Below are 71,094 nucleotides of genomic sequence, written 5' to 3' on the forward strand. Positions count from 1 at the left end.
TGTGGTTTATATTGACTTTCTTCTTTTCCTCTTCTTTCTAATGGCAACTTAAAAGCAACAAAGCCAGCAGCCTTGGGTTTTTTGTCCTTTCTGCAGCACTCACTGACACAAGGAGGAACTGTACTGGGGGGGGGGGGGGGGTGACGGAGCACTGGGACAGGGAGCTGGTGGAGGTGGTGGAGGCTCCTTCTCTGGAGACATTCAAACCCACTGGATGCGATGGAGCAACCTGCTCTGCGTGGCCCTGTTTGAGCAAGGGGTTGGGCTGGATGGTCTCCGGAGCTCTCTTCCCACTCTGACCGGGCTGTGAAGCTGTGATTCAGTAGGCATGGGGTGCTGGGAGCACAGCTGCAAGAACAAGGGAATTTGTCTTCTGCTTCCATGCTGTGTCCTCGCTGCCGGCAGGCACAGCGGGGCATCCTGCTCCCCTGAAAAATCCCTGTTTTGCTGCCACTTTAAGGAGGTTCATTAACTTTTTGAAGCTGGCAAGATCCATCCTCACCTGCCTCGCACCGCAGGGAAGTGGGGAGAGAAGAGACCACAAGCGGAGGGTGCAGTTCTACCACTGGTGAGTGGCGTGGGATGAGCTCGGGGCAAAAGTCACCCACCGTCCCATCCACAAATCAGGCACATTTGGGAGTCTTCTGCTTGAACTGAGCAATACATGCAATGGAATTTCTGCCTGGCAGATATTATACCATCACACTTGTCTTTCAGAAAGAGCATCTGTTCTTCAGTTCCTCTTTTCTTTAAAAAAAACCAAACAACAACAACAGCAAAAAACCCCCACAAAAATCAGAGACAAGGCATGAAAAATTAAGTGGATTTTTTATTGTTTTGTTCCTTTGTTGAAAATCTGTAAACCAAAACGCTTTGATTTTCAGCACATCTGATACTAGAACATACCGGTTGGCTTTGTCTTTTTCAGGTATGGATGGTTTTTTTCAATTTTGAATCTTGGGGTTTTGTGCCCCCTGTGAAAAATTAAAAAAATTAAAGGAATAATTAATGTGTCTGGTTGAATTTAAGAAGGAAAAGAACCTTTAAAATAAGTATTCACTGAAAAAGGCCATTGTGTGGAGGGGGGAAGAAAGAAAAGATGAATGAAATGTTTCAACTGGCAGTTCAAGGTAATTATTTGAGCTAAAATATGAAGACCATACCAAGACTTATTGTATTTTTACTTCAAAACAAGGTAAAAATTAGCAATGAAGTAACCTTTCTGGCCGTGAGACGGGATAAGCGCGGGTGGGCTGCGGTATGGGGTTGGGCAGCCCAGCAAGCACCAGCACTGCTGCCTGCCCGCCGGGCACAGCCAGGACCTCGGGGCACGGCGCTCCCTTCGCCCCTCCAGCAAGGGGACTGAAAGCAGGAGATGAAGATCCCCACGTGCACGTGGGGAACAGCAGGCATCCCCCCCTCGTGTCCTCCAGCCCTGTGCTCCAGCGATAATTGGGTCACCTCCCAGAGGGAAACTCCTCGCTAATCACAGAGCCCATCCATCTTCTCCCACGTGTCCCTGGCAAGGCTGGGAAGGGAGCGATGGGCACGGCTCCCCAGCCGCAGACGTCCTGAGAACGGGGGTCAGCCACAGAGGCGCCCCAGGAGTAATCCAGCTCAGGGCTCTGGAAACACTCATGGGAGCACGGCTGTTTGTAACCCATGTGCAGCTTCTTGCAGAGGAAAGGCTGGGGCTCTGCCTTTGTGAGAGAAGGGCAGTTGCGTACTAATGCTAATCATTTTTCATGTCACGTGTGTGTGGGGTCAATAAACTTATTTCCAGTTCACAGTGGACCAATCCTTACATCCCTGATTAAGGAGCAATGCAAGAAAACCCACCAAAACCCCAGGTGCTGCCACACCTTCGGTTCCAAGTGTTTCTCCTTATCATCATCCACTGTATTAAAGAAGAACATAAACCATGGAAAGCCGGAGCCTGCAAGTGCTTGATGCGGTCTCTCTCGGTGATTGTACCTGGAACAGAAAATCCAAGGGCTACAAGAGCAGAGCCGGCTCTCCAAGGCCAGCAGAAAGGGAAGCAGCTTTAAGGTGAGTGGCAGCACATCTCAGGTCCTTGGGCTTCTTGAGGCAAACCTCAGCTGACACAAGGGGGGTGATTCAACCGGTGAAGCATCCATGGCCGGCTCAGGGTGAGCCAAGCAGCCGCCCTGCACGGTGACGCGTCGGCTTGGCCGGGAAGTCAGGATGTGTCCCCGAGCGGGCGTGGGGTGAGTCATTAAACACTGCTGGCGCTTCGGCGCTGAGGCAGCGGGGCTTTTTTTTTCAGCGAGAGGCCAAGGCGATTTTGTCATGTCGCTTCTGTAGTGCCATGCCTAGGAGATAAAAATCTGGTAGCGTGTAAAGAGCCGTAAGCAGTGCTATCATTTCTCGAATGCGGAATTAAATGGAAGTGGCACATTTTCAAAACTGTTAGAACAGAAACCCCAAATTTATCACTGTCTGTCATTTTTCAATATGTTTCTTTCTAAGCCTCGCGTTCTGATGAGTAGAGTAATTACAATTTAGCTACAGTAACTTGGGGCTCCATTTTCAGTTAACAGATTGTTTATCAAAATGAAGACCCAGAGCAGCAGCTGTAGGATAGGGAGAAGGAGATTGACATGGATCGCAGACCAGTCCTGTGGGAAGCAGCTGAACAGAAGGGAATTTAATGACTATCTCCAAACACAAGTGATCGATTCACTGAACCCACTCAGGCAAGGCAGCATGGCATGATTGGGTTTGGAGAATTCATTGTTCATACATATTTATTGTTTAAATGGAGAGAGAGACGCCTTTGGATAAAAAATCAGACCAAATGGACTTCAAGGAATTAAATTTGTGAGGGCGATTTTATTTTGAAGTTCAAGAATTTCTGCTCTCCAGTAAGACACCAAGGCAGCCTCATGTATTACGCACCAGCCTGATCACTAAAATCATCACGGTTTCATTAAAATCCCCCTGAGCCTGCCAGAGCCAATGGGGCCAGCCCACCCGCATGATGTCCCGCACCCTTGGCCGATGCTCGGACAGTAAAGCACCCACAAGGTCCAGCCCCATGGATGCCAGCAGCAAGTGCCCCTTGACCTGTGGCTTTTAACTCTTTGCTGAGAAAGAAAGGCTTTGCAGGGAGAGATTTTCAGCTTTTTAAGTTTATTCTCACCCTTGGGTCTAGATGGTGAAAATGACGCGCGCAGTTCACATCCACCTCGTCTCCACTCTGTGCAGCAACCCTCTCAAAATAAATGTAAGTACTATAAAAACACACTGAAATTAGATATTTAAACAGCTTTTTGAACGGCGTTTTTGCAAGTTTTTGAGCAGTTTTCTCATTTTCCATCTGACATTTACTGGCACCGTCTTCCCTGGCATGAGGACTCTGAGCATAATGCCAAGGTATGAAGGCACATGGGTTCCAAGCAGTGAAAAGATGCTGGTATACAAACTACCACTCTGAGAATAACATTGGTAATGGGGGTTAAATACCATAATTCCCAAAGTGTGGAGTACCTGTAACCCACAAGGAAGGCTAGTAAGGGTCCAAATCTGCATCATGGTCATGTATTCACTGTGTTTCCAGTTCAGCAACACAATTGCTTGAAAATCAGTGAGAAAACACGATGGTTGACAGGATCAAGAAAAGCAACAGGGATTCAGGTAGAGCTGCTGTTGCCCTGCTTCCAGGGAGATAACGTGATGCGGGACGGTGCTGTGAGATGGCAGGTCGCTGAGATGGCTCTGTAAAACGATGCTGATAACTCCTCCTCGCTGCCACGTCTGGGGTTGTGCTGATGACTTCGTCTTTCCAAACCCACCACGTCTCCCCCGCAGCATTCCTCCAGCCTTATGCCCGCTGGCTGTCCTGCTCGCTGAAGCACTCCTGGGCACACTTTCCAAGCCACCTGACTAACGCCCAAATAAATGGGACTTTTCCTGTGCTGAGAGGCAGGAAAATGCCTCAAGGCTCAAGCTACAGAAAGAATTAGGTGTCTCATCTAAGTGCTGCTTGAAGAACCAAGTATAAGCGTGTATCCTCAACACTGAGGAGACTGAGTAAGCGCAGGCATTTCTCCTGCTGGATCTCAAGGTCAATCATCAGTATTTTCTGCTGAGCACGTGGTGGCTGCTGCTGACCTGCTGGACCCCTCCATCATGTTTCAGCTACGTTAGGACTTCAGGATTAGGCCCTGACCTGTTTCTCTCACCCACAAGAGCTCCTTGGGTGTATCCGCTGGGTGAGGGCCAGCTAGAAGCTCCTCCACAAGGATGGTACCATTGACTCGGTGTGCACATACACAGGTAAATGCCCCATTCTGCTTGAACGGGTTGAGGAATGCACATCACCCCTCTCTGGGCAGCGTCCCCTAAGCCTTGTGTTGCACCGGGGGCAAAGCCACGTGTTGTAACTCGTTTCCTCCAGGATAACTCAGTGCACAAGGGTGGAGGCTGCAGGCTCTTCCAGGCTGGGTCTGGTGGAGCAGTGGTCGCCCATCTTGTCCTCTTCTGGGCTGAGCTTTCTTGCTGCAGGTGCAACACAGATTTTGGGGACCCAAGGCTGTGAAAAGGCCAGGTCACGTATTTCCTGCAGCTGATGATAACAGCATGCAATGCAGGACCTAGAAGATTGATAACTTTGGGCATCCCACCATGGTCACAAGGGGGGAAAAGTCTGGAGGAAGAGAAAACCGTAACTTTAAACCCCAGAATGGGAGAAGACAGCTTACTTGTTAGTAGGTAAGAGAATATCACTGAATCATTTATCATCCAGAGTGTTCACATAGGCAAGCAAGTGCGTGTCTCGGATCTTCTTCTTCAGCATCAGACCATGAAAATAGTTATTTTCTGAAAGCAGTCACGTCTGAAGATTAAAAAAAAAACCCTGAGTGTCTGTGTTCCTGAACCATACAGCTGCACGGCAGCTCAGGGTGGAAACTGGTGATTCACAGTTTCCAGACCTTGCTTTCTGCATCACGAAGGGCAGAAAATCAGCACTAACACTTTATAGGAGCCAGCGGTAAACATCACCATAACAATGGAATTTCTCAGTGTAAAGAGCCTAGCTTCCTAAGCAGAGACCCCTTTTGAGGGTGGTCTCTGCTCTACCAGGATCAGTTGGTCCATAGGGTCTCCTTACCCAGCCTGGTGCTGGCCTGAGGAGCCTGGTAAGGGAAGGTCCTGCTGTGAATAATGTCAGTCGTGTCCTAAACATCACCTCCCGGCTAGAGGAGGGATAGGGACAATTCCAATAGGCAACTGGATAATTACATAGGACTACTTAGAAAGGCAAGTAAAGTTTGGCGGGATTATTTAGTACCAACATAGGATATAAATCTTGCCAACAACCACCCCTCACTTTAATTACAGTGAAACAAGTTTTCTAGGGAAAGCGTTTTGTTAGAACAAATGATTTATTCTGGGGGAAAAAAAATGACAAGCTCTTCGGTTCACAAGCTCTTCTGTACATATGAAATGGAAGAAACAAATTTCAAGCTTTAGTTTCTATTTAATTCAAATTGGTTAGACCAGACACAATATTTATTTCAGTCTCAAATGACAAATACTGTGAGAGGACCTATTTAGTCAGGAGTAAGCAGGCATTTCCTAGTCTTGGTTAGATGCTTTTAAAATGTCTCTATAAACTGCAGGAAGAGTGAGGGCTTCATTTTCTTGCTAATGTTGTGTTTTCAGCCTAGGCAAGATAAGAAATACTCTTTATTCTTGCCCAAACTACTCATGCAACAAAACCCTTATCTTAAAAAGACATTGACAGGAACAGTTAACACACTGTATAATTAAAGCAATAAATTAATTACCAGGCTTCCCTGGTGACTATTAAACACTTGAGGCAAAAGAGTTGTCTTTTGCTCCTTGTTGAAGGATTATTACTATTTAGTTTGAACATTAGCTTGAACAATCTAGGTTACTTTCTCTGGTGCCAATGCTCAGCCACAAAACCCGTTATGTTTGCAGACCCATGAAGGTCGCCCAGGCAGCTTTGCTATCGCCTGTGGGACTTGAGGCTTGGGATGTCCTCTAACACATCCCTCCAGTTTTCAGGTGACTTCGGCAACTGCAACAAGGATCCTGAACAGCCGGACGCAGGCATCGGCTGCAGAAGGGTTTTAACTGTAGGAAAATGCTTGTGAGCTGGTGCCGGGGCTCAGCGCAGGGAAAACGTCACTGGTAAGAACCCACCCGTGTGGCACCCAGGGCGCTTGGCATCTCCTTTCCCGGGGTGAGTCACGGCAGGCAGCAGACAAATGACTCACGAGTTTTATTGAGCTGATGGGCTTGTCAGAGCCAAAGTGTAGCCTGCCATCCTTATCTACGTACTCTAAACCTGTTTCAAAATACCTCCTTTCTGGGGTATGTATGGCAAGTATTTTAAAAGCCATCAATAAAAGGCTGTTTATGGACGGGGAGGTTTGCTTGCAGGAACTTGGGACCTCTGTTCCTATTTATAAACCTTAGCTTTAAATCTTCCTTTATGTTTTCCATGGAAGCTGGTTTCAGCTCAGCTCTGTGGGGAACAGAGGGTGCAGGACAGCATGTGTGGGACAGCAGCGGGCAGGGCCGGGCAGGGTGCATGGCAGAGGGCCACCGGCAAGAGCTGGCTGCGTGCCGCTACCAGAAGAAACGTGAGTCAGGGCAAACCGGTTCCCAGAGGGATGTGTCGTGCCTTACCGATCAGCAACCTTCCCACAAAGGAAATCCTGAGGCAGACTGGAGGCGAGGAGTGATATCAGGCTGATTGAGACCTGAGAGGTCGCACGTCTCTGCAGTCACACCCACAGAAGGGTCACCATGCAGAAGGGACAAAGTGAAGCAGCTGAATTACTGATCATACATTCAATACAGCCACTTTCACAAACATATAGGAAGTTTCTTTCCTTTACATCCAACAGGCTTTTGGTCAGACACCCCCTGATTTGCAAATCAGCTTAAGACTTTACTCGGCAAAACACGTACCTGAAGTTTTGAGGGAAAACCTACAGCCACGTATGAACTTTTCCGTTCTCTTTTTCACAAGTCTGTGGGTGTAACTGTGGGGTTACGTAGGTAAAAAATCAATATTTGAATGATAACGTGGGACGGCTGCCTAGTTGAACAAGCTCTTGGAGCTGAAATGCACGTGCTGAGCATGTCCCATAAAACCCTACGTGCTTTGCAGCAGCTGGAGCAAAACAGGATGCAGCAGCAAGGAGGAACGAAGGATGCCAGGCAAGACTGACTCACTAACCCAAATTACCAGGGTTCGTTAGCCTCTGCTGCCAGGGCGTTGCACACGTTCGGTCCCAGAGCCCAAACCAAGCGGCAGCACTAATGTGAGAGGCTCAGCCTGTCCCACAGGGGTGGGAATATTTGCTGAGCCAAATATTGCCGTGCTGGAGCAAGGGACTGGTGCAGAGGTTTCAGACAAGTCGCATGGAGCCTGTTTTTGTGTGGTGGGTCTCGGCAGGGCAGTACTGCTGTGGCCCCACACGGGCACCTGGGGGGGCAGCTCATTCTCCCCCCCTTACAGGAGGCATCCCCACACCGCCCTGCATCAATGGCCTGCTCTCGCAAAGCACCCCATCTTAAACCCTCAGGGATTTCCTGTGGCAAAACGTAGCGGAGTTTGCAAGTGATCCTATATGTGGCTTCAAAGATCTACCAAGCTGTATTTTGCCTCACTTTTCTTAAGCAATAAATGCAAATGAAATCACCACCCTGGATTCAGCCTTCCTGGGCTGCAAAGAACAGCTGGAGCCTGCTGAGAATTCTGGTCGTTAGTCCCAGACATGTGCTAAAGACTAACCATCAAGGGTGAGCCATTTCAGCTGGGCTGGTAACAAGAAAAGCCACCCCTCGGGCCTCCAGTTGTGAGATTTAAGAGCTTGCATTGTCCGGGGAGCAGTGGCCCAGGAGTCAGTAGTAGCTTCGAGTGGGGGAGGTAAGGTGGGGACCTCCTGGGTGGCTGGCAGTGCTGTCCCCTTGCTCCCTGAGAGTCAACCTTGGAGCCTGGCCTTTGGGTGTTTGCTCCGCAGCCAGGGCTGGGAATGGGGCTGGCTTTGCCCTTGATGCTCTTTGCTTGTGTAAGGAGGAGAAAAAGGGGTGGCACGTCCCCAGAAAAACAAAAAAACAGCAATCCCCCCCTGCCCCCACCCCCATTTCTATTTCATAAGCAAACCCTTGTACTCTGGCAGGAGCCTGCTGTTGGGGTGCAGGGCTCCCACGGGGGAGCATCGCTGGGACCTGGCTCAGAAATGGGCTTGGCGTGTGTGTGTGAGGGCTCAGCCACCCTGGCCACGTGGGCACATATGGGGGGACATGGCTGTGTGTGTACACCGGGGCCTGGCCTGGGCCAAAGCACCCTCCCATCCAAAGTGCTGCTGGAAACAAATGTGTGTGCAAGTTGCTGTATTGCTGGGCGCTATGTGAAAGGGAGGGAGAGGGATCTCAGGGGCCTGGACTCGCTGATCAGGATTTTCCTGTCTGTAAAGTAGTTTATTACACGCTTTTATCTTCCAGTTTGTTCTCCGTTTTTATCTTCTCCCCCTTTAGCCCGTTAGCCACCAGTGCACTGGGCATCTCGGCTGTATTTTCATCCCACCTTTTCTTTAAAGCCCTCTTCTTCAAGCTGTTCCTCTTTCCTTGGAGCGAGCTGCTTTGCCCTGCCCTGCCGCCCCCCGCCCATGCCCCCCCCCCCCCACCTTACCTGGATTTACATCTCCCCACCTGCCTCACGCAGCTTTTCCCCTTCTCATTAGCACTAAGAGGTGATGTTAATTATCCCAGCTGGAGGGGGCATCCTTAGGTGCCTCCTTTCTTCTCCCCATCCATTTTTGCCCATGTAGAGATGGACTGTGGGGAGATGGGGGACCCCGGGGCTGGGGGTGTGTAGGGGTGCCCCACGGGGGTCAGGGGGATGTGGGGGTGACCCTCTAGGACTGAGGCCCCCCGGGGCTGGGGGGTGGGTGGCAACTTGGAGCGTGGGTGTTTCCCCGGGGCTGGCGGGGCGGGGCGGGGCGGAGTGTCCCCGGGGCGGGTGTCCCGTCGAGCCGGGCGCAGGTGCGGGCGGAGCAGGGCCGGGCCCGGAGCGGGGCTGCCCGGAGCGGGGCTGCCCGGAGCGGGGCTGCCCGGAGCGCGGCATGGCCGCTGCCGCCGGAGGTGAGTCTGCCCTGGCTGGGGGGCGCAGAGCCCCTTCTCCTGCCCCCGGCACCGAGCCTCGCGGACACCCGGAGACCCCCTTCCCCGAGCCCCCGGGGGCCTCTAGAAACCCCTTTTCCTTGCCCCGGGGGTCCCCAAAGAGCCCCTTCCCCGCGCCTGCTGCATGGGGGCTGCCAGGGCCGAGCCCCGCACCCAGCTCTGGGGAGGGGGCTGCCGGGTCTCAGGGCTCCCCGCGCCTACATTTGCCACATTTCCCCTCATGCGCGCACCCCAGGACCCCTGATCCACACGCACCCGGGTGACCCCGAGGTGCCACTCGCACCCGCCACTGTGTCCCTTCCATACAGCGTACCCCCCCCGCACCCCCCTTTCCCCTTGACCCCCTCCCCGTTTGTAAAGCCAAAGGGCATGGCTCTTGGCCAGTGTGTGGCTAATGCCACCTGGGCAAGTGAGCGAGCGGCTGGTGGCCGAAGGTCTGGGGGTTGTTTGCAAAGTGTCCCCCTGGTTTCTGTGCCCAGCTGCCTGCCCTGCTCGCCCCCCTGCTGGTCGCTGCTCGCCCCCGCCGCTTTTGTGCGGTGGGACAGTACAGAAAAGGGCCATTGAGGAGAGGCCGTCGTGTTGACGGCTGCGTTCGTGTGTTGGTGAAATCTGTTTCTCAGCGCTTGTGAGCATGGCGGTGACAACCAGCTGCTTGGCTGCGACGTGCCCAGGCACCCACAGCTGAAGGAATATTGTATCAACGCTGCTCTGGAAGGAGCCCGGTGTTCCTTTACCTGGCTGTTCCTGCAGTGTGCACAGGGGAAAAAAAAAAACCAAAAACGCAGCAACCTTGCATTTGACTTACAGAGCTCAGCTGGAGACTGACATGGCGTTACTTTATCTAATTTATTATCCAATAATTGCAATTAAATGGAGTCATTTCAATGGGAATGACTCGGGTGCAGCCCTGCCCTGGTTCCATAGCCAGTGCCCCTGCCCAGCCTGGGAAGAGTTTTATGGTAAAAAAATACCCAGCCGGTGTGACTGCAGGTGAGCTTGGCTTTCTCAGGTGTCCCCACAGGTGCCAGCCTGGCTGTGACAAGCCTCGCTGTCCCCTGCCTCGCTGCTCAGCACCTGCACCCCCTGTGCCCAGGGGACCTGTGTGCCCTGCGTCCCCTTTGCCCTGTCACTCTTTTGGGCCAGGAGAAAACCCAGCACTAAGGTGGCCAGGGAGCTGCACCACTTTCGGGCTAAGAGTGTAATAATAGAAATACTGTTTTACGTTCAATGTTACCCAAAATAATGTGATTCTGAATAATCTGTGATGTTCCTTATATAAGCAAGGGTGGTGCTATCCTGCTTGGCATGTCCTGGATTCTCTCTTGGGTGAGCTTTGGAGCAAGCAACCCATCACGAGCCAAAGCACAAAACCATGCATAAAGATGTATCTTGAATACATATGCGTAAAAATGACGTGAACTTTACTGCATTTGTCACGTCCGTGTTGACAGTCTTGAGCCTAGCAAAGAAAATTGTGTGTGCTTGACGGGTCACCGAAAGGTGAGTGTTTATAAAGGGAGGCAGCGGGATTTTTCGGCAAATGCTAAGCAGCTTAAATTGTGCCTTCTAGCAAGGGAAGTCTGTGATTAATAAGATGAACTTGGCACTTCTTTTTCTACTTGCTTCTGAAGTGCAAAGAGCGTTTGGGTGCTGCAGGCAGTTGCTTCCTGGGGTGCTCCCCCCGGCGCTGCTCTTTCAGTCGGGCGTTCTGGGGGCACCCACTGAGCATCCCCTTAGAGGGTCGCTGGGGGTGCTGAGCTCTGGGCTGGCAGCTTTGGTGTGATGCTCTTGGCTGCTACCCCCCTGGCATGGGGACAGAGGTGTGTTGAGATCCAGCTGTGCATCCCTGGGGGCTGCTGCTGTGCTGCAGTGGTTGCCCAGCTGGGCAAGGAGCACCCTCACAGGAGCTTCTGCCTCCCAGCCCAGGGCCGTCAGGTCAAGTCAGAGCATTGTGCCTCTTAACTGCCTTCTCCTGGCTCAGCTGCTCCAGAGCTGAAACACATTTCCACTGCTGCCCTTATCCCTTGTTCAGGTTTCCGCCTGAATTACCCAGGCTGAAAGGAGAATTGATCCTGTGTTGCCTTTGTGTTGGGTAGCTGCTAGATTGCAGTCAGGAGGGAAAACAGCAGCCAGCAAGACAGAACAAACTTTATTTAACCCCTTGTAGCATCGGTGGGAACCATCCTCTGTTCCCACCTCTTCTGAGCCACAGCTGTAGGCATTTGGGATTTCTGCTTTATCTTCCAGCCTGGATAAATGGTGTCACTGTGAAATCAGGGGATGGCATTTGAAGTGAGTGGTGGTCTTGGTTTTGCTGGTGGTGTGCGGTGTTTTTGTTTTTGGGGTTTTTTTGCTTGAGGTCAAAGCCCTCGAGGGTTGTGTTTGAATAACCAGCTCCTCTTTGCTATTTGAGTAGAAGCCATGGTAGGAAAGGTGATTTGCTCCTGTGCAACCTGCTTTTCTCCCTCTTTCCCATGCCCAGAATAGAGCAGTGTGGTGATGGCCGGGGATATGGCATCTGCTGATGCTCCTTGCTTTTAGAAGGAGGAGAATAGTAAAAAAAATAACAATAAGAGTTTCTATTTTATTGCTCTTTGAAATTGTAAATCACCGAAGAATTGGAGTTGTAAGTAGTAGCCCTGGGGCACTTAAAGCTCATGTGTTAAATTTCTTAAGCTTATTCGTAGTTAATTTCTAATTTAGCTTTCTGTTGTCTGCCTGGGACACAAGGTAATGGTACATGAGATGTCTGGTGTGGGTGAGCTGCTGCGGATCCACCTGGGCAGTTACACAAACCAGCTCTGTGCTGCTCTCTGTGGGAATGGCATTCCTTCTCCATCACAGCAATAAATGTTTCAAGATGCCTAATTATATTTTATTAGAAAATGTGCTAGTTAGTTAAGTGTGCTAGCCTACGCGATCTTCCTGGTAGTGCTGCAATACTTTGTGTGGGATGACTTGATGAAGACAAGAGTTTGGCTTGCAGCATCGGTGCTGTGCGGGCAGGAGCTAAACCGCAGGGGCCCCAAGACCTTGAACTTAAGTGTTTTAAAATAAATGCATTTGTAAATGAAATATCCTTGTAAATTATCTGTAAGCTTTGCAAAGTGCAACCGCTTTTCTTCTTTTCCACTGAGAGCCCATCCACACCCTCTGTGCTCCCTAAGTGGCTTTATTATTCCTCTGTGCTAACCTTAATTAGTTCCAGGTGCTTCAAATGAGCTTGTTACAAATCAGCTTGTCTGAGGGGCGCCTGGGAGCTCGCCCAGTACCTGGGATAGGGCTGGGAATGGGTGCCTGGAGATCCAGGCGCTCACTTCAGAGCTTTGCAGCTGACACTGGATGTCACCATTGTACAGCACAAACCCAACCGAGGGTGCTCGGGACTTCATTCTCCCTGCGTGATACGGGGCGGGGGAAGATTTATCTTCTGTCTCTTCCCGCCAGGTTGGCGGTTCGGGTTCCCCAACCCCCTGAGAGTTACGATACTATTCAAGTTTTGTGCTGCTTCTCAGATCTAAGCAGGACAGGCAATCCTGAACCTGATGAAACCCGGTTCAGCCCTGGGGTAGTTGTTGGGAATGTAGAATTCCCTGATGGCAGCGTGCAGGATCATCAGTTTTGGTTTGTAAACTTCACAGATGGATGGCAAAAGTTTTGGGTTGTTCTTAGATAAACTGCATGCATGTGTGAGTTGTTTTCTGCCTGGGATCACAGCCACATGGTTTTAAAATAATATAGGATTGGGGGGTAGGTTGCTAGTGAAAACTCATTGAAATCTTCAGTGAAAATAATGTGTGACTACATCTTTTTTCCCCCATCTATTAAAAAAAAAAAAAAAAAAAAGAAAAAAACCAGGTGTCTGCATTGGTTTTTAAGTGGTCCTTATTGTTTGGTGCTTTAAGCTTGTAATGCCTGCTTGGCTCCAGCTTGTCCCTAAAGCTGAAATGGAATTAAATGGGATGAAATAATGGAATTATTCTCCACCCTTGCATAAAGAAACAAGCCCCTCTCTTCTCTCCCTTGTACAGGACAGCGAAATGCACATATTGTGATGACTACCCTGCTACTCACTGAGCAAGTAATGCGAGAGGACCGTGGCTCGGAGGGAAACTACATCCTCTACGGATCCTCTCGTGCCCAAATCACTGAGGAAGCTGAATACGTGAAAAAGGTATTTCTGAAGTTGTCACTCTTTGCTTTGCTGGGAAACACGGTGAGCAAACCTCATAACCAGGGAAAGACGGAAAACCTGACCTGCGTGGCAGCACATGCTTGGAAATCCTTTTCATTTACACATGGAGTCTAGAAAGGCTATTTACTCCACAGTAGTGACTTAATTACAGCATACGCTCTCTTAGGTTGGGTTAAACCACTTTAAAACTGGTGAGGTTTTTTCCACCCCTCATTTAGGACTTTTGCAAGAGTTTTTTGTTGGGGTTGGGTGTCCCCACCCAACAGCCCTGCTTTTTGGTGGCAGAGCTGGGGCTGGCTGCTGGCAGGCGCCAGGAGGGGGATGCAGGGGGCACCAGGAGGAGGATGCAGGAGCCTGACCCTGGTCAGCAGCTCGGTGCTGGGGGACACTGAGGGGCTGTGGTGGACATAAGCATGTCCCCGGAGAGAGGTCTCAGCTTGGCAGCTGAAGTGAAAAGGTGTCCGGTAGTGTGACTGGGAGGGGGAGATGGAAAAGTGTTGGTTTGGGGTACCTGGAGGACCCATGTCTTGGGAGATGGGGGATGACCCGTGGGACAGGTAGATCCTGGAGGTGTTGGTCAGCAAAGCCGAGAGCATCTTGGAGAGCATGACGTACAGTAGTTTTGAGACCTGCAAAATAGTTTTAGGATGTTCCTTTCCTGAATGCCAGAAGAACAGAGCTTAATGAGTGCATTTAGTGGACTCTGGTGTGTAGTGACAGAAGGGAAGACCTCAGACTTCTAAGTTCAAAGAAATCAGATTTTTTCATTCCCTTTCCAATGAAATTTATGGAGTTGCAGAAATGTGACTTTAGAAATATTGTGATGAATTCTTAAGCATCTCATAATCCAAAATCATTCCTGTGAAGCAATTGCTGCAAAGAGAAGTGTATTCTGTGGTGGTGACCCCAGCTTGTGCAGGGCCTGGGAAGCAGCACCCTGCTTGATGCTGACACCCCCATGAATAGGTAGGACATCCCTTTTTTTTTTCCCCTTTTTTTTATAAGATATCTTGTGTGCAATGAGGCTCAGCCCAGTAGATCTGATATCTTATTTCTTTGCTCTGAGCAGCAGAGCATGGCAGTGATGATAGGGACAGGCAGTTTTATTTCATCCCAGCTGAGCCCAGGAGGGTGCTGTGGAATGAGCGAAAGGAGGATCGGTGGGCTGAAACCCAGCTAATTAAGAAATAACTGATCCCAAAAAGTTCTTTTTAAAAAAATGCTTACTCCTTTCTCTGCGTGGTTGAGGGATGAAGTTGAAGAAAAGCCTCTGTAGTGAAAAAAGAATGATTTATGGTTGGAACCCTTTTAATAAGTACAGGCTTCCCTTTGTTTGTAGAGGTTTATTTTGAACAAATGAACTTGGCGTGAGGGAAGAAAGGCCACATAAATGCCAGCGTGTTCTGGCATAAATCTGGCGCTTGCAGGTCATGTTCCTTGCACATACCAGCTCAGGAGGTGAGCAGTGAGCTTGGGAACACCTGTGGGGGGGAAAATGGGGGTTAAGTGAGTTAAAACCACTTGAAACAAGGGGGTTTGAGCAAAGAGGCAGCCCCTAGGGAGCAAAGAGATTTGGAAATGTTGTGTCCAACCAGTTGAAATATGCTGGACTAAGAAGTATTTGTTTTAACGGGAAGTGCTGGGTAAATTACTGGCCTGCGTTTGTGCAGCCTCACCTACAGTGCAACATGCGCTGCGATATTCCCAAAAGCTGATTAATTCTATACCTGCGAACAGCTCTGCAGAGAGTGGAAGGGAGCTATTTATCAGATTTGACATGCAAGTGTTTTCGAATGTAAAGCCCTGGAGAGCTGAACAAGCAGAATGTTTTAATTTGGGTTAATTCGTGGAGGAGTTGTGCTGGAGCTGCCTGCCCCGTGTGAGCCTGAAAGGGGTGTTTATAAGAAGCCGGGTCTTTTAGAGTCGGAATGGTTGCTCAAGCTGTTTTTCCATTATTTTTAAAATAATTTCTGCATGCATTTTCTTTAGGAGCTTTCTCAAGTCTCAGACAATAAAGCGGAGTCAAAGAGCCATGGCTGGAGCTGGAGCCGCAGGCCTGTCACAACGATGATGAAGGAAACAGAAGAGCAACTGCTGCTGGTCAGCAGGGAAAACCAACTGCTAAAGATCAAGGTGTGTTCAGGGTCTTTTTTTTTTTTTTTTCTTTAAGGTTTCGGATGGATACGTGTGCCTTGCAGCCCAGTTACAGTTGGGTCCCAGCTGCTGCAGCCCAGTGCCCGCTCAGCGATCCCCTTCCCTTCGGCAGGCTCCACTTTGCTTTCCCAGCTGCTGCAAACTCTTGGGTTCCAGCAGGCAACAAAATTGGTGTCAAAATCTGCTTGTGGGGACACATCCCACTTGTGGCTAGTGAGACGGCACAGGTGGCTCTGTTGGTAGCTGACAGCAGATGTATTTACAAGCAGTTGGAAGTGCCTCTCCCCTTTTAAGCCATCATCCTTTGTCAGGGGGGATGGCTCAGTACGGAACAAATCTGCCTTTATTTGGAAACGAAAATGCCTGTCGGATATCGCCCACAGGTGCTTAGGATTCCTTTCTTTTTGATTGATAAGGGTAAATACTGAAAGTTGGTCTTGTACAGAGGGCTGCGTTTTTGGCATGTGGTTATAACATCGTTTCTTTTAAAGCACAGTATGTTATGTGGTACAATTACTCTTTCTAGCTGGAGGCCATGAGAGAAGCAGGTGTACAGGCTCTCAGTTCTGCCTCCCAGAAACTGTATGAGAATTACCAGACTCAGTCAGAAGAACTTAAGAAAAGTCATGAGAATGAGAAGAACCAAATACAGGTACAGATCTCCCCCTGATGCTGGCATGGCCATCCTGTTCAGCATCCACATCTTTATACAGGCTCTGGCTCCGTGCTGCAAACTTAGATTTAAGAGCTACTGAGTACCTTCTGCTAAGTTAAATAGGAAAATTTAAAATTATTTGGTTTTATTCCTGAATCTTGGAATTGGGTTGGTAGAGTTGGCTTGAAATTCCTCCAGCTGCTGCGGCAGCCCCATCTCCGTCCTTGGCTGTGTTCACCCGCTCCTTGCGCTCCTGCATTCATGCCCTTCTTCATCCCAGGCTTACAATCTCCAACAAGAAGAAAAGCTCCAGCAAAGCTCAGAAACCACCAGCCGCCTTGCTGAAGGCATCAAGGAAAAATGGACCCACATCGCAGAGCTGGAGAGGCACGTGCAGAGGATGGAGGAGGTATGTCTGCCCGCTCTCGTTTCCATCCCTCCTGGCACTGGGGGTCCTGCTCTGGCCATGCCCGTGCTTGGGAAGAGCAGCTAGTTGCTCTCGGGGTTTGGGGCATGTTAGCTGTTGGAATTGGGATTGAAAAGGCTTCTGCCACGTTACCCCAAATTGAGACCCTTTAGCTGTAATTAGAAATAAAATGTGCAATTTGAACTCCCTCTTTCAGTTATGTCAATGCTTGCTTAAAAACTGTCGAGCATCGCGGTGAAGTCTGAATTTGTAGCTCTGAATGATTGCTACTCCTGAGTAGCTGCTCTTTCACCTTCCCCCATGGGCGTACTTCTGGCATTTGAACTGAAACTGTAGCCATCCTAGCACCGAAGACCCACTCCTTTTAACCCTCAGACCCCATCCCTGTGAGCATCCAACAACCCGGGTGGGCTCTGACGGTGGTAGCAACCTGATAGCTGCTCGCATGGAGACGTGCAGAAAACGTCTTCTTTATTGCCGATGTTCTTGGGTGGCGTTAGTTCCGTTGGTAGTGGTGGCACCGTGCATCATTGTGGTGTCTGCACTAAGTGGGCATTGCTCCTATAGAAGTGCCAGGCTGAAACTAAGCTTTTCCTGTCCTGGGGTTACCCTAAACACAGGGTCAACGGGTGTCTTTCTGTCCCCGTGGTGTGCAGGTGATTGTCCTGATACTGAGAGTTTTGTTACCAGTTTTGTTCAGCTTTTTCCCAGTGTGAACAAGGCTTTGAGAGGCGGATGGAGCAGTAGTACAGTCTGCCCTGGCTGCTGACCGTGGGCTCCAACCAGACCCAAGGATTTTGCTAATTAAGTAAAGAAGTGCTATTTTAAAAAGGTTTGGACTTTTCTTATGGCAAATTGGTACAGGCATCCCTTCTGGCTTTGATTCAGAGAGGTCAGACTGGTTTGTCTCTCTGTGTCTGAGAACAGGCAGAATTCACCACTAACAGAGTGGAACTGTTGAACCTACAGCCAAACTGCTTTTGCTAATTGAATGGCAGGAAATGTGATCTATTTTTTTTATATAATTTGAATTGTTTCCTTAGGAAAAGAAAACCCTGACAGAGAAGAAGATGTCATTTGAGAAGATGCTTCAACAGATGATGGCAAGGAAGGAAGACAGCAAACGGTGATTATGTGCATGTGCTAAAGTGTTTTCCTGTCTTTCTGGGGGATGGTTTCATGTAGGGTGCCAGCCACTCGCTTGCTCTAGTTCCTTCTGGGAGAAAAATTATTGACGATGAAAGCAGTTAGTTCAAATACTGACTTACCATGATTGCTTGAAGAAGCCAAGACAGATGTTCTACAGCTCTTAAGAGCTGATTCTACTGGAATTCCTAGTCCTGCTCCTTGCACCTCGCATGCACAAATTGTTTCTTTCCTGATTCTCGCGTCAAGTCGACGCTGCTTTGGTGATGTTGTGCATGTGGTAGATAAGGCAGTAGCCTTCATTATTTATGAATTTACTTATCAACAGCTAGTAAGGGTGGTCCCACCAGGCAAAATGTGTATCAGATTATGGTTTGACTTGTTTTGCTCAATAAAGCAGCTTTTATGTGTTTAGTTCTGTACGAATTACAGCCGTGCATCCTCAGGAACATCCTTGCTAGCATCAAGCTCATGAGTTGACACCAAGGTGGGAAAGGGGCTGGGTGGTGGGTCATTGATCCCTGGGGATTGAAGCCAGGATGCTCTGCTCTTGCCCGCAGGTGCCTGGATCTCCAGAGACAGATCTCCACCCTGCAGCATCAGATCTGCCACCTGCAGCACCTGATCCAGGCGCAGCACCACAGCCTGCGCAGCGTGATACAGGAGGTCAGGGTGGTGTGGGCTGTCCCACCGGGTGGGTGGGAAAAGAAAGAGGAGATGCTGGGATGTGGGCTCTTGCCTTAAGTGTGTATGCTGGGGATGAGCAGCTTGCTTGTCTTGCTGTGCCAGGTTCAGACATCTATATGCCTTTTAATATGGAAAAATCTAAAATATGGGGTTATTGTGTTGGAGTCAGCAATATTGGGCAGGCCCCTGGGGTTCTCCTAGTGTGTTCCTGGGAGGAATTTGGCTACCCCCTCCTTACCACACTCCCACCCAACCTGGGGATGCATCTGCCCTGCAGCTGGTTACACATGAAGTCAGTGAGGCTGGTCCTACGAGCAAAGCCAACAGGCTGGCATCCTAGGAAGGCTGCAACGACATTCAAAACAATCAGCCTGCGTTCCAAAGTCACGATATATAGCGTGAGCTGTTTTACTTACTGACTGCTTTCATACGCATCAGCTCCCACCAATATCCCCTCACCTTGCAGAGCACGTGCTTGCCTTTGCCCATCCGGCTAAGGTGAGGCCCTGCATTAATTGGCTTTTGTAGTCACGTTTCTGTGCAGGCAAGCAAGGGGTAGACTTGTTATCCGAAGGAAAATGCGACATCATGTGTTGAGAAATGGTTTTCTAAATCGGTCAGTCAATTAGTTTGAGTTTTTCTATGGGAAAAGACCAGGGATTTGAATGGCCTGCGATTCCCATGGTATGCTGAGGCATTTAACTCTGTGGCTTTGTTCGATACAGGGGAGTTTTGATCTAAGGCTTCAAATCTCTTACAAACTTTATTTCCTAATGCTTAGGCAGAGGAACTGAACAACACACTCAGAAGCCAAGATAAAAAAATAGAAAACCTGACAGAGAAGCTGGCTGCTCTGGAAGCACAGGTAAAATTGGAAAGTAAAAAATATTGAGGGGAGAGAGCAAAAGGAATTCTCTGGAGTCCGGGGGCCCTGCACGCTGCTGGGCTTATGTCAGCACAACATTGTTGGGGTGGCATTTCTTTGCACTGCATCTTTCACTTGGTTTAAAAAAGAACAAAATCCCAACCAAACAAAACCCCAACCAACCAATCAAAAAACCCAGGGCCCCCCAGGACCTTTCAGGAGGAGCAGCAGGTCCTAGCTGGCACCCAGGCTTGTCTCTTGTCTGCTGTGTTACGCTGAGAGGGGTTTGTTTCCTTTCTTTCCTTGCAGAGTAAAGAATTAAAAGACAGAGTGGCGTTCTGGTGTGGCCAGCCCAAGGCTAATGTTTCAAAAGCTACCTGGACAAAGTAAGTACCTGGGGAGGTACCGCAGGGCACGGGAACGGCTGAGCCCCTCCAGTGTCCCCGTGGGGCTCCGAGTGAGCAGAATCAGACCTTGCTGGGAGCAACCAAACTTCATCCTGCAGAGATCATGAAGGAGAGGGAAAACACGAGCTGTGCTACACACTTAGTAGCTAATGGCATGGCAGCTGTGCCCAGGTCCTGACTCCCTCGTAGCCATCCAGCGCAGAGGCGCAGTGCTCAGGGCATCGACCTCGGGCATCTGCAGAAGCCTGGGTATCCGTTCCAGATTTAATGGGAGCCTTTTCTGGGGGCTACGGTCCTTTGCTGTACTGGGTCTGTGCTCAAGTTTCTGCCCTCAGTTAGCAGAACAGCCTTTTGAAGTCAGCACCTCCATAGCCAGGGCCACGGTTACAAACCTGGGACTGACTTCGTGTGTGCTTGGGGTGGGTTTAAGCCTGGCTTGGGGGTGTCTGAGCGACCTCTACCTTCCGGTGCTTCCCCCTGCAGCACCCCACGAGACTTTGGAGCACCCCCTTACCTGATGCTCACCAGGTTAAGGAAGCAAGAGAGCTAAAGGAACGACTGGACATTTGTCTCCTACCTTCATCAGGACTTTTTCTGCGTGTTGGAGCCTGCAATTTCTATGTCCTCTTTGTTACTGCAAAGCAACTTCAGCACCTGCTGCCTCTCTACGGAAGGTGGTGAAACACCTGGAAACAAGGCGAGAGAGGCAGTGAGCTCGTGGATGCCTGCACAGCCCAACGGCAGAGGCAGCCCCAGCCATACCTGAGGGATGCCAGACCAGCTCTGTGCCTGCCTCAGTGCAGGCACCCGCCTGCTTAATGCTGGGGTGAGGTGGGGGTGGCAGGTGCTGTGGGAGTGGGCAGTGCAGTATGCTGCCTGCCAAGTTACACTTCATCACCATTTAAGAGAGTGAGCTTTATAAATTGTACAGTTCCCCTGGCAAGTGTTTGGTCCTTTCCTGTCCCTCTTGGGAGAAACCTGAAGTCAGGGTGCCAATGCTGGCGTGCCGTGGGGCAGGCTGGGTGCTGGTGTGCGGCAAAGTTTGCAAATGCACCCTGAGCAACCCTCAGCCAGCCTGAAAAGCCCTGCCTCTCCCTCCCTGGTCCTCCACTTGTTTTCCTAAGCTGACAGATTGCTAACGCTGCGGAACTAAGCTGTACCTCTGCTTCCCCCCTAAAACAGCTGAGACAGTGGATCTAAAAATGTACTTTTATTCTGAAAATAACAGTGCAGAAACTGAGTCACAGGATACATTCCTCAGATGTATTACACAAACCCAGCCACCAGTGAATCAGTTGACAGTATGTTTTGAAGCCACGGGTACTTTGGTACAACAAAGTGACATTAACATCGGTAAGCAAGCGCCATGGTCCAGTGAAGGGGCATCTATAAGAAAAAATACTATTTGTGTTCAAGATAGTTTCAATCACAGTCATAGCAGTAGGCATAGCACAGATCTGTTGAAGACAAACAGAAAACATGCTTACAGTAGCATAACAGAAGGAAACACTTAAGCATCCTGTATCAATTACCGTGTAAGTGTTTATCTGGAAGGTGAAAGGTACATTAACAAAACCAAAGAAGAACCATTTAACTTCCGTAAGTAAGCTGAGTAAGATACAACAGGCTTCTAATATACAGTTTGTCCATTAAACCCTATTGCACAATGAGGATGGACAACTTTAGTGTCTGTTTTCTAAAGTTACATTTTAACTAGGTAACTGTATGGAACAAAAGCACATAGCAAAGAATCATTTCCTCTGTTGCCTTTAACTAGTTTAGAGAGAAATAATAATAGTAAATTAGAAACAGATCTGCCCAGCATCAAAGACAACAGTCCCAAGTCAACAGCATCCCCTGGAAAAAAACCCAACAAAACTTATCCTATATAGGGGTATGGGGTTTTTTTGGCAGGAGGGAATTGTGTTTAAAGTAGAACAATTATTAAGACAGGAAAGAAGCTGTGAAAATTTGGCTTTTGCTTTAAAGGTTCCTCAAGCCAGATCTCCTAGCAGTCAGGTAAAAAACCTTCATTTTTATAGCTTCACATCAGTTACAACACTTTTCTTTCTCCTTTTCTTTCTAAATAAGATCAGAGCATGGTCTGAAACTCCTGCAGTGTTCACACCTGTATAAAAATAGCAGTCACTTGAGGTTATTTTTACACTTGCTACTTTTCTTAAGTTATAGTGCCAAGAATAAAAAATTTAAAAGAAAAAAAAATATCTGGAGCTGTTATTTTAAGTGTAGGCTGAAAACTTCAGTTAGTTATATCCACGGATGGAAATAGTTCTAGGAGATAAAAGCTCTTACCCTGAAACAGTCCCAAAGAGTCGCTACAGAGCAGGTATCAAAACCACAACTTTCAATAAACTTCCTTAAATGAGCCAATCTTCTAAAATGTATGTATGACAACCCTTTACACATTCAGAATATTAAATAAGATGTAGCCTTCAGAAAATAGTTAAGGCAACTGGTTTTTATAAAATGACCAAGATGGCAAGGAAATGGCAGCTGCTCTTAAATGTCTTCTGCTGCATCACCCCCACCGCCAGTCTCAGCTGTGCGAGCGGTCAGCAAATGGACTGTTCTTAGCTTACACCTCCTCTTTTTTAAAAAAAGAATGTTTCAGGCACCCAAACCCCCTCTTCTTTTTTTTTTTTTCTTAATATTTAAGAGAAGCAAATACCTTTTCCACTTGCAAATGTCTTTAAAAAGCCACAGAAGGCAAAGGCTATAGAAAAGGCAAGTTACTTAATCCTGGTTTTAAGTGCCACTATTTCTCCTAAGGGCAGGTGGATGCCAGGCTCAGCCGGGGCTCCAAGCCGGCTCTGCCATGGTGCCCTGACTGGAAGAGGAGATGGGGAGGTGGGGAAACTGCATCATCTGGGGCTGAGAAATGAAGATGTGCTGCTCTGCAAGGGCAGCCCGGAGCTGCGCTTCGGTACCTGCCAAGGCGGTGCAGTGAGTCACTCCCCAGCCAAATACTTTTATTTGGAGATGAGTCATTAGAACACTTTTTCCTTAAAACCCCCACACATTACCAGCTAATCACTGATAAAAATAATTCATAAAATGAAAGCAGAAGCTTAAAAGATTGTGCAACCTAAAATATATGACATGCCATACGCTACCTCCTGTCCAGGAGGTGTCCAGCCATTTCTAACCCTCTCACAGCTCTTAACAGGTGTTGCTGCATGCCAGCAACAGACCCTGTAAGGACTCCTGGAGAGCATCTGCTTAAGTGTCTGAAAACTATGCAGTGAAGAATCATCATTAATACTTTCCTGTCCTTTTTCAGTTGATGGAAGAATTTTCTTCATGGCCTGACAGTATTTAAAATAAAAGGAAATAATAAAAATAAGCTCATTCATATCTGTATGTTCATGAAGTACTTCTGTGCATTTTTTTTTTTTTCGTTTCACACCATTGTAGCCCTAGTTGTTTTGCCCTGACAATAGCTCCTTACTTCACGGAGACACTCCAGTTCAGCCAAGCACTTACACACAAGCTTAAGTAACTTCTCAAACTGGGCTCTCTGGTAAACACCAAAAATTTAAGGGCATTTCTCTTAGCTAAAGCAAGTTGCCTTTAGTACCACTTCTGCAATTCCCAGCCAGCCCTTGGTATTCCCCACACTCCGCCTGTCTCCGCAGGTAACTTGTTTTATTCCTAAGGGTGCAAAGCAGCACAGGACCCTGCCTTGACATGGGCTTGCATCTCCCCTTGCCAACTGGGTAGCAGGGCTGGCTGAGGCACCACAGTGGCATCACAGGAACATGTGCAGTGTAAATTCACTGCTGGAGTGATAGCTACAGCCAAAAAGGTACTTTCAATGTATGCACCAAAAAACCAAAGCAAAACGCAAACAAAACAACTATTTGACAACAGCACATTTCCCTTCTTTCCTTAAAAATGTCTTGGCACCACTACTCCAGGTCGAGAGGCTGGGGAAGGTGAGGGCAAGGTCAGCCAAGGATGCAGGAATGCCAGAGTAAGAGCAGCAACATCAGCTTAAAGACATTCCCTGCTGACTCGCTGCTTCCTCACTCCTCCAAGCATTACCCCCAAAGGTCTGAAGTCACTAAACGCGACAGTTCAAAATCAAAGTGGCAACACCAGACTTTGGCAATGCAAATGTTCAGCAGCGGACAGGGGACACGTTTCTTTCACCGAGACAGACTGAGCGAAAGGCTGCAAATAGAGGAGCTGCAACCAGGGGCTGCAGCGCTGCTCTAACACAGTGCATTAACATTTTTTGACGCCACAGTTTTACATTCATGCTTAAAACCGGGAGGACAAAAATACCTGTAGATCAGAAAGAAGAATGGACTACTGTGAGCTCTAAGGATGAGACGCAAGGTGTAACACCATTACGCTGTATGCATGACTTAACTGGAATACACCAAGAGGACGAAAGGAACAGATTCAACAAGAAGTTGGGTAACTTGAACTGTCTGGGTAAATATCGCTGCTGGAGACGAGGATGGCAGAATTACGAAGAGAGAGAAAGGAAACCAAAATTATTCTCAGCGTTAAGATCCCGCAAGTCGCACCTCTGACGGATGGGTATTACCATCACTGCACTGTTCAGCTCGGAAACTACCACACACACTGCGCAATGAAGTCTGCAGCAAGAGAACTTCACTGGCGAGATGCTGGAAAACAAAAATAAGGTATTTCTAAAAGGACACAAAAAGTGACCTTGAGAAACCAGTGCCTGGACTGAAATTCAAGACAAAAGCCCACAGAGTTAGAATAGAGTTAAGAGTACTGACATTTAATTTTTAGGATCACCCTGGATAAAGTATCACAGGACCTTCTCTTCCCCTCCAGCCCTGATGTGGGATATCTAGCAGGCTTGCAAACAAGCTGTATTTGTGCTCAAAAGGAAATGCTTCACTTCCGATTTGAATATGTATAATCAATTTTTTCTACAGCAGAAGGTGGATTCAATTTCTAGTGGGACGGGGTGAGGCTATATCCTACTAGAGCCACTAAGCAAAAGCACATTCATTTCCCAGGCCGGTGTCCTGGAAGAATTTATAAAACTGAACATGTCAAATGCTTTGAGTGACAGGAGTGTGAAAAGGATGAAAACAGCAGGATATGTGGCTCCAGCAAGGGCTACATTCAGGAGCTCCCAGGGCAGTGAGAAGAGCTGGAACTAGTAAAGTGCTGTGCCAAGATGCTGCGCCTTGCTGGTGTCACAGCAGCCTGTACGTGGCACGGCACTACCCACCGTACAGATGACTCACTTGTGCCATTCCACCTCACCGGCTCTTTTCCAGCAGGTTGCAGGTGGTTAGTAGGGGCTCATTGTGCACCCAAGCTCACCGTGCTGCAGCTGGAAAACCTACCTCAGGGAAGCAACAGTAGAAGTAAAGGAAAGCCCTTCCATCAAAGTGGGTACTGGATAGAACTGGGAGAGGTATTCCAGCACGTGGGATAGAGAAGTTTCTTTCCATACAGGTGTGGCTCTGTAAGACTGTGCTCAGCCCCCCTGCAGCGTTCTTTCTTCACTGCGTTACCAGTATTTCCTGGATATTACATAAAGCTCATGAACCTTAACGCTGCCATTGCTTTCAGTTCCTACCACAGCAGCAAGGAGTAGCCCTGAATCATCTGTGCAGAGCCGAGACGCTGCAGGGAGACAGATGGATGGACGCACAGGAAGGTGAATCCACTGGTGGACATGTCAAGTCTAAAAGTAATAGCTATGAAGAGAAAAACGGAGCAAGAGGCAAACGATGACAGAGAGGGGACAGAAGGCAATTTTTAGGAACAGTTCACGATCTAGTTTTTTTGCAAAGAGAGTTGACCTGATAAACAACAAAGATGTCAGTAGCTGTTTAGAATCACTTATTATGTTCCTTTTTTCTTAATTTAGTAACTAATTGCTACTATACTGCCTATCAGGAAAGGAAACACATTTGAACTTCTCTTCCTTTCCTCCAAACAAAGTTTTGGTGGCAAAATCCTTTTGGGATAATAGTTTCATATGCATTCACAGATTGGCTTTTTTAAAAAAAAAAGAAAAAACAACCAGAGAGAATAATAATCAGTTTCACGTATTAGCAAGTACATAAATACATACCAAGCAATGGAAGTTTCACTACAGTCATGTCCGTTTCGTTGCTCAACAGGCCACTCAAGCAACACTGGGCTGCAAGGGCTGGCCATGCACTTGCTCTATCCGTGCTGGAGAGTTTCAGAGCCTGTATCCTTATGGAAAGCAGCTCCATGGCTACCAACCGCCATCTCTGTCCACTCTTCACAGTCACTCAGGGTCAAGGTTAGGAGATACCCAGAACAGTGAGGTCTAGATCAAGGTATCACTGCAGTGATTTTTCTTTCTTTTTTTTTTTTTAATTATTATTATTCTAAGAGCACTAGTTTCAGCAGGTGGAGAGATAAATAGAAGCAACTGAGCTTCATCAAGGTGCTTTGAAACTGTGCCAGGTTTGGGATTTTACACACCTGGTATGAATCATCTGTCTGCTCCTGAAGTCACTTGCAGCTTCGCAACAGCTTTTAGACAAGCTATACTTCAGCTGCTCTGGGAAACACTCTTCGGCTGACTGTCCGTAATTTACCATTCTTAGCAACTTACCCTACTTCTGTTCAACGGACAAAAAAGTGATGCCACAGAATGAGGGATTTCTTCGTAAGTGAGCCAGGGAGCTCCTCAGATCATTGTTTTCAGGAATTCAAGATGTATTACTTTTCCCCCCCCCCCCCCCATTATGTTTACGTTTTATGCTACATATTGAAAAGCAATACAACTTCAAAGAAAACCCTGAACTTCATCAGATACATCTATGTGTAAGGAACCTGCCTGAGGATCAGCCTGCTTACTAGCAGTCTACTTACATTTTCTGCCTGGGAAATCACCTGTTGACTACCACAACAGCTTTGCCACTTTCTGAGGTGTAAGGGCTGTTTATAGCCTAGAAAAGGACCTGTACCATACTTGGTTGTATAGTATATACTATAGATATATATAGCCTTTAGGTATAGTCTATCATTCATAATCCTTGCAGCCTGCAAATTAGATTTCTGGCATGGTAATCACAGCTATTTGGTTCCTCACCCAATGGGTCTGCTGCTATGGATGGACCATCTGCCCTGTTAACATGCCAAATCATCCCGTAAACATCGTTTTAGCAGCTGGGCAGAAAAACCTGTTATTTTTTCAGCAGTGAATATGGTAAATTCTCCATTTCTGGGAAGCGCTGAAACGTTTTATGAGCTTGCTATTCACAAAGTTTGCAATTTCGAATCAATCAAAGCTGAAAACATTTAAATACATGAAAGTCTGCAATCCTGCCAACCCAACCAATTAAGCTCGACTTGTAAAGAGAACTGCTCTCCCCCACCCCAATGTGCACCCTCCCAAGTGATTTTAAAGCAGCTTCAAGCACAATAAACACAAAGAGACCCTTAACGACCACCTGTATAAAAACAGAACAGTAATTACAAAAAAGGACAGGGTAGACTAATAAATATGCTGTCAGTTGGTTTAGAAAATGATCTATGCTTATAAATATAGTATTTATTTTTGCCTGGATTTGTCTTTGCTTGTGATAAGCAACTTGCTATTTCGCTAGAACTCACTTTCACCCATAGAAGAAACCTTTTGCATCACACCCTCCTGCTGCAGCACACTGCCAGAGCAACTTCTACCCTCCGTGCCAAGAACAGGCTTCTGACACACACTTTACCTAGCCAGTCACATATTCTGGACTCCCATCATTCTCAAAGCCCCCACATCACTTTTTTCCCACCTTGCCCTCTCTTCTAGAGAATTTAAGAGTATGAGAAAGCTGTCCTCTGCTGAAAACCTAAGCGTATGGAGGACCGGATAAAAGCACAGCGATAACTGAGGAGGTTCTCTCAGCACAGCAGGGTTTACAGTTCCCTTCTAGGCAGCACAGTCAGCCTCCGGCTCTTTCCTACACCCTACCTGCAACATGCAGTTACCCAGAGAAAAAGAAGAAAAAAAGGATAGTTTCCTTAAGTTGAGGAGGGGAGAATATTTTTTGCTAATGGTAGGAAGTTGTTTCATAAAATATAGTTTATCTGTTCGCAGACATTATACTTTCTTCTTTATAAACTGTCCCTGCAGCATCAGAATCCCACACTATACTTTTTCCCATAACACTCCAATCCCTGCTTGGATTACTGGCAACACAAGCAATGCTGCACAATTCCCTGATATTTTTCTTTTTTTTCGAATTAAATACCCTACTTCCTCCCCCCCAAACACAAATCACACACACACACCCCACCCCACCAACCACCATCTCAGTGATTCAGTCAGGATGGATTTCACAGCATTTCTTACTCTGTGCAAGTGATAGTTTTTCTCAATAGGTCACACAAAATCTTTTATATCTCTGCCTTAGAAAACATATAGTCCCTGATGCAGATTAAAAATTATAAAGAAACAGGATTCTGTGGAAAAATGGCACAGACCTAGAAAACCACCCACCTCCAATTTAATTTCAATATCCAGTGTATGCAGACAATAGGTTCTTTCCCTCCTTTTTTAAAAAAATAAAGCTACTTTCCTCTATTCAGTATCCTGATTGCATGAAAAATAAAGATGAGGGCTGGGGGAAAAGAGGTGGGGGAGTTTTCCATGAAGACGGCACTGTATCAGGAAGAATCATTTCAGTACAAGAGCCTCACTGAAACATAGCTTTTAGTTTTAAACCAGGTCTTTGGAGAAAAATGCACAATCCCAATAAAACAATGGAACTTTGCTTCTGTGCATGGCTCAACAGAGCTGGTTTGAATTTGGTGGTAGGTCAGCCATATTCTGATGAAATATTTTCATCGGTTCTCACAGTTTAGAGGTGACGTTTAGCAGGCACACTTTTTCTCCTCCAGTTTTGCCGAATCTAGCTTTCCCGAGCTTCCTCCGTTGGCTGTGTCAGAGACCTGTGTCTTGTCCACGCACTGCTCCATACGCTTCATTATCAAGTCCAGGAGCGTATCCACAGCCTTCTCCACGTTCTGTCCGGTAGCAGCACTTGTTTCAAAGTACGGTATACTACAGTAAAAAGGAACAGGTTAGCTGGAGAGATTTTTAAGACAACCAAGACGCGACTCTGTAACGCTCTCAGTGCAGCTATCAGCGGTGGCTTTAGTGGCAGTGAAATGGGACAAACTATCTGGGTCGTTGTGACTCTATCTCCTGGCTGGGCAGAACCCACGCTCCTGTTCCTAGCACACTGTGGCATTACAACACCAGCACAAAACCACCACATTAATTTACAAAATGTATCCTGGCATTTTGACTTCAAATCACGGTGACATCAGCACAAGCCTTGGCTGAAAAAGTCTTTCAGGTAACCAGAAAGTTTATTTTAAAGAGAAACCTAGGTGTGCATTACAGAAAGTTGCAGGGATCAAAGAACACACCAGAAAAACCTTCTTTTTTTTCCTTTTTTTTTTAAGATGGGTAGTTCCAGCTATTGCTATTTAGCAGTCCCTGTAAGTACTATCTCCTTTCCTTCCTTCCAACATACAAGCACAAGTCAACTTAGCTGATTCCATTCTGAAATCCCCTTTGAATCCAGAATATTGCCTTCCAAGTCATCCTTTTCAGAAGAGAAGATTATAAATCGCTTCAGCACTTCGATCATATGAAATCTGGCATAAGATAACTTCTCCTCAGTATCACTGTTCTCCTTACCTGGCTGCAGACAGCTCTCTAATATTCTTTTAATATTTTTAAGTCTGATTTGCTTATTACTCAGTCTCTCAGGCCACCTTCTGCTGCTGGCCCAATTCTCTCTGAACATCCCTCACTGTCTAGTAAGGCCAACTAAAGAAAAAAATACACACTCTTTTTGCCCACAGCACTATTTACTAACTACGTTACACAGCCAATTTATCCAGTTACAGGACACTCTGAAGGTTTTATTAGTGCAAAGAAATGTAGAAGGCTCACTAGAACAAGACAAAGGCCTTTAATACCTTTATTATTCATGGAGGAAAACCAAATAAATTCAGTGCCACTGTACACTTAGAACCTGACAAAATACACAGGTGTCTCCACTTCCAAACTAACTAGAAAAACAAGTTATAAATACTGTTAGTTATTCGGTTTCATAACACTGAGTGTTCATCCGCTTTTGGTATACTCTGTCCTGAACTCTCCGGACAAGCCAACATCCCAGGAACGTAGCTTTCTAGTGAGACTGTTTCATTTCACCCTTATTTCTTATGTTGTAATATTTTGGCCAAATTTCTAGAACAGCGTGTTTCATTCCATCTCTTTCCTATTTGAACAGGTCGATCCGAAAGGGTGACAAGCTGGATATCACTGTAGGTGTATGTGATACTGCAATGCCTAAAGATCTTACACACGTTTCTAAGTATACTTGCAAGTATCTCTAACCCGTCATCAGCTACACTTACAATAGTTACAGAATTTAGCTTCTGTCATCTTTTGCTTACCCATATTTGTCTGCTAGATCTTTTGCTTGCCTTTCATTTACCTCCCTTTGGTCTGATAAATCAGCTTTATTACCAATTAAGACTATATCTGGATTCTCACAATATGCATTGGCTTGCAGCTGACCTAGAAGCAAAAATAAACAAGAGTTAAGAGAATGCTGGAAGCACCTCAGAGACCAAGACTGTTGACAAAATAATTCAAAATACCTTTCTTGCTCCCCACCTCAAAATATCCTAGACTAATCAGCCAACCACTTCATGCCAAACACATTTCCTTATCGTACGTTTACTTACTAAGGGGAGTTTTTCAAAATAGGAAGTACAAATGGTACTAAAAAATTAATTCCAGGATTTATTTTACCAACATACAACAAGACTTAACTGCAATGAGTGCGAAAAACACTGCTTTAGAAGAGGAGAACCTCCACCAGCCATAACTTTCATTCTACAAGACTCATAAGGACACCGTGGAAGGACAAACAAGCACCCACATCATCTGCAAATGCAGCCCTTCAGAAGTTTAGGACAAAATCCTCAAGCATGTTCTTCTCCTGGATATACACAATGATTTAAATGCAGTTTTGTCCATTTGAAGATCCAGGCACAAGCACTGCCCACACCCTCACCCCCCATAAGTGAATGTACAAAGCCATTTACTTACACTTGCCTCAATCCTGAGGATACTGACTTGAAAAGATGCAGTATACACAGAAGAAATTATAGAGCCTCAGCTTGGTAAGCAGTAGGAGATTGTGATGACAGGGGTTGTTTAGTGGGAGGAAGGAATCTCTGAGGAAGATGGAGCTGTTTTCACAAAGCTATCTGGATTCACACATTACCCCCACTTCAGCTTGTTTGCTGGAAAACTGCCAGCTGGAAACGTACTGGCCTCTGTCCTTCCAGCACTCTAAATACCCTCAATTAAAAACAACTAAGAATTTAACCTTTGTTTCGCTATTAGTGTAGCTGTTGTCTGAAAAAAACCCAACAACAGCAAAGACTATGTGCTTTCAAACCACATCCTCAAAGCACGATGTTAATTTTAATTTAAACCTCAAAGCAGACAGGAAGGAATCACATTCTGCTTTACAAACAGAAAACACAGTATAAAGATTGACAGCAATATCCAGATTACAGTTTCCAAGCTCCTGTGTATCATCTAAAATATGGGGTATAAAATATGAAGTGTTGAATGCCATTAACTTTCAAGAGGCAACAGATTTATTCAAATTTACCAAATCCAAACAAGATTATCATCAAGAATATGCCCAAACCCATCTATTGTGCAAAAAAAGAAAAAGGGAAAAAGAAAAAGGAAGAGCGTGCATCTTTCCAATTTGATGAAGCTTTCACCCCAAATTACAGGCTGTGAATACCCACTTATGGCTGCGCTAGACAAAACTACTTTCTCTGAGCATTTTCCAGCTCACAAACAATGACACACAGAAAGCCCGGAAGCCTAAAATACACAAGAATGCTCCAAGTCAACCGATAAATGCAAGCTGTATGGTTCTACTTACTCATCCAGTTTCTGACATTTAAGAAGCTCTGTTGACTGGTCAGATCAAACATTAGTAAAAAGCCCATAGCATCTCTGAAAAACGCTGTGGTGAGACTTCGAAACCTGAAGGTGGAAGAAAAAAAACCAACACAGCTCTATCAATACAAAGTGATCTCCAAAGCAAGCACTTTTCTGGCAGCCCTGACCTGAGTAAAGAAAAAAGGAGATAAAGTCAAGCTTTTCTCAACTGCTTGTTCAAAAACTGTATTTAAAAAATCATCTTGAAATCTGAAGAGTCTGCAAGATTTAGTGGACATACATTCCCTTGGAAGGAAAGCAAAAACAAAATAATGCTTGACTTTCATTTTAGCTACGAAGCATCACACCAGTTAACATTTATTAATCAGTGTGTTAGTAATTTACAGAGGAAGCTTACATGTGAGAATATAAACACTGTCAGTGACTAATCTATCAGTTCTAATTCTGCCTGATTTAACCAAGAGTAGAGACACACAGAGAGAAGGGTTGGTTAAAAGAAAAAAAAAAAAAAAGGAAAAAAAAAAAAAGGAAAAAAAAGACATTTAAGCACTTAGTGTATCACAAATCACACTGATAGAAATGGATTCACCTGCCAATGTTGCACGCACTTAGTCGATGGATGTGTACTACTCAGTCTAGTCAGTATTAAACAAAGGAAGAGTAGGTGGCTGTTTACATGCCTTTGATTGTTTGATGTGACTATCTGCTGGGAAGCTCAGCTAAAAGGAAAAGGTAACCTTTCCTTGCAGAGATCTAGACACGAACGCACTCTGTAAGCAGACTGTGCAAGTGTTCCTTCACCAGGGACATTGTTTACAGGCTTCCAGCAAAGCTATGGAGCTGGATGGAACTACAAACCATGAAATGCAACTCTGTCTGTTACCAAAAGGTCACAAGCCTGTTCAAATCAGAAATGTGAAGAAAGCCCAAGTAATATTAAAGTGTTCAGACAGCACTGGAAAACAGTGCAATGGCACTCTGGTGCTTTCTGTATCGCAGGGATCCATCACATCACAAAACAGTACTACATAATCTTGCACCAAACAGAAACAGTAACTGGTATTTTCTGCCACAAATCCATGAAAATAAAAAAAACCCAAAACACTCTCCATGGAAACATGTCAGATACCCAACACTGCTTCTAGGGTTTCTTTTCCAAAAAAAAAAAAAAAAAAAAAAGCTTCAAAACATTTAATCTTTTGCAGAGGGGTATGCACAAATGGTGTTTGAGAGTAAGGGAAAGAGATGCAGACACAAAATTTCTGCTTGCTTCTGCTTTTCATCCAGCAGCAGCAACCTCTCCTGCATAGTATTTGCACTGCTTACTCTGGAAACCTGAAATCTGCCTCATCGCTACTTTCTTTCCTCCCCACTAAACGCTTCAGCCCTCTGCTCTTTGGTCACTATTACACAGCAAATAGGCATTGAGTCGCATTTTCTTCCCTTGTTGACAGATGAAATCAGCAGTCATACCAAAGTCAATCACTTTATGATAGCCCAAACCAGTGTACGCAACTAGCCAGGGGAAGCTTAAGCAAGCAGTACACACACTTCTTCCTTTAAAAAAAAATAGAATTAAATTTAACAGTGACAAGTCAAGAATATCGTTGGAAAGAACAAACATCACGCAGAAGACTGAGAAAATCTGGTTAGATAAAAGAATCCTACTGCAAAGGAGATTCTGATCAGTCCTGAACTTAATACCTGTCAGCTATGGTATGCTGCTGCAAAGAAGACAAACACATGTAAAACCATAAAAGATAAGAAGCAATTCTTCCAATCTGCTCAGCACTGCTAAGACTTGAACTACAACTCTCCATCCTGCTCGCGTGCTGGTGGTAAGAGAGGCTGAAACCAGCCTGGTGGAGGATAGAACAGAAAGTTTGCTCATCATAGAAAAGTCTTGAGAAGCCCAGGGCACGTAATCTGGAGAGGACTTAAGGAAGGCATCAGGCTGCTCAGGACTATGTCCACCTGAGTTGCGACCACCTGTGAGAAAACAGACTGCACAGCCTCTGGGAGTGACTTGCTCCAGGGTTTAACCACTCCCGAGGCCAACACTTGTGTCCTACCTAGCTGGAATTTCCTTGCTGTGACTTGTGACCACTGACTTGCACCCTTTAGCTGCAAGCCTGAGGAGTCTGGCTCTGTCTTCTCCCCACTGGGTAGATAAAGATGGCAATTAGCCTCCACTTAGTCTTCAGGGTGAACGACCTTAGCCTCCTCAGCCCTCACTGGATCATCCTCCTGACCTGTTCTAATGGGACTCCATGGGACTCCAGTTTACCAGTATAAAGTATACCACACTGGGGGAGTTCCGCAAATAGGAACCATACTCCAGATGTGGCCTCAGAAGTGCTGCGTGAAGGGGAATAACCACTTCCCTCAGCCTGATGGCCACATGTGGGCTAATGCAGCCCCTATCAGCACCTTTCTCAAATACACCCTACCATCCAACCTAACAGAAAAGATCTGAAATAGGAGAACAGGACACTTAGGTAGTATCTTCCACAGGAGGTAAGAATCGTTGAATGGTTTGGATTGAAAGGGACCTGAAAGATCATCTAGATTTAAAGCCAAAAGCCAGTACAAAACAAGAAGGGGTAACCACTGACCCAGTAACCCGTGTGTGCTAGGAACGAGGCAGCATGCTGCTGAGGCAGGAAGCAGACCACCTCCAGTTCCCCCAGTCCTATTTTCTGAGATTCCCTGATCACCGCATCAAAGCAGTGTCAGAAAAACATTATTTCTGGAAAATATTTTCGTTGTCCAGATACACAAGGATTTTTGAGATTTTTCACCTGAATGGATGAATGGTTTATCCAGAAACATAACTAATGCAGAACTGCTTTTCAATGAGCTGAACTCCGTTACCTTTCCTGACCAGCTGTGTCCCAAAGCTGGAGATGTACTTTGAAGGCTTTTCCTGGAGATCCATTTGGTCCTCTGCTGTTGTATACCTAACGAGAGAGTCAAATCAGTACAGCCATACAGTTCACACCGAAATCCAGCACCTGGGTCACAGACTGTGACCATTGCTTTTGTGCAAAGCAGTAAGGAGTAAAAGTTCAGTCCTTCAGTAAAAGCTCTTACCTCTAAAAGCCACTTCAGAGGGCTGCTTATAATAATATTTTAAAACCCAGAAGCCACATAAAACATCTATGAAAGCTGCTCTTTAAAGGTAATTTGGCCATTTTTAGTAGTTCAAATTAGATACCAGATCTTTAAAACTTGGCATAGCACTGTGCTGAGCAAGCTGTCTCTGTTCTGTTTCATTGCTGTTCTTAGAAAATTTACAGCTGGCTGACAGGATTAACCACTATTATAAAAAGCTATTCTTTATTCATTAACTTCTGTTGGACATTAATGACTTCCTTACTAACTGCAACTGCAAACTCACGGTGCTTAAAGAAATCACTGTGACCTTTCGCTAGGGCTCAATTCTTTATTAAACAGCAACAGTGTGTAAATTAGCTGTTGCAGTAAAAGACAGGAATAAAATGAGTATGCTGGTTTTGTTATCTGAGGTAGTTTAGCAGACTCAGCGATTTTAAAGGCAGGCAGATACTGCTCTTGCATTTAGATCAAGTGCACAGGGACCCTGTGGACATGTCTGTACCCAGAGGCTGCACTGACGTTACCTGAGGAAGCGGAACCCCTCCTCACCTGCCCTCCCTGTGCTGTAAAATATAGCATGCAGCTCTCCTGCACAACAAAACTAATATTAATTGGGGGTTGGACTAGATGCCTTCTGAAGGTCCATTCCAGCCTAGACTATTCTGCGATCCCGTGGAGTTAATTAAACCGCTGTCATTTCAACAGGTAGCTTCTGAGTACAACGTGTCTGCCTTTCCTTTCTGGCAGGTACCTTGTCTGAAAATCAGAAAAAGACCAATGGATCAACCGCACCATATCTGTGAATCAAACTAGTTTGCTGGAGCATGTTCCTGTAATGTTTAGCATGACAAACAAGGAAACTCACAAGGTCCTTTTTTTAATATGACTTTTACACAACAGAAGAAACATATTTCACCTTTGCGATCTCTTTCGTAGAAGACAATTTATTAGATAAACCTTCAAGATATTTCAAAGCTGATAATTTAATGTAAGATGTAGTTTCTCCCACACTTACAAACTGTCTTACCCCGAAACATACAGTAAGGAAAAATGATGGAAGAAATCTGTCTGTGACTTTTAGCAGAACAGTTCAGCCCTCTGGAAGCAATGCAGCACCCATGTTCAAAACACATTAACGAGCATCTGACCAGCCAGGGAAAGGCTGTTCTTGTAATTTGCATGTGCAGACATTTCCTTGCAGTAAAACTGTGTTTTTAATATTTTTCTCTTACTACATCACTGCAATCCCACAGAGCAGAGATGGAGCCAGGTTCCACTGCAACCTGAGCCTGGCCTGGCCCCCACTTAACTGACCTCAATTTGCATAGCATTGATTATGAGTAATTTAAACCATAATCCAGATCCATGGTTCTTTTATTCAGGGGACCCCTGAACCCCCCATCTCCCAGGCAGGGCCTGCACATCCTGGTCACTGTGGCAAAACTGAACTCACAGCAGCAGCCACCACCACCAGCCATGATGAAAACGTTGCCAGGAAAGATGAAAGTGAATGGGGGAGTGATGCCCATCTTTTCACAGTATTCCAGTGAAATAGCAGGAGCTTAAATGCATGTGAAATGACAATACATGAACAATGTGCTTCATATTGCCAAGGCATGTGTTTTCACTCAGCTGCTTCAAAACTGGGCAATGTTTTCATACTAATTAATAATAAATATTGTAAATGATTTTTAGTTCTTACATTAACCTGTTGCAGGGCTGAGAAGCACTTAGGGGTTTTTTTTTGGAAAATGAACAAAGTTTTGTCAGCACTCAGGTTCTTGGGTACAAAGAAAAGCTCCTCCCTTTCCTTGCTGAAAAGTTCTCCACAAGCAGCAGTTCTTCTGCCAGCGTATTCATCTCTGCACTGTCAACACTTCCAAGGATGTTTCGTGCAAAACTCTTAGAAGTATTTCATTTAAATTAAAAAGAAGCAAATTTAAAGAGGTTTCCATCTTTGAACTGGGCAAGTATTTACACTTCTTTTTATTAAAGAAAATTACTAAAATAATTGTCTAGGGTCTTATATCTTGTATTTATTATGGTTTTACTGATCAAGGAAACTGAATTTGTTCCCTGTATTTAGCTGGTGTCAGGATCTATGACCAGATCCACTAGTCACATTAAATTAAAACAAAGCAACTGTGCTCATAGCCACAAAAAGCATCTGACCAACACTGCAGAAGACTCTCATCTTCTCTCTAATATCAAGAAACAAGAGCATGGCAGAAGGGGCTTGCACACACTGCATTAAGCAGGTGTTAGGATCCATGGATCCTAACCTATGAGGACTCCTGATCACAGGCTGGGAACGCTCAGCCTCCAGCCTTGCTGCTGGCAGAGACTCGGAGAAGCAGCGTGGTCCCACTGGCAGAACCTGGAAGCAGGCTGAAACTTCTATGCTTCTGTACGTTTCCATCTTTTCTATTTAAATAATGAGTTTGGGGGCTAGAGTTAGTTCTAGTCACAAACAAACAAAAAAGGAACAAAAAACCCAAAAAGGAACTATCCTTTTATACCAACATGCAATAAACCATTTTACAATCCAACATGAGTATAAGAATAACAGCATTTTTCCCCTTTATCCAGTTCCTGATTATGACTTGTTTAAGCCAAAAACTAGACAAGGAAAACCATTATCAACACATGCTATACCCCACAGTAAGAGAGGCAGCACATAGCTACATAAAATTTGTTCTCAGCAGAAATGAATAAAGAAAAAAAGAAGGTGCCACCATTTGTATGAGACAACTTACCACTCGTTTTTCCCGAAAATCTATCCCTACTGTCGTGATGAATTTTGGATTAAATTTGTTATCAGTGTATCTGTACAGGAACGTTGTTTTTCCAACCCCAGAGTCTCCGAGGGCCAGGAGTTTGATCAGATAATCATAGTCTCCATCAGTCATAGTGCTAATTTTTAGGAACCTATGGAAAGAGAAAAGAAAAAAAAATATTTAATGATAACAACCCCCCGCCCTTCTGCTTGGTTTTGCCTCATTTCTATTTTTGTTCCTTGAAACGGTGCTGCCTGTGGTCAGAGTTGAAAGTTGTGTTAGTGTATTTTGAAAAAGGCTAATGCAATGCGGCAGTGAAACTCTCCATTTCAGTTCAGGTGCCAGGAGACAATACAACTTACACTTTCAATTTCCTAAATAAATAAAATTGAAACTCAGAATGATACAGTTTCAGACAAAAAGACTATTTTTGTTCTGAGGACAACAGTAAGAGCTATATTGAACAGAGCTATGAAACCTAGGGCTAAATCCTTCTAAGTATTTTATTATGAGTTTGAAGTAGTGCAGAAACAGGAGTGAAAAGGAAACTCAGACATGGCAAGGACTGCTCTCAGGGCTCAAGCTCTAACCAGTATTACGTGACATTATCTGGGCTACATATTTCTATCCTGAAAGAAATATTTTCGCCCCCTAAGAGAACTAATTAAAAAAAAGCAGAGTAAGCAATTATCCCAAGGCCACAGTTAATAAAAGGAAAGAGCTCCAATGCAGCTTCCTCTCCAGTACAACCAGATGAACCCACAGCTGCCTTGTTCTGTGAAGCACACAACTAAACCCACCCCCTCATCAAACGCTGCAGATTAATTGGGGTGAAGAAGAAAGAAAAGCAGATGGCAAGCTCACTGCCTGGGTTCCGCTCTGTGCCTTGGTTAAGCTGCTGCTTACACACCTCGACAGCACTTCCAGGCTCTTTTCTGTATCTAGCAGTGACCAAGAGCAGCGCAGCCTCCCTCATTAAGCACTTGGAAAACAAATATACGCGTCAGAAAGTAATGAAAATTTGCAGAAAGAAGGAAATATTTATCCTACTTATCTGGGGCTGCATCACAGCCCAGGCAGGAGCTCCTGGAACAAAGCGCGTGGCGCAGAAATTATTTCCATGGTGGTTTCATGACCCCACATGGCAGTTCCCAGCTTCTGCCAATCTGCTGAGTCAAGTGACACAACGTATTTGGGAGGGAAAGCCAGATACCAAGGAGGAACAGCTTTCCAGAGTTATCTTCTACTTTAGTCTTTTTTCGCTTGGCCAACGCAACCGAGCACCCGTGTTCAGGGGTCACTTGGGCTCCCACCAACAGAAATACTCATCTTCCATCAGAAGGATACATCATCTGCTAGCCCAACCTCCTTCAAGAACCACATCATGGACACCTGGCTCGAGCAGAGCACCTTCATCAAATTACCTGCCAGCCTGGCCAAGCCTTCACCCAGAGGAGCACAGCCTTTCTCCAACTGCTTCCCCCCAGCAGGTTTTTTATTATTTCAAGCTCAAGGGGAGTGTTGTATTACCCTAAACCTAAAGCTCCCATCAATGTAGTTAATTTGTTCATATTTGCTACGAAGCTGTACAGAAGGAAAGGGGACCTATATAAGAAATAGACCTCCAAAGTGTTTATTCACATGTATGAAACGCCCTGATGATGAGAAAACTGGAATCATATGAAACACCACCTAGTTTACATCCTCACCTACCTTGTTCTCAACATAATTTAAGCCTTCGCTTTTTTCCAAACATCTTGCTAATCCTTAGTGTGGATGAACAGCCGTCCCATTCAGATCTCTATGCCGAGACTCATTACTGTGGTATGACAGCAGGAGGCCCTGGGCCATACCCCATTTATAAAACCACTGCTTGTTTCAGTACAAGACCTTAATTTCCATCAGAATAAAACCTACCTTTCTCAGCATTTAAATTAGCAAATACTGACCTGCTTTGACTAAAATAGTGAACTAAGCCCGTTCTGATTATCCTGCGTTTCAACAGCTTGAAGGATAAAAAAGCTGGCTGTGTACTGAGCAGTTTCATTGTATAAGACTTACACCTTTGACAGATATAGAGCCACCCAGAGAGGCAGGCCAAGCTTTTGAGAAATTCATTTTCTGATGATAAAGTTTTTAACGAATCTAGAGAAAAAGGTCCCTGATCTGACAGCGCTGCTCTGCTTTGCACTGCCTTTGGTCTGTGCCGGGCAGCGGAAGGGCAGAGCACCAACGTGGCAGCTTCACAGAAATTCATTCAAGGCTTTTAATCCATTCCAGGATATCCCAAGTTTACCACAAGGCTCCACTGAGCAAAAGTAATTTCTCCCCAGAAGTCTGAGGAATAATCAAAATCAAAGTATTTCTGATCAATGCAGTAACTGTTCTTTAGGCATTTCCTTCAATAAATCTGAAAAAGAAAATCATCTTGGGAGATGACTCCCCCCCAGATGTTTGACAGGTAATACAATGTATTAATTTGGGATTAAACGCTATCCCAAAAATCCATGTTCTCAGCATCTCCTCGCTGTGCAAATGTGCAAAGCAGAATAATTAGAATTTACCAGTCCTGTAAATGCTGAGCAAAATATACATCAGACCAGGATGATTAAAAACCTATTTTTGTAAAGCTGTCACGAGAAGGCAGCTGGCACTCCTATCCCCCAGCACTGGCTGCTTTTCCAGAAATTCCTGCCCGTTTGCACCACAGGCTGCAGACGTGTTGCAGCCTCTCCCAGCCTGGCGCTAGCCGAGGCAGTCGCCCTGCCACCCGGGGAGGCAGCCTGGGAACCAGCCTCTTCCGCAAGGTGACTCCGACTTCGCTCTCATCCTCCGTACCGTGTAGAAAAATCAAAAAGTCATAAGTTGGACAAAGGGATTTTATTCCTTCAGAGTTTAAGCTGAAGCCACCAAACAGTTTTCCTTTCCCTGACCAACGATGGAGACAGGAGGAGCACAAAAACCTAGGTGCAGGGACAGCTTGATGGACCAGACCGATCCACCCCCAGCACACTGCCATCACTGGTTTACCACATCCAAATCGCTGTAGTACAGCAAACAAAGTTCTTGTTCCACAGGAAATCCGAGCATTAAGATTTTAATTTCATTTAGAACAAAGAAGTTAAAATTACTAATCATTATTCTTAGATAAACAACTAAGTGTGCTTTTAAACATGTCTACAATCAACTGAATTTGAAAATTCTGAATGTTTCATCTTGTTTCATGACAAATGTTAACTTGAACGGTACATACAGCTGGAGTATAAAAACAATGCACCATACCTGAAACAAAGCAAAATTCTTCAGTGGAGGTTTGGTGTTCTTACAGAAAAGAGACTATTTCAAGATAATTTCTTCTAGCAAAAATCTGAAAAACCACTTCAGAATTTTCTATTAAGAGCTTATTAACCAGACATTTTTTATTAAAATTGCAATATACTTTATTCAACTCTAATTCTAAATGGCTCGATATATTGAGCTGCTGAAAAGAAATACCCCTGGGCTGTAAGGCAAAAGCTAAACCAAGGCAACTCAAGTGTCGATTTCCATGATGACATTGAAAAAACACCCCTGTTCCCGGAACCTTAACTTCCAAGTCCTCACCATCCTGAGAGCATCTAAATGGACTTGAAGTTGTAATACCAGCAGCTCCCCACCACAGACCGCCAGCAGTCAGAGCAGGCAGAGCAGCCACAACAGCAAGGTCCCCTCGGCCAGTCATCCTGCAGGGCTGAGAAACCTGCAAGCGCCCACACAGACCAAACCCAATGCAATCTCACCCTCCAGTTCTGAAGTTCGTGCCACCTCTCTAATACCACCTCACTGATTAAGCTTTACAAAAATGCAAAGAGCCCTCCTGACTGTCCCTCACAACCCTCTCTGCCAACGTGGCCAACAGCCACAAGATGATAAATGTGACGTTCTGACGCTGTTCTTCCAGTCTGTGCATCTAGACTAAGCCTGATTTAAAAAAACACTCAACTGCTTTCTTGGCAGACAAGATTACCATCTAGATCAGAATCAGCATCTTGTTTCTTGATTGATTATTTTGTTCCATCCCTATTTAATGTTCTCTAAGTACAGCGCGAGAGAGATCATTTAAAATCTGGCACTTGTCAGCAGATACCCCAGAGAATATTTTCTTGATAGAGAAATACGGCTTCACATAAACCAATCCAACCTTAAGACATTCAGCTAACCACCTAAAGGGAGAGGAAAATCTCCTCGGGCTCCGTGCCTTTGCTCTGTGGCTCTGTACCCATGGCACAGAGCAAACACGCTGTGGCACAGCCCACTGCACCAGCTCGGCATGCCCACAGCACCTCCAAAAAGGGGCCAGGAGGGTGCCAGTCCTTTTGCACATCCATCCATCACCCCTCCGCCTGACAGAGTGGCCTCAGCATGGCTCAGCAGCTCGCTCTGATGAAACGCTGAACTCCTGGAGATGGGTGCTCCAGGAGACCCACCCCAGCACACAGAGAGGGCTACGGAGTTCTGAAATGCATTATTTCTCCCTCTGTCTCTCCTCCTAAAGGAATCACACAGGCTGTAGCAGGAAGACATCCCAAGATCGACCTGGATGTGGCTGCTCTTTGAAGCTTTTCAGACATGTCCTTTGACTAGAAAGACAAAGCTCTGCAGCACGAACAGAAAGCCTCCCCGGTCTTCTGCAGGAACAGCAGAAAAATCCCTTTTCTTTCATCCTCAAGATTGTGACTGGCATTAACTCTACCACAGCCACAACTAGTACAGTGAGGAACTAAACTAGTTCCCTGTCACCCTCAAAACCCCACAACCTGTTACTCTCTTGCTGTGGGACGCATCTCGCCAATGCAGCACCCAAGAGAGAATCCCACACTGACAGATTAACATCAAACTTGTTAACACAGTCATGTTAGACACTTCTTCCCTAGCAAAGAGAACATACAGGACCATCTGCAATGCAAAGTGGAACAGAGAGAGGATTAAACTGAAGAGTGTATTATCAGAAAGTAGCCTCACAAGTCCTTCCCATGGGGAAGAAATACAGCACGTGGGAAAGGTAAGATAAAATTCCATCAGTCATCCCACCACCAGGCTGTAATTTGCCTGCAATCATCTGTTGAAAAAGCAGTCTCACAGCTGCCAAGTAAATGGCCCACAATGATCCAAACATTCTTTTCCCTCGAAAACCAAACAACCCACTGGAGCTACATTGAGATCAAATTAAAGCTGGCTTCTCTGCTCAAAATCAGGCATACACATGAATTTCCGTATAGGAGCTGTGAGCAACAATATGTAACAAACGTGGCATTGGTGTGAAAGAAAAGATCTTTCCTCATTTTCTTCCTTACAGTGAAAATCCCCAGAGGACCAGACAGATGCTTTCTGGCACGGACATCTCATGGCATTTGAGTACAGACAGCTTCAGGCTTCAGTATGTAAAAGACTCTTGGCAAGTCACAGACACTTACTACTCTCTTTTAGTAAGCCAGGATATCCTTTTTAATAAAGAAAGAAATACATACAGAACAGATTGCATTTTAGAAGTTCTTCAAATACATGGACTTTCAGTTTCACCCATTTGAACACAGGCTGAACGTAACTCCACAGGTAGGAAGGTGAGTTCATTAGGACGCTCCTCACTGCCACATGTGCCCTGCGAAGGAGCCATCAAACTTCCACTTTAAATTCTCCTTCAACTCATGAGAAGCCTGCAGTGAGCGTTCACACCAGAAAAAACAGTAACAACTCCAAACGCCGCTTTCTAAATAGATGGTTAAACACCAGGCATTCCCTAAGAACTCACTCACATTGCTGTACATCCTAGTCAGGATAAACCAAGCAGCACACTCTCAGTGACCCACATCCATCCGTGTTTTCTATCCCCATATCCACACCTTTTGGCATCCTCTTCTCATGCAGTGTGCTCTGCTACCTAAAGCAAGTTGTACTTGGAGGGAAGAACAGCGCTGGAGCCCTTCCGTTCCAGCTGATGCAGTGTCGCTGCCTAAACTCTCTCACTACATACACACACAGCACATATATATTTATGTTTGTGTAGGCAAGGCAGAAGAGTGAGTAATTCATTGTCAGTACTAATCAATATGAAAAATACAAGCAATACGAAAAGGAAAGGGGAGGGGAAAAGGGTGGGGGGAAAAGGGTGGGGGGAAAAGGGTGGGGGGAAAAGGGTGGGGGGAAAAGGGTGGGGGGAAAAGGGTGGGGGGAAAAGGGTGGGGGGAAAAGGGTGGGGGGAAAAGGGTGGGGGGAAAAGGGTGGGGGGAAAAGGGTGGGGGGAAAAGGGTGGGGGGAAAAGGGTGGGGGGAAAAGGGTGGGGGGAAAAGGGTGGGGGGAAAAGGGTGGGGGGAAAAGGAAAGGCAAGGGCCGCACCCAACCGTTACCAGAAGCTGTTATCATGACACTTCACCGGTGTTTTTTTCCTCTGGGTCAAACACCTAGTACAAGGCAAGTTACAACACAAGTGACCATGCACGTTTTCGTCTATTTCACCATTTCAAAAACCTGCTTGGTAAGCTTAGAACTTAGTTGTGGGTTGACCATGCCACAGCAGGTCTGTATTTAGCATGTCATCCAGTCTATTTACTTGATTGACTATGCAAATATAACCATGCTATTGACCAGAAAATAATGATAATTTACAAAATACCTGCAAAATATACAGGCCCAAAATGGATTTTGCAAAAGGCAGCAGAATCCTGCCACTGTAAAATAACCCAGATGGCAAATACTCCTACCTTTCATTCACACTTTGAAAAGGAAAACAAGCACTGTCATTAATAGCATTTCAAGGAATGTATTTAAGAAGGAAGAAAGCCAGCATGAGGAAGTTCCAGTGGCTCATTGAAAAAAAATCTCATCAAATACATATAAACCATGTAACTCCCTTCGAGGGAGTCCAAAAGTTGTAGGAAGATTGGCTGTACGTAGGGAACTACCCCTGGTTAAACAGAAGAGAAGGGAGGTATCGGGATTCCTGCCACAAGCGCAGGGTCGCTTCCCACCCCACCGACAGCCCAACACGCTGCGGATTCCAGGAGAGACGTCGAGTAGCTCCCTGCTGACTTGCTGTTCAAACCCTCCAAGTCTCTCCTGCTCTTTTGAAGGCAGGCAAAGCTTACCGTTCATTATGTTACTTATCTGTCTGTGTGTCAGGGGAAAAAAAAAAAAGATTCTATGAAAATTTATGAGCTAATGTAGTTATCTGAAAGACATGAAGTGGGCTAGACTTCCCTTGTAACTGCAGAAGCATGGTATCATTATCCATACTTCATCTCTCCCTGACCTTATCAAATTCATGTTTTGAATCCAAAACTCATCATAATTCCTTTGTAAAACTCTTTTGACAAAGCCCAGCCTTAGCCACCAAGCACACAACTACCACAGTGTTTTTTCTGCAGATCTCTATTTAAATGTAGGAACCCTGATATGCTGATGAAGACTCCAAACTAGATGATTCCATCTAAAAGACCTGAACATTTGCCAGCTACTCATGTTTTTTTATAACACTACCCTTCTTCTTGCATACACGAATCAATATGGGCAATGAACAGTTACCAACAGTAAAGAGCAAGGGGGTGGAGGGAGGAAAGTCAACTCCACAGCTTAGAAAGCCTGTCCTGGTAGTTGGGGCTGTCCTCCAACGGTTTGAAACAGCATCGTTCCACTAACCAGTTACACTGGTTTACAGTTAGTCAGCCCAAAGGCCAGCCAATACAGCTCAATTTTGTTACCAAAAATATCTTTGGAAGCAGCAGAGGAACACAGGGCTGATCACAATCAGCCAGGGGCCATCGTTAGGACTAACAGATCCCCCAATCAACCCAAATTTGTCTTTTGGAGCATCTTCATAAGGAAATATCTAATGGAAAGTCTGAATCATGATTAAGACTAGGAGAATTTCTATCTTACGCTGCCTACAGATGATGGGCTGTATGTCTAGTAAAGGGGAAATTATAAAAAAAAATATAAAAAAAAGGGAAACACAGCCATACCCATACCAGTTTGGGAATGGACAAACTCCCTGACAAAGGCGGAGTACATCATTTTACATTTTACAGTGATTAAAAAGCAAAGCTCCTATTACAGTAGTTTAAGCTGGCTGCACCCTTGACAGGTCTGTATTTCTACACATCACTGCTTTTCCCAAATCTTTGGGCTAATTTTTCAGTTTCTTTAATACCAAACCTCCATCAGGGTGGCAAACTCATTTTGCTGTATCCCAGCCCTGTGCAGGGGCTCACCTAGAAAGCTTTTCCATAGCTGAAGTGCAGCTTTATACAGTTCTCTCAAACCTTAAAGGGCGAGAGACTGGCCCTGCTGTTTGCACACTCAGCTCACACCTGACCCCAGGGAGTGCTATATTGGTAAATACATTTGCTTGCACTTCATCCAAAGCCCCTCTGCAATTCTCAAAGCAGTTTCCCTTTTGCTGTCAAGAGAGGTAAAGAAATTTTTGGCAGAACTGAAAAGTAATGCTTTTTGCTCCATATTGCTTCGGAAAGCTCTGACACCTGAGTGTCCCTTTAAACAATCTCTGCAATAATCGTTAGCTAAGATAGCAGCTACACCTCCCTGCACACAGCAAGGCAGATTTCCACTCCCTACACCATTCTGTTTAAATAAAAATTTACAACAGTGATCAAAATGGTTTGGCTTATCAAATCATCTGATCCCATTTATCGTGGCTCTTTAAGGACTGCAAATTGTAAAGAAGGCTCCTCGAGATAGAAGTCATTAGTTCTAACAAGCTAATGGCTATTATACATTTAAATCACTTATTTTGAAACAGTAAATAATTTATTCTTTCTACAGCAGACAATCTTATGTGAACACTGAAGCAATCTGATTATTCCATGAAAGGCTTTAGAACTGAAGTCTATTGTACTGCTCAGGCACAAATTAGTTTTCCCAGAAGTTTTAACCCCTTAAAGCTGGAGAGAGAACAGTTATTTCTCTCTTCCAGCTGAGGCTGTACTGGAGAGGAGAAAGGTCTTTTCATGCCTCTCAACTCCCCGTGATGCTCCTCCTGGGATATCACTCGTGCCCGTGCCCATGCTGCTGCCAGCAAGCTTCTCAGGGTATGCTCCTCCTCCCTGCACCAGTGGCCTTCTGCTCACATGAGGACATGGCAGGCAGATACCAGAAACACCACCTCCGAAGTTCTCACAGTAGCTGGTTCTCCTCCTCTCTCGAGAGACAGCCATACCTGCCCCACCCCAGTAATGCCAACCCTGCCTGTCCCACGCCGGGAGGGGACACGGGGTTTTAGGGGCAGACAAGCAAGTGAAAGGTTTTGAGGGCAAGAATGAGGAGTGAGTTAGGAGCTGCCACAAGCAAGATTAGCAATGAGTTTTACCACTCTAACCTAGGGGAATTAGCCAGTTCCTCAAGATTCAAAATGAAAGGCAGACCTTAAAGCTCCTTTCCTGATAATAAATTTCAAGATTACATGTTACACTTTCTGTCAGTCATTTCAGAGAATTATCCATTGCCTGACAAACCTTCTGTGGTTTTGATCACAGAAATCACAGAAACTGCCTATTTCCATGCTGTCTGGCCATTTCATAACGCTGCATTAACTAGAACGCAGCACAGGGACTATCACAGCAGGGAGTACTCAGCTGCAGGCACCGGGTCACACTTTATCTCAGCTGCCGGACAAAGTACCTCTGCCCAAGCCAGCAACCACACCTGGGGGTGACAGGGGGAAAGGACTGATTGCCAGGCTCAAACTTGTTTCCTAATGCCACCCTAATCGAACCCAGACCTGCTGCATTATGCTACTGACCATGCTGCTTCCCCATGTCACATTTCAACACGCAAAATGCAAAACACAGACATGCTGCTGTACTCTGGGCTGGTTTGTTTCTCAATGAAAGAAAGAGCAAAACCAACGCTTTCATGGGAACCAGCACAGCTATATACTTAGAGTCGCCAATGCAGCAGTTCTGAAGCCAAATACCTGCCCCATGCTAACAGGAAAATCAGCTTGGAAAATTAAGGCTGCAGTGCACGAACAGTGAGAAAAGAACAGCTTCTCCCAGGAAAAAAAAAACAAAAACCAACAACCCCCCAAAAAACCAAAAACCAAAGCTATCCAGTTCTTGCAAATACAAATTCAGACTTTCAGCAGGCAGGGCCTGCAGACACACAGGTAAGCAGCATACAACTGTATTTTGTGACATGCTCTCAAGGGCAGTATATTTTTTTCGAGATGCTATTATGCCAGCTTTACACAGTGACAGCATGTATTTCAGTAACGACCAGGTTGTGATATGTCAGCCTTAGCAGTTTCTAGGCACACTCTAACGGCGCATGTTGCTACTCCCCAGTTCACACATTCTAGCAGGCTGCAATATATTGCTGTTTCTTTGAAGGCAAAAATAAGCACCACACCATGAGAGCTGTCGCTTTTCTCTGCAGCTGTTCAAACTTCCCTAGCACCATGTTTTAACCGAGCTTTCCAACAACGCTGTGTGCAAAACTGCCAACAGTGCCTTCTTGCGCATTTACTTGTAACACCCCATCTTGAGAACTTCACACGCAGCCAAAACCCACCAGATTTGTTGAGAAGAGTTTTTCAGCATGGGAAAACTGTTTCTCCTTTGAGTCAAAGTCTGATTAAAGAACTGAAAGAGGAGTCACACTCTCTCTCGCTGGTGTGAATTAGCATAACTCCAAGACTGAGGCCTTTTTCCCCCAATATGCCTGCAAGTATGCAATTCATTTTACCTTTGGCATTTATTTTTTTTTTTTTTTTGCCTATGGCCCACAGGGCACAGAGCTACTTGAAAATAACTTTTTATAATAGATTTCAGAAGAGGCAAACTATTTCTCTGCTACTCTGTGTACCTGCCTTTCTCCTCCTGCCACAGCCACTCGCAAAGATGCTTCAGTTAAACTCTGCAGAAGTTGTGCTCCGCTACAGACTTAAGGACCAAATCCATTTCCATGATCCCTGGAAAGTCCATATAAATGCACGAAAGAAGCCTCTTCACTGTAATCTGATCTATTAGGTATAAAGAAGTATTAACCACACATCGACATGACAATACTGTCCATGGTATTTCTGAACCAGCTTTCCTTTTCTCCTCCTTTTATTTTTTTTAAATGAAAAAGCAAGCTCTCCTCCTGTCTCAGCTGATCTCTTTATATACTTCATATCATACTCTTATCTCATTCCTCCACCCGAATCAAGGCGCGACAGCAGACGCTGCGCTGTGAACCCCTGCCTGCTTACGGAGGAGCTATTCCCGGGTAACTATCGTTGGGAATTATGGAATTAGCGCCGCGCTACGACCCCCGTTAGGCTCCCCATGCATCGCTCGTTAACACACGTCCCTCACCGGCCGCTGGCGCTGCCCCCCCAACCCACGGCCAGGGCTCCGCGTTCACCACTCTGCCGCCTCACAGCGGGGCACCGATCCAGCCCGGAGCCCCCCGGCTCGCTGTCACCAGGGGCACACAGTCGCGACAGCGGCCGCATGTCGGGACGGGACCCCCGCCCGCCGGCCCCGGGCTCCCCGTCACCACGCGATCCCCGAGCGCACCGAAACCCGCCCCCGGCCTCCATTTGCCCCCCCGCAGCCCCGAGCCCCAGGGCCGCGGCGGGCCTGGCCCTGCCGGGCCGCGGTCCCGGCGGCCGGCCCAGTTCCCCCGGCAGAGACCTGCTCCCGGGAGCGCCGCGCCGCCTGCTCTCTGCTCGCTGCCGGCGGCGGTGGGAGGACGGAGCGCGGCGCAGAGCACCTCCCTCTGCCGGAGCCCGGCGCCGGGGCTGGGCTCAGGCGGAGGCGTCGCTGCCGGGGCCGGCGCACGGATGTGGGCGCTCGCCCCGGGGCCGGCGGCGGGGCGGGGCCGGGCCGGGAGGCGGCGGGCGGCTGCTGCTGAGGGAAGCCCCCGCCGCCGGCCCGCCCCGCCGGGCGCTGAGGGGAGCCCTCCCGGGGGGAGGGCGGGACGGAGCGGGGCCGGCCAAGGCCCTGGCAGGGCGGGAGGAAGAAGGGGTCTCAGGACCCTCCTTCCCTGCCTGACCCTCAGGCCAGCCAGCTTCCTGAGCAGCGCCTTGGCTCTGAGGGGGAGTCCCAGGCCCCAGCCCGTGCCCTGCCACCGGCTGCACGGGCCTTCAGGTGCCCCCAGCCTGCAGGTGTTAGCGCCCTTTTCCAGGGTGTGCCTGGCCCGAGCCGGGGCCCCGGGCACCCGTAACCGGTTACCTACCGCCCTGCCGAACCCTCAGGGGAGGCCTCATAAAGGGATTCTTTCCACAGCTTTGCTAGCTGGGGTTATTTCATCTTTTCCCTGCAATCCACCTCCTGGGTCTCAAAACTCACCGTGAGGCAGCTGGCCCGTGGGGCTGTTTCAAACCGGGCCGCTCCCCAGCATCCCAGCGCTGCGAGGCCCGAGCGATGCGGCTGCGGGGGCTCGTCCAGCCACCGCTAGCCCAATTGCTCTGTGCTGCTGCAAAAAAATACCCCGCAGGATTTCGTAGTAAAGTGCAGCTTTTCCTGAAGCACTTCCACATGACAATCCTAGGACTGGAGTACCTTCCGTGAGCTCATACAGTCCAGCAGCACAGTTACGATTTCTGCTGTAGGCTTGTATATACTACTACAGGAGAGTAACCCTTTACCCCAGCTTGAAACCAATCTCATGTCTCCGTTGCAGAGCACTTGAGGCTGAGAGAGATGCTCCTAGTACTGCACGTTGCTGTTCATGTGGAAAACGGTAATAACGTTTGCACTACACTGCTGATAACTGGCACATAGTACTAGTGTAGTTTGGCCCCGAAATATCTGCTTTAAAAATAAGAACACAATAGGCAGGAGAGGGAGCAAGCTGAGTAAGAACAGCGCAGAAAAATCAGGGCCGGTGTTACCCTGTGTACCTATTTTGGCAAGGTTATAGCACCTTGCAAAGCCCTTGCGTGGCAGAGCTGCACATTCAGAGTCAGTTCTAATAAATTCACTTCAGTTCTAATAAATTCACTCAAATCCTTGGACAGCTTCAGCAGGGCGTACTGTGAAGTTGTAACTTATAATTCCTCTTTCGTGTGTCATTTTTTGTGTGTGTGATGTTGTTGGGGAGATGTGGTGAGGTATATCACACTGGTAAAGTAGGTTGTTCAATACAACACGTCATCAGGGGAGGAAGAAAGAGCGGGATTTTGAGCTTCATACCCTACTTGAACAACTAGGAATCCTCTGCCTTTATTTTTTCCATTTTGGTTTCTGTGTGTCCAGAGATACCAGCAAAAATAGGATAGCTGCAGGTAACATTTCATGATCCTGGGAGGGCAATCCTGCTGCAGATCCTGTGATTTCCAGCACTTATAGCCACTTAGAGGTATGCTTAAATGGTTTCTGCCCTTTCCTGGGGTTTATTACTGGCAATGCTTCAAAACTATGTTGCCTCTATCATGAGAAAAAGAGTTTTTCTGAACAGTTTTATTCTTTCAGCTGCATGGCTTACAAATAAACCTTCTTACCTATGGCACACACATCCTTTTTAAAAAATACTTGCCATGCAGCTCAGCTGGGAACAGCAATCATCAGTTTAAGAACAATCAGACCAGTTGCCAGCATTAGCTGCTGCAACATTTGTAAATGGGTTATCACTGGCCTGTTGGTCTGTTTGCCCTTTTCCCTGCTGGTAAATGCCCTGTGCTCATAAGACGGAGGAAATCAAACTGTTGGCAAACATTTCTGTGAGGCCTCACAGCTCAGAACTTCGCACCCACACAGTATCCAACAAACTGGCTTGCGATCAGCAGTGATTCAGTTTGGCCACATAGGCAATTAGTAACTGCTGGTTGCCCGTTCTTTTTATGTAACTGGAAATGTTTTGCTATGATGGACAGTTTCAGACAGAACCATTTCTCTAAAGCCCTTGCAGTTCCTAGGTAAGTTTTCTCTTTATCTCCTCTAGGCTGCTAGATGTTAAATAAAACTATGGGAGCTGTGTTTCTTTTGGGTCCCTTAAATTAAAGGCGAATGTCTTAATCAGTAACCTCAGTTTCCTGCTTATTCCTTTAACAATTAAAATTCAGTGTTATTCACAAGAACAGGAAATGTGCATGGATCCTGTGCTTTCCCGATAGAGAAATTTCATGTGAAGCAGCAGTGATTAAACAAGTACTTTGCAGAATTATTAGAGAAGATAATACAAAATTAATAATGGCAGGGTGGTATTTCCTGATACACTTTTTTTTTTTTTTTTTTTTTTAATAGCGGGCTGGGTCTGCTTTGGAAGGAGTAGCAGGATGTGGTATTTACGTTCCCTCTGATGAGCATATTTGCAGTAACTACAATATTGCACCACAATGAAAGCAAATATGTTATCTCACCTGTTCTCCCTGTGCCTGCAGCCGGGAATGAAGACCAGCTGGCAGCAGCTGCCCGGCTCCACATACCTTCACTCTTTTCCAGAAATAAGGAAGAAGTGGCAGCCAACTCCCCCCGCACAACCCGCCCCCCCTGTTTTTTTCCTTTTAATTATCTCAGAAAGTTATTTCTTATTCAAATTTTTCTTTAAGGCCTGCTCTACTTGGGGCAGGGTGTGGGGGGATCATTTTAACTATGTTTAGCGAAACTGGTGTATGCCTTTAAGTAAGCTGTCTTAAGCCAGTTCTTGTGGCTCAGTCATGGTTTTTCACTGAGTATTAATAGCGTTATTTTTCATCTCACTAATGCAAGCTAAATTAATGTACATTCAACCTCATGAAACTGCTACAAGCTTCTCATGCAAATGCACTCAGTCTCCTTTATTCTTGCCTAACTCACTCAGCATGTGTCTGTGAGGTCTGAGGCATGCTGCTCTCTTCATGGCAGCCTGAGGAGTCACATGTGTCAGGTAGGATTTCTGTCACTGGGGCATGCGACCTTCCAAGTATGTGACCTGTTGTGGGGAGCCTTAACACACATTGGACCACCCAGTGGCCCTCCAAAGGGCTGTCGGTAGCAGTTAGTGATATTTAATGAAAGCAATCAGACATGGGTGCGTCTGAACCGAGTAACGACAGTGTTGCTAGCATATTTCATATTCTTTCTCATCCTGGCATTGACCAAGGTACTGCCTGAGTTGCCAAGATTCTATGAGGATAAACTTTCTGTATGTTTTAAATGGTATCAAGCATGTTTCTTCACCCTCTGTGCAAAAACCTCACCCAGACCAGACTCACAAGCAGTAGTATAAACCAATTTTAAAATGCTTTTTTAGATTCACACATAGAAACTAGATACATGACCAAGAAAATCTGGAGCAAACAGCTGACTTAATTACACAAGGCCAACAAGCTAATTATGTAAGGCATGTATTGCAGATTTACTTAGTAAGTCTTTAAATGTCTCTTCTACTCTCTCCCCTTCCTCCTCCATTCCTCTGCCACCCACATCCTCTCCCAGTTGTGCTGGGCATCCACAAATGCTCCAGGTCTCCCATCGCCCCTTCCTCTGGTTCATGCTTGTTGGCTGTTGGACTAGGTGATCGTTGTGGATCTCTTCTAACTGAAATATTTTATTCAGTTCTATTCTGGTCTATTCTACATCTGCACTCATACATAGAGACAGAGCTCACCTCTTGGTGCTAGTCAGTGTAATTCCACTGAGCTCAACAAAACTTGACCGATTTATGCTGATAGGGTATTTAATCCATTATGGTTTTCCTACACAATAATAATTTGGCAGAATATGCTTATATTTTCTGCACCACGATTTGGTAGCCAGAGACTAATTAGTTAAGAATAAGAGGAATGAACAAGGTTGGTTGGAAACCAGTATCCTCTTCTGCTCAAAATGATGACAAAAAGAAAAGAAATAATTACTTACTTATTTACTGCAACTAAGTTTTTTGATCAAAATACATGTCTCATCTAGAAGGTTGACCCAGATTTTTTTCAGACCTAAAGAATGTTATTTTCCTGGAAAAAAACCCCACCATTTTCAAGGCCAGCAGATAATGACCTTGATCCTTTCTGCCTAGTCAAAAATTCAATCTGCAATTGTGATTTACATCACTCTTTAAAATCAGACCTGTTACTTAACTTCAAAATGTGCCCACTTTTCCTAATTCCCTGTGTTACAATGTTTTAAATATTTGATGTGCCCAACCACTCAGAAACAAACGGGATGGCTTTGATGTTGCAAAGACTGAGTATCAGCACTGAAATAACCATCTGCATCTGCCTGTATTTATTCCCGGGGAAGAAAGCTGTATAGTAAAGCCCACCTTGAACTTCATCAGGGCCTTGATTTTGACTTAGTCTCCTGTTACTCTCACTTGCTGCAGAAGCAGCAATTAGTAAGCACTGGCCAGTTGGAAATGTGATAATGTTCCTTTTCAGTACTTGGGGCTGTTGCGATAGGGAAACATGCTCTAATTTGAATAGGCCTGTCTCATTATCTTAACTTCATTTGAGCTGATTTATAACAGCTTATCACACTGTGTCTGTGTGGGTTCCTTTTCCCTAAGTTTCCTCTGGACATTTCCATGTTATCTGCAGAAACATTACAAAACGGGAACAAAACACAATGGAGAAGTATTTCATTCATGTCTAAACTGCATCTCTTTTGAGCAAGCTGCTCTTGTGTTTCTGCAGAGCTAGCCACAAATTTGCCTTAAAATTATGTGGAATCACTTTTATAAACTCAGAGAAAAAGGCTGAAGGAAAACACCCAGCCTTGTGCAGCTCCCCCTCTCCCACAGTGGTCTCCGGAGGCACCAGTCAGTGGCACAACTGCAGGATTTGCTATTGATTCATGCACCAAGTTAATTAGCAACACGGGAAAGGAAGCTGCTCATTTGCAGGGTGGATTTTCTGGGATGACAGGGAAAGCGGAGCCTCGCTGTGCAGACACAGGCTCGGGTCCCTGCAGCTCTGCCATCCTGGTCGGTGAGGCAGAGACTGACCAGCAGGGCTAGAAGAGAGAAAAGAAGGAAGACCAGCGTTTACCCCAGTAACCTGGATGATGATGTTGCGCACTTCTGCAGCAGAAGGAAGCACTGCAAATATCATTGCCAAGATCTTTGCTAAAGTAAGGGAGAAAAAGGAGCCTCTAGCAATCTTATGCAAAAATATGCAGTGATAAGGATGGGATAATTTGATTTCAAAATGAGCCAGTTAAATGGCAGAAATATAGGTGAAACCCCCCATTTTCTGAACCAGTAGCTCAAAATTGTTTGCCCTAGTTCAAACAAAATGTATTTGCCTGGATGAAGTGGTAGTGATGGCCAGGGAGATCAGGTCTATGCCCTGAACTACCAGAGGAGGTGGCTGAGGAGATCTCCTTTACCCATCTCACAAGTCCACAGGGGGGATTCAAGGAGGGTGGCTTTGTGAGCCAGTCACAGAGGCAGAGGACAGGGGACATTTAGGGATGGGGCACCACATCATGCACAATCTATCACAGTCAGCGGTCACCACCACCAAACCCACCAAAGCAGCTTTGTGCAAGCCATCAGCTCCCTGAAATACTTCCATGTGCTTATACATCCCGTGTCCAGAATAGGAGATGGAAGACCTTTTAACTTGGGATCACATTAAAAAAATCTTTCTTTGCACTAAAAGTGGCTCTTTTCTTATTACATGCAGCATAGTGAGTGCTAAAAAGCTCTGAATGAAATTATTCTGTAAAACCTGGAAACAGAGTGCTCCTTAATGCGCTAAAGTGAGCCTGATTTGCTGGGTGCCAGAAAATAGCGTGGAGTGCCGAGAACGAGATGTGCTTTATCCCTGCTAAAAATTAATCTAACAGGATTTCCCTAAAATTACAACTCACTCAGAAAAGCTTCTGGATGTGCTCTGGCTAATTAAACCCTGCATGGTTGGAGAGGTGTGGGGAGCCTTGGCAAAGCAGAGCCAGCATGGCCGGGAGCCTGGTTGCTCCTCACAGGCGCCTCTTGCTCCCCCCCTGCACCTTTCTCTTTAGAAACTGCCTGGGGAGAATAAAACTGATGCTCAATCCCAGCGGGAAACTGGAGCCAAGGGCTGTGCCATGTCCCCCAGCGTTACCTGGGGAATGTCCAAGGGCTGGTGGGGGCAAGGTGCAAAACCCAGTGGGGTCTAAACCGCAGCTGGAGCCTGAGCTCAGGCAGCCGAATTGCTCCCCCGCATCAGAGCAGGAGGGGCCACAGAAACGCATGTCACATAGGTGCTTCACAAGCACTTCATACCTAGTTTGGAGAAGAAACAGGTGATTTGGCCCAGAAGGAACAAATGTGGCCTAAGTGCTCCCCAGCTTTGACAAGAAGTGGCTCTTCACATTTCAATGAAAGCGTATGCCACAAAATAAAAATTTGCCGTGAAGGCAATCAGCAGTGCAAATTCAAATCAGACTCATCGAGCCTTGTTAGCCTCTGCTCGGCATTGACCCAGTTGGGTCCCAGGTGGCTTCTGCAGAGCCACTGCTGTGTGGAGATGCTGCGGTCCAGGGGGGCTGCTGGCCTGGGCATCCAAATGAGCTTGAATAGCTGCTCAGGCTCCGGCGAGCATGGCAGACGTGCTGTGCGTGCCATGCTGGGGCTGACCGTGGGCCCTGTGCATGGTCGATTGCCACCCTGGCCATGCTCTAGGTGTAATAATCACGGCTTGCTCAACATCCTCCCCAGGCTGTTTGATTATTTCCCCTCTAACTGTAGGCACTGTTATGCAAAGGATGTGAATGGGAGGAAATCAGGCTTTTCCACATCATTCCCAGCCTCTGCCAGGATCGTGTCTCTCATTCTGCATTTTCCTGTCTAGCCGAGGTCCCTCTGCTGTTGTGGCTGGCATGGTGTGCTCGTATCAGGAGCACAGCACAAACCAGTTGGTTTTGTGGGGAAACAAAATATCGCTCCAGTTGGAAAATGTTCCCTCTTTTCCCTCGGTGCGCTGCTGCCCTGTCAGCATGTGCAGGGGGTTCATTCCCCATGAGCAGAGCAGCAGGAGCAGGGGGGCACCAAGCCGCCCACGGTGCCTGCTCTTGAGTAGTGACTGAGGAATGGAAACCTTGAAAGACTCTGTGGTCGTCAATTGAAGCCTGCTTGAAAATATTTCAGTATCTATCTGAGCCTTTTATTAGTTATTCCCTCTCTCTCTCTCTCTTCTTTTGGTTTGTTATTTGCAGGTCTCATGTATCAGTGCTTTTGCTGCCAGTGCCTGGAGCACAAACAGCATGTGAGGCTTTACACAGGGCGATCCTGTTCTCTTTAGAAAGCCAATATCTTTTGTTTTCCATGGAAACAATCTGTCAAGATTTTATAATCTCGAATAGTGGTGAGAGGCTTGCTCGGCACAGCTTAAGCCTCCTCTTTGCAAGAACTCGTAGCTCTAGATGCTGCATTTTCTTCCTTTCTCTGATGTCTTCACAGGTTTGCATGCACCCATTTTTAACCGGTAAAAGTTTCTTTTTGTTTCTCTTTTGCTTTGAGGAGCTAATTCTCAGTGCTATACCTTGCAAGAAGAGAATTACAGATAGTTTTTTCTGAAAACAGAAGGTAGTGTCTTGAGACGACTATGAACAAGAAAACAGTCTTTAATATTAATGTTTAAATTGATATTTCAATGCTCTCCTTTTTTAATAAAAAATTTGCTATGTGAAGTCTTTAAGGATATTACACATAGATGTTCATGGAAAAGAAATGTAAAGTTCAGACACTCAAAATTACTGACTACTTGTGAATTTTGCATTCTATGTTGAATTGTGACAAGTTGCCACTCAAAAATTAATTGCCTTTGGGTAACTTAAAGGACATTACTTTGTATAACTTACCCAAAGACAAAGGGTTTTGAGGAATAGAAGCTCTAGCACGTGAACCAGGTTAAATTCCAACACTGAATATTCCAAGCAGAATTTGTAATTGTCGGGCCACAAATCAAAACACATTTCACTGAAGAAGTGACTGCTCAAACAAGTTGGAGACCACACTGAATGGAGAATATTTGCTGAAAAAAAATTACCTTTTTCTGTCCGGTTCACACGGAAAAGGGAAGGAGAGGTTGAGAGTGTGCCACCCTGAACAGGGCTTCGTGCCCTTGCGTTCAGTGGCGCTCAGTGAGCAGCATCCCTGCAGATCCTGTCTTGTCGTGCCTCCCCGCTGTACGTTACCAGTGGAGGATGAAGGGTATCTGAAAACGTCACCTACCTGTCCTCTACTGGTCTTTGAGCATGGGCATTTAATGCACATTTCTGCCATCCCTCTTTCCAGCAAGCACTAATTCCCTGAATAATGTTATTCCCTGAATAACACCGTGTCCTGGCTATGAAGATTTTTAAAAGCCATTTCAGAGAAGAGGATATTTCTTCCTTACTTTGACTGAGACGTTTTGATCCCAGTGGGATGGAGACAGCTATTCTTGTTGAATGTCCTCCCTGAGTTGCCTATGAGCTGGGCTGCGTGAGAGGCAGGAGGAGACATCATTAGGAACCGAAAGATAGTATTTACCATCGGGTGCGATTACAAAAGAGTGAATTTAACCTTTTTTGCCCTGTAACCATGTACCGTGCTTATTAGCCTTCCACTGGAAAAAAGGGGATAGTTATTTGTGTTCGAAACCAGTGCCACGATTGTGTTGTGAGTTACATCTGCTCGGTGGGACACTTTCCTGTTCTGATTAACAGCCCTGAATCCACTGATCCTGGCAGCTCAGTGGAGCTGATCTCTTGGGCTTCAGGGTTTGTTCCCTTCTTGTAAAGACAACTGGTGAGGAACCCCTGTGGAATTTTTCTGGCAGAGATTTATGAAGCATTTGGGAAATCTGTTTTCCATCCTGCCTGCTGCTAGAAGTATTTTTAAACCTGTATTTCCCACCTTCATGAGACAGTGCACAGGAGTGTGCCGGCAGTCGGTCAGCAAGTCAGAACCATGTTTTTCCATAGACTACGGAAAAGGTCCATGGCAAATAGTTACGAAAAGCTGGAATATTGTCAGAAGAGGTAAACTCACTGCAAGGGTGGTCAGCACCTCTGTTAGAAAACACGGTCTGTGAATGAAAACAGACAGCAATTAGGTGGGTCTGGGGCTAGCCAGGGTAGGAAGCATCCCTGGGTGAGCATGGCCATGTCACTGCATGGGGACATGGGCCCTTGTCCCCGGCCGTATGCAGTATTGCTGGCATCACCCCGTAGGTACAACCAGGGTGGCTGTCACAGCAGCCCAGGGCTTTCCCCGTGCAGCCATGGCACAGGCATTGATGGCTCCGACAGCTTCTCACCTTGGTGGCTGTAAGCGATTTTTGGTGGTCAGCTGAATTACTGTGTTGCACTAAATGCTCTCCTAAACCTTCCAGCGAAGGTGAGGAAGAGACCTGAGGAAGCTCGCTCGGTCGTTTGGTTTCGCTGAACCAGGTCATTGCTGTGAGGCAGAGCAAGAGGCTGGGAGCCGCAGACTGCTGAAGGAGAAAAATGTAAAACTAGGTGGAAGTCACCTTATCCCTCCCCTGGAGAAGCTGCGGGTGGGTTTCCTTATCACAGACCTTGCCTCTGCTGAGCTGAACCTGTTTCGATCTTTCGACCTATGTTACAAAGTGGAGATGCCAGAAAGGACTATTCTAGGTGTCTCAGCGCAGTCCAGGCGACTCCCTACAAAATAGGAGTGGGAAAAAGTCCACGTCACTACTTAAGAGCTTTGCATCCTCATTGAAGTCTGTCTTTTGATGTGTCATGAGCCGAGGCAAGTCCTAAGCCTCCGGGAGGTCACTAGATACCTGTGCATCCTACATCTTCAGTGCAACTAAGCACCAGTTTGTAATTGCTGACCTCCTGGGAGTCCATGGACTATTTCTAAGGGACCATGAAGGATAACTGAGAAAAACCAGTCTAGTGGAAGCAAGCAGAAAGTCATGAAGCAATCTGTTCCCCCAAGGAAACATTGAGCTGAACAGATTGGATTCACCCCGTCAAGGGAACAATGTATCTCATCTCATCTTCGTCACCTGAGCCTCAAAGCAGGCTGAAACCAAAACGCTCAGTGCAGTTCCTGCGGCAAGCTAAAAAGGGTTACTAAAAACTGCCAAGTTATTCTTAAAAATCACTCATGTTACTCACACAGTTGTGCAATACTACCTTACTGTAGTGTGTAATCATGTTAGTGAATATATTGAAGTAGGAAAAATTTCAATTTCTTAGCTGAAAAGAGAAAGATACTTTGACTCATAGAATGGTTCACTGGTAACATTTAATATTGGATAACCTCTGGAGAAAGAGTAGTTCTGCAAATTCTGTTTCAGGGGGCTGATCTGTGCCTGCACAGTGCCAGGCACTGCGGGAAGCCAGGATGCAATGTCGGTTTCTTACCCCCAGAGCAGCCTAGATAATAATCTACACCTTATAATCATGCAGAAATAGTATCAAAACCTTTTTGTATAAGCAGGGGTTATTCTTTTTGAGGGCACACACTAAATTAAGAAGTTGATAGTTGCTGTAATGGCACCAGCTTCTTTCAGGTACATTGGGAAATGCTGTCTGGAGTGCGCTGCGAAGAACAGACTGGGGATGCAAAGAGGGATTAGCGTTTGTATCTAAAAGAATATGGAAGCTCATTAAATTAAAAGCTGTAAAATAGGCAATATACATAATCGTGTTGTCTAGAAGAAAAGCAATTGTTTCAAACCAAGTTTTCCAGTTCCACCACCTACACCTATCACTAGTCATCTGCTTACAGAGGCAAGAGATGAAGGCTGTTTGTTGCGGCGTTAAGCAGACAGCAGAGTCTGCAGCCTCTGATGAACTGTCTGGGTTATTTTAAAATTTTAAACGTGAGAATCGGTGTTTTAACTGTAACGAAACAGAACTGGTTTTGTGCCGCCTCTGTCTTACCAGCGTTCTCCTTGCAATCTGCTCCTCCTCGTTCCCATGCAAATCCAGATATGTTTCAGGTATTGCATTAGCAGTACAACCCTGTAAGCTACACTTTGCAGTTTCTGTAGAATTATCAGGTATTTCCAGTGTAACCTATCCATTTTAGAGCCATCAAAGAAGCAACGAAGCCTTGCAGAGAAGTGCTGAGCAGCACTACAAGGCTGAGCTGCAGCAAGCATCCTCAAGGCCAGTCAGCAACAGCAGGGCTGGTGATGCTGCTCTTGAAGCAGAGAAGAGACCATAACAATTTGTCAAAGTCTGTCAGTCGTGTCTATCAGATGAAGCGTTATTATCGTCCTGCTGTGACTCGAGAGCTCCTCTCTAACTGCAGAGGTGGAGGGTTCTGGCTGTGGACTCAGGACCACCGTGATGGTGCAGGAGCCCCTGGGCTGGCCCAATGTGTTATTGCACACGTGGTTAATGCAACACTTTGGGGCAGGGAGGGTTTGAAAGGGAGTGGGAGCAAAACAGAGACACAGGGTGGAATCGGGACTGCCACCCCAGGGAGGGCTGTGCCTGGGCAAGGCGAGTTTGGGCACTGGCTGCACAGCGGTGACGCTGCTCCGTGACGATGCTGCCGTGCAAAAAGGAATGAGTGAGTACAAATGCCAGACGTCACAGGCTACAGAACCTGCGTTAGCACAGCCGCTTCCCAGGGAACACCACTACAGGACCACTTTTCAACAGCCACTCCACCCATTGGCAAGAAATTGCTTTTTCAGCTATCGTGGGACTTTCTCTAGCAGCAATAATCAATCTTTACTGTAACAAACATTGTCTGTAACTTGATTCAAAATATACGTGAAGATATTCCAGTAAGGCAGAGGGGAAAACTGCATTATGAAGATATCACAAAGTCTTCTTCAGAGCAGGAACATCCACACACACAGGAGGCCTGAGCACACCGTAGCAAAGTAGGGGTGCAGCCCTGTGCATGCCCCCCTCAGCAGCATCGGCCTCTCCTGCTCCTCCCTGCTAACCCCAGGTCCCAAGGTTGTCTGCTCCCGGGTCCCATGGGTCCCCCCTGGCCGGTGCATCTCGGTGCCTGGCTGCTGGCATGGGTTATATCTGCCCTGGGAAATAACAGGTCCCTGGGGCAGCATCAGGCAAGAAATATTGATTCCATGACTTATAGCTATTTCCTCAGGCAGTTCCTCGAGGGAAGCATGTGAGGTAGTGCTGGGAGATTACAAAGCAGCCTCAATAACTGAAAGAAGCTCTGCAATTCAGTTTGACACTACTCCTTTAGATCAGCTACTTTTCCCAAGTTAACCCCATGCGATACTCCTTGCTCTCACCACCCGTTTCTCTTGCAAAAGTTCTTGCACCAACCTGAACTCGAGGACACGAGCAGCCTGTGTAAGGTTTTGTAAATATTCCTGATCTTTGGGGATGCTGTTGCACTGAGGATGGCATCAGGCAGGCGGTGGTTGTATTCCTCTGTGCTGCCTCAGCCTGGGCTTGTGGTGCTGAGCCTGAGTGTTTGAGGATCTGTTTGGCTGGAATCTTTTTTTTATATGTATACACGAAATTCAGAATTAGTTTTAGCCAAAACAGGGCATTTTGAAGAATACACACTGTACAATTTGAATGTAAAGTCTTCACCAGCAATTCAGTTCTTTGGAAAGCTACCTGGATTGCTTTAGACCCTGGGATGTCAGTGCCAAAAGAAATAACTAAAAAAACCAGATAACTGAAAACCATGTTAAAAATCATGAGAGAACAGTACCCAAGACACAAGCATCTTTCAGGAAGATCTTGATGCTGTTCACTTCCAATCATTATTCCTATGTAATATCTCCATCCTCAAAACTGGTGGATATGAAGTAATTCCTGAATTTAGGTTACAAGAGCTGGTGTGAGAAGCCCCCAGCGATCACAACCTGGCCAACTTTTTCCTCTCTTTCTAAATGAAGGCTGACCTGGAAGAACCGTTTTGAACATACTTTTGAAGAACATACTTTTGGCAGTGTTGAGACACCAGGAGAAGCCCTCTAAGCTGAATGTATGGACAAAGGGACAAGATCCTGCACTGACCCCTGACTCTGTCATGCTGAAGTAGGATTTTTAGCTGAAGGCAAAGCCGGGCTGGGGGTGCCTAGCATCCTGGGCATCATGAAGTTCATTAATCAGGATGAGTCTCCATGGTAGGAATGAGATGTGGTGTGGGGATGGTGAGAAAAGCGCCTTGGCCAGTCCATCTGCACAGTGAAGGGAGGCAGGCTCCGAGGCAAAAATGAGCTATGCTCTTTATTTCAACAGCAATTTCAAGTATAAACAGCATCCTTTTTCACTGTACACCATCTGCCTTGATGTAATTGCCACAAAGAAAGGATCGGTATCTTTTTTTAAAGTATTGATCATTTTAGCATCTACTATCTCAGAGCTGGCAAGTGATCTGCATCCTCTGAGTCAGCCTGGTGTTCTGTACGAGTTCCTGCTCCCCCATTTTACAGAAAAGCGGAAGAACTATCAAGCCAGGAGAGAACTAACAAAGCCTGCAGCAGGTTTCAGACAAGGAGGTCTCCTCACCACTCCACCTCAGGCCATGGAGGCCAGGCAGGTGGAGAAAAGATTTGCATCTCTGTATTTTGCATTTACTGCTGCAACAAAGAGCTTATGCAACGTGGGTACAGCTCGTGTGCTCGGATTAGGTGATTGCACCAAAGCAGACACAGTGATAGCCGTAAAGCATTTGACTGTTGGAGAACAGTTACAGAAACTGTGGATTTGCAGCCCAGTTTTAAATGGAAGAGTGTTTTACTGGAGTGGAGAGGACGGAGAGTGGTTCGTCATGTGAACAAAAAGCCATATGCAATAGTCTGACAAACAGAAAACTTCAGGATTTATCTACAAACTAAATGGGCACTTGTTATCTAGAATGATAAATCTCTGTTTACAGTGTAAATAATTTCTCCCTCCTACTCCAGTGCAAACTCATTGCCTGAAGAGCAGAATAGATGGTCCCAATCAGACCCCTTTACTGCTTTCCCCAAGTTTCTGTCTGGAAATTGCTGGGGAGGAACTTATAAAACAGAGGACATCTGAAAACAAAGCCTGATGGAAGCAATTCCATTAGATAAATGAGTATTTATCTACCATTTAGCTTTCTGACATGCAATATATGTTTGCCTCTACTATTTCAGACAGTAATTTTACAGATGGGACCATTACCCATAAATTTACTCAGACAAGAAAACTCTATTTAGTGTCTTTGATTCCAGCAGCCACTGCTACCAGGCTTGTGAACGGCCGCTCACTCCTTCCATAGGCACCAGACCCATGGGAGGGGGTCTGGGCTCTCCCCTCAACCTCCACCACCCCACGGGAGTGGGGGTCCCCCTTGCCTCCCCTTAGAGACATCTGCCCCGGTGACATGCTGTCCCCTCTCCCTCACACCCTGGGGAGAGGGGCTGTGGGAGGTCAGGGAGCAAAGCTGAGCCCTTCGCAGGTTGAGCCCAATTTGTAAAATATCTGTGCCGATGGAGCCATGCTAAAAAGCTGTACTGAAGATCCCAGCTTTGGGAAAAATGTTGCCTTAGCAACTAATTGCCAGCCTGCTTTTGCAGAGGAGGCGGCTGCAGTGATGTTTACACGTGGGTTAACTTCCTTGCTGCTGCAAAGGCTGCACAGGGGTTACACCGAAGTGATAGCTACCCATCTGTTTTCAACTCCCCATGCACAGACTGAAGACGCCTGCACCCGGCAGCCCGGGGGGGGGGGCTGGGGGTCATGCTGCTGGCACAGAGGCATGGGGCAGCAGATCTGTTGCTTCTCCAATGCAGGAGCAAGAAAGAAAATCACAACTCACACCTTGGCTTTCACTGCGCATTTGGGGAAGCAATGGTATGTTTCCCAGAAGTTGCTTAAATATCTTTTTGTATATTTTGTAGTCATGGTGTGTTATTTTTAATAGGAAGCCTTGCAGATTAGATCCTTGCTAATCTGATTGGCATTTGCATCAGGATTTATTTTAACCATAGCGTGAAGTGTGCTGTTGGAAACACCTTTGTAAACGAGATGCATCCTTTGACCAGCTCAAGCAAAGGCTGCTCAGGAACCCGGGGGCAGAGCTCAGAGCTGCATCGCCTGTAGGGGCATGGCTGAGTCTCCCACCCAACACGTGTAGGCTTCCCACGAATCGCACCCCGAAGGGCAGTGTTTCCAGAGGTGACCATGCCTCTGACACCAACACCAGTCACCCTCATAAATCACAGCTATACAAACATCAACTCGGGCATTTTCAGAGATGCACTGGCTACAGCATCTTGCAGAGCTGCGTGTGTGTGTGTGTGTGTGTGTGTGTCTGTGTGTGTCTGTGTGTGTCTGTGTGTGTGTCTGTGTGTGTCTGTGTCTGTGTCTGTGTGTCTGGGTGTCTGTGTGTCTGTGTGTGTGTGTGCGTGTGCGTGCGTGCTTGTGTGTGTGTTGTGTGTGTGGTTGGTTGCCCGAGCTCACCACTGCTCAATAGCCACATCTGATCTGTGCGGGCAGAAGGGAGGACTGAGGCTGGCAGCATTTAGACACTACTCAACAAATATTGAAATTTACACCTAACTTTGGGCAGACACACAGTCCCTGCGGCTGGAGATGCTTATACAGACAGGCTCGCTTAGCACTCCCAGCCGCGTTACGGCTACAGATGTTCCCAGAGATGCTTTGCACCTTGAAACACCATATAGTCAAAAAAACTCCCACTGCAAATGAGCAATAGTGTTGAGAAACTCCTGCCCTCACCTGAGTCACCAAGGATGAATTCAGAGCAATAACAACTAACAGAACCAAGAACATAGGTGATTTCTATTGCCAAAGCTTTTTACAAAGCAAATTATACCTGACAATTACAGGAGTAAAATTCGTGTCCCAATATTTGGTGGAACAAGTGTCTGTTTAAACAGAGGAAGCATGTAAAAAAAAATGTAAATCCCAAATGCAGATGGGTGGGTTTCTGCAAGACTTGAAATTTGGTGGCAAAAAACCTTGCGAATGGTCCCAGCAGGCTTTTAAAAACCTGGTTCATGAATTACTGACACAAATGCCAGCGTCCCACTGAAATCTACGTGGCATGTAGACACTTAGGTTCTCTGAATAGTCAAATCACTCAAATATTTTGCATTAAAAAAAAAAAAAAGAAGATATTAAATCAGATTAATTCGGTGGAGAAATCCCAGCTCTTTAAGACCAGCCTTCGTAGGGGGGTGATTAATGAAGGCAGGGTGGAGGAGACGGTGCTGCAATGGGAGACATTGCTCTCTTATGGCAATAAATCGGGTGCATTAAAAATGATGAATCCTGGTTGTTCTGTGATATAGTAAAAGCCGCTGTAAGGGTAAATTTAGTAAAGATAGCCTGAGAAAAGTTTCTCTCCTTATTTCTTAATTTTAATTCAATTAAGACACTGTTAATAAAAAAATAAAACCTGTAAGAATTTGAAAAAACAGTATCTCAATAGCTCTTGGTTTCTTTTAAAATCTGTGAGAAGGTTTTAAATCCCCAAACCTGAAATTGGCTGTTTTTCCCCAAGACAGCACTGTTCCTTTCAATGAGTAGACAACTGGTTGCAAAAAGAACCAAGCTGTACCATAAACCTCAGCAACACAGCACACAGGTCAGGGCTCTCATCCTCCTCATCCTTGCTGAGGGCTGCAGCACTGGGGGAGGGGGAGGGACACAATTACACCTTCCCTGCCCAGAAGGACCCCAGGCTGCTGCAGAGCAGGAATACGCAGGGGTTTTTCCCCCGCGCTTCGAGGGATGCTGCTGTGTTATCCCCAGAGAGATGGGCGCATCCTGGCCTGCTCAGCTATAAAATATTATCTAGGCTCTTAGAAAGCTGCTGGGCACCCTTGGCTGCAGCCCAGCTTGCCCCAGGTGGCATCAACCCAGGGAAGGCAGAAAAAAGGAAAAGAAACACCATAAATTATTCCAGCAGAGACCCAGATGGGCAGGTGGCAGCTCCCTGCTGCCCCACAATGCTTTTGGTGCTGGGCCGGAGGGACAGCATGGACCAGGGACCTGCTGGGGGTCCAGGTGGCCCTTCCCACTGCGGGCATTTGGCACCTGATGGGGGCATTTGGTTCTGCTCCTGAAAATGGAGATAGATATATATCCATTATATAATTATTTTTTATTTTTTTTTTTTTAAACTCCTGGGAAAGTCAGGTGTTTCTCCTTGCCTTGGGGACATCCTGGAATTCAGGAGTATCCTGGAGCCCATTTGGCCATGGCAGTGGGCTCCTGCACACATCACGCTCCTGGTTCTTTGCAAACCCCCTTGCTGGTCCCCTCTTTGCTGCCTACAGCATTCCCTGGACAGGTCTGGGGGTTTTCCCTTCAGCATCCCCAAATCCCAAACACGCCATTCCCTAGAGCCCTGCTTGTCGTTTCACAGCATATGGTAAAGTTCAAGTTTAATGTAGGTCTGCAGGGGTCCCAGCTGGCTCAGAGACCCCCATGCCAGGCACCGCACTGGTACCTGCAAGCACGAGCAGCCCAGAGGTGCAGGTGAGGGAGCACCCCACCCACAAAACTGTATTGGGAACACCAGGCTTGTGGTGGAAATTCTGCTTTTTGTGCTTTTGCTGTCGGAAAAGAAACGTTGTGGAAATGTGCTCCAGCCCCAACGGCTTTGCAATCAGCTTATGCATTTACATGGAGCTTGTTGGCCTGAATTCCAAACAAACCAAGCTCAAATGTTGTCATATTCTTCCAAATTAATAAGCATTATCCCTTTTTGTCACTAATAGAGGAATTTTGCCCCTAGATGAATCGTTTCCTAAGTAAAACGCGCTGCATTTCCCTGAGGCTGGAAATATGGTGGTGTGTAGGCGACCGACTCAGTACCTCTGCTCGGAGGTGTCAAGCTGAGGTTTGCCTTCTGCTCCCTTCTAGGAAAATATAGTTCTTTTGAGGGGAGACACAAACTTCCAGGTTTGGGTTAAAAGCGGCAAGGTCTGTGTGCTGCCTTCCCGCAGTGGGGACCAACGAGCCTGAGGAACCATTGGCCACCTGGACAGCCCAGTCCAATGATCTCTATATTTTTGGAGATTAGCTCAAAAATAAATGAGGCTAGTTGCCTAATTCCACCCCCAATCCAATCGTATTTGGCTGAAAAAGACATAAATAAATCCTGCTCCTGCAGGTTTAGTAGGAGCCCCCCAGGAAAAGGAGGGATGAGGTTAAGATGCTGTGGTGGGTGCTGGCACCCTTGGCACCAGTGCTGCTTCACCACCCTTTGCAGGGGTGGAGGGACAGAAAAAATGAAGCTCTGAGATTCATGAAAAAATCATGATTCAGAATCACATTCACTACTGTAGGAGACAGACGCTATTTTAAAACAACTGCGTACATCAGTTATGCTCATTTTTACCCTGATTGCTTCTGAAGGAGCCTGGTAACGTCATTTACCTTACTGCTGCTCTCTTACACGGCACAGCGTTCCAGGGTAATTTCCATTGGAAGGGACTTCTGAACATCCCCGAAAGTTTAAAACGTAAAAAAAAATATATATAAAAAATTATTTCCCCCCCTGCCCTACATGAAGACAGTAAGCCTTAAACTAATGGCCGCACAGCACAATATTCAGAGCAGCACATCCCTGCTGAGCTGTCCCCTCACAGCCCCGGGGATCCCTGCACTGGGATCCCCACTCATTCTGTGTCCCAAATCGGCAAAGCGTGTGCACACAAAGCGGTTGACAGCTCTGGCACCGGGTTTTTGGAGGCAACTGTGGAATAATAGTTGCTGGCTTGGGTAAGCAGGTGACATGGACAGGAATGCAAGCAAACAGCAGACTGCCTAGAGCCCAAAACCAGCTCGCCTGGTGCATCCCTTAGCCTCCATAAACATTTGCTCTGTCTCCTAGAACAACATTTTAAACGTAAGATACATTTACAACTACTTCTTACACGGCAGAGTAGAAGCAAAGGTTAAACATGATAAATCCCCGAGTCAATTTTAATAGAACGTTTCCCTGTTTACTCTTCGGAGGTAAGGAACTTCATATTAATCTGCACTAATAAACAAAGTATTAAAGCATACCATTAGGAAATAAAAGGAATCAACTTACCGGAGATCTAGCTCAAGTTTAATCCTTCTGCTGGTTTCCAGCTTCTAAGCAATAATTTATTACTCCTATATAAAATATTAAAGCCAGTGCCTGCAGCATCGCCCTATACTTTAAGGTCTTGAACATACCATTTCCTAATTCCTGCCCAGTTACCAATTTCTGCTGACTACATGAAATAGGGTCCCATTAGCCCTGCTCACCCCCCTCACCACAAAGGCACAAACCACACGATTTATGGCATCTTGGCTTATCCAGGGAAGCGGGGAAGGGAGTGGGACGTGCCTTCCACCCACGCCGTGCACATACAGCTGGAGCAGCTGGTGAGGCACTCACACCTGGAGCCCGGGGTGGCCAGATTGCTGCGTTCATATTCCTCCATGCCAGAGCTCCTGTGCAGGCACTTTCCCTTTCTTGCAAGGAAATAAGCCCCACAACAGAAGACGATGCTTTCCCTTGGAAGGCAGGAAACAGCTCGTCGGGTGCGTCTCGAGAGATCTGTTTTAATGCTGTGCCAGTGCATCAAATGTTGCTGCTAATTTCTTGCTCCAAGGGGCTAAGTGATACATTTTGCTTAGGGGAGAGAAGAGTTAAACAGGCTCTAGCATCTTCACATGTCCCGTTAGGAAGATACAGCAAACCCAGCTGCAAATTGCTGACAGCAGGATTTTAAACCCTACAGGAGAGGAGCTGGAGAAAAAAGAAAATATCTCCTTTCTTGCCCAGTTTGATGTGCTTGCTGTTCTGCGGCAGGAGCCAGGTATCGGTCAGAAGGGAGGATGCAGAGCCCCAGGGATGCAATGGGCGGCTGGTGCCACTCCCTCCCCAGGGCTCTCTCTGGGTGGCCTGCTGGGTTGAATAAAGCAGATTTTGGGTCAGGGGCCAAATTTGCCTCTGCCCCGGGAGAAGCAGCCACGCGGGCTCCCTCAGCCTTTCTGCAGCAAGGGGATCTCATATATTGCAAACGCTGGAGTAGCCCAAAATTTGCTGTTGCTTTCTCTTAAAACAGGAGACATGGAAGCACACCAGGCACGAGCATGTCCCTTATTTTCTGCCTTTCTCCTTAACCAGGTGTGTTGTCTCTCACCTCCAGGAATCATGTTTGCCCAGGTGGGCACCCTTCTGCAGCGTATTCCTTCCCACAGGCATGCAGGGGGAGGGAGGGGGCGGACACACACCGGGAGAGTTTAAAGCCAGTTTTAACTGTAAGCAAAATGTCAGTGAATTGAGCAGATGGAGTGGATCCAGGTTGCAGTTACAGCACGGTGACATGAGAGCACCCCTCACCAAAACAGGGGGAAGTGGTACAGAAACGATATTTTCATTTTTTTTCTTTAAAAACAGGGACGTTGCTAATGTCTGTGCACCCTAAAATAACCACCCATTTATCGGGTGCGTGGATTCGGCAATATCCCAAGGCACAGCCTGGCAAGGGAGTTGGACTGATGGAGACCAGCTTCTTGCACCGGCTCCCAGTGAGAGCTGCACCAGGCTCCCAGTAGCCAAAAGCCACCGGTCCTGAGGGCACCAGGGGAGGGAGGAGCCGAGCGCTAGGGACTCGCTGTGGATATGCAAGACTCCAGATACTCTTTACCATATTCCAGTCTTTAGAGAAGCATGTTTTCCTGATTGGCTTGTCTGGCATAATCGAGATTTGCCCCAAGATATCTTGAGGGAAAGATGCAATCTGCTTCTCCCTGGCATCTATTCACTTCTGTAAACTCCAAGGCAGAACAGTCATCAAATTTCTGTTAGCAATGCTTTTTGTTTCTGTCAATGAAAAACTAATCTCAAAGGGAATGGGTTTTTCTCCACCTGCTTCGTGGGTTTTTTTTGTTTAGTAAAATGCCTTAGAGCCATAATTCTACATGCTTAAAATTTTCCACTTGTTAGCTCCCACCCCACTTCCCCAACTCATGTTATAGTTGTGATTGCCAGAACACCATATTCAAAACCCAGCAGTGTTTTTTTGGTGTTGCCAATAAACAGAGGCAGCTTATGAAGAGTGTAGAAGGAAGCAGACATGGTGATGGATGAGGCACAAATAAAAAAGATTTACAGCCCCCTGAGTTTCACCAGTCCCATGCAAACCTGGGGGCTCCACCCTGACAGCCTGCAGGCATCTCACCTGCGCTAACGAGCTGATTTTACAACGCATTACTTATTTCACAGAGGGTCTCCCAAACGTCCTCAAGCCCCCTTCCTTGCTCTGCACTCACCTGCATGTCTCCAGAAGCTTCTGGGACCTCCTGGTGCCCATCTCGAGTTGCACAGCCTTCACTCTCAACCGCAAACCCTGCTGCTCACCATTCACGTAACTGCAAAATCGTCTCGGGATTTCTATCTAAATATTTTTACCTATCAAATGAAAAGACTGCATTTCAGTGAGAGCTGTTCATTTCCCACCAGCCCTCCTTCCCCACGGTGAGCGTGCTGTAGCTGACAGCCTCACATGGTTATTTATTTTCAATGAAAAGGATCCCTTTAATTAGCCACTTCATGAGGAAGAGGATCTCACGCAGTATCTCTTAGGGACTTTCTGACATTTCTTGAGGATTAACAGCACCTTAATTATTT

At 46.3% G+C, this 71,094-nt stretch overlaps 2 protein-coding genes across 2 annotated transcripts; one reads left to right on the forward strand and one right to left on the reverse strand.

Annotated features, from left to right (window-relative positions):
* The first annotated feature begins 9,093 nt into the window (after window positions 1–9,093).
* Window positions 9,094–20,691, forward strand: CCDC68 (coiled-coil domain containing 68). The gene is made up of 10 exons (XM_055699422.1): window positions 9,094–9,150; window positions 13,221–13,363; window positions 15,374–15,517; window positions 16,065–16,190; window positions 16,474–16,602; window positions 17,664–17,746; window positions 18,327–18,432; window positions 19,235–19,318; window positions 19,628–19,704; window positions 20,209–20,691. Exons 1-10 carry the CDS (start codon window positions 9,132–9,134, stop codon window positions 20,273–20,275), a joined length of 978 nt encoding a protein of 325 aa, XP_055555397.1. The 5' UTR covers window positions 9,094–9,131; the 3' UTR covers window positions 20,276–20,691.
* Window positions 20,692–20,920: 229 nt separating this feature from the next.
* Window positions 20,921–49,479, reverse strand: RAB27B (RAB27B, member RAS oncogene family). Its single transcript, XM_055699423.1, has 6 exons — window positions 49,299–49,479; window positions 37,609–37,780; window positions 34,610–34,695; window positions 31,716–31,819; window positions 30,196–30,319; window positions 20,921–28,783 (listed from the first exon to the last, which is right to left on the reverse strand). The coding sequence occupies exons 2-6, from the start codon at window positions 37,759–37,761 to the stop codon at window positions 28,594–28,596; spliced, it is 657 nt and encodes a 218-aa protein (XP_055555398.1). The 5' UTR covers window positions 37,762–37,780; window positions 49,299–49,479; the 3' UTR covers window positions 20,921–28,593.
* Window positions 49,480–71,094: the final 21,615 nt, after the last annotated feature.

This window comes from Falco cherrug, chromosome Z (genome assembly GCF_023634085.1).
Source record: "Falco cherrug isolate bFalChe1 chromosome Z, bFalChe1.pri, whole genome shotgun sequence".
NCBI lineage: Eukaryota > Metazoa > Chordata > Aves > Falconiformes > Falconidae > Falco > Falco cherrug.

Excerpts from the sequence above, each read along its gene's own strand:
- CCDC68 (XM_055699422.1), top strand. Across the intron at positions 16,603-17,663 it reads ACGTGCAGAGGATGGAGGAG|GAAAAGAAAACCCTGACAGA; the intron begins GTATGTCTGCCC and ends TTGTTTCCTTAG. Across the intron at positions 19,705-20,208 it reads TCAAAAGCTACCTGGACAAA|CACCCCACGAGACTTTGGAG; the intron begins GTAAGTACCTGG and ends TTCCCCCTGCAG.
- RAB27B (XM_055699423.1), bottom strand. The coding sequence starts at position 37,761 with ATGACTGATGGAGACTATGATTATCTGATCAAACTCCTGGCCCTCGGA. Across the intron at positions 34,696-37,608 it reads ATTTTCGGGAAAAACGAGTG|GTATACAACAGCAGAGGACC; the intron begins GTAAGTTGTCTC and ends CTCTCTCGTTAG. Across the intron at positions 28,784-30,195 it reads GATCTAGCAGACAAATATGG|TATACCGTACTTTGAAACAA; the intron begins GTAAGCAAAAGA and ends TTTTTACTGTAG.